The 71,469-nt window shown below is 47.7% G+C and overlaps 1 protein-coding gene across 2 annotated transcripts; it reads right to left on the bottom strand.

Annotated features, from left to right (window-relative positions):
- Positions 1–12,613: 12,613 nt before the first annotated feature.
- EPHA8 (EPH receptor A8) lies at positions 12,614–53,271 on the bottom strand. 2 transcript variants are annotated; one of them, XM_088671289.1, is made up of 16 exons: positions 53,215–53,271; positions 49,886–50,549; positions 40,758–40,913; positions 35,613–35,948; positions 32,077–32,201; positions 30,788–30,950; positions 29,386–29,482; positions 28,908–28,975; positions 27,220–27,345; positions 26,786–26,971; positions 23,054–23,115; positions 21,816–22,025; positions 20,082–20,231; positions 16,811–17,001; positions 15,929–16,084; positions 12,614–12,728 (listed from the first exon to the last, which is right to left on the bottom strand). In XM_088671289.1, exons 2-16 carry the CDS (start codon positions 50,529–50,531, stop codon positions 12,614–12,616), a joined length of 2,787 nt encoding a protein of 928 aa, XP_088527415.1. In that variant the 5' UTR covers positions 50,532–50,549; positions 53,215–53,271. The 2 variants fall into 2 exon arrangements, with proteins under 2 accessions (XP_088527415.1, XP_088527414.1); XM_088671288.1 differs by lacking the exon at positions 53,215–53,271 and adding an exon at positions 16,544–16,548 and having other exon boundaries at positions 16,807–17,001; positions 29,386–29,479; positions 49,886–50,531.
- Between the last annotated feature and the right edge of the window lie 18,198 nt (positions 53,272–71,469).

The raw sequence follows: 71,469 nt of genomic DNA, 5'->3' as shown, positions 1-71,469 counted from the left end.
CACAGGCAAAGGAGGGCCCAGAGTGTCAAAAAAAAAAGTAGGAGGAGGGGCAGGGAGGAAAGGACTAGACTCTCCATCCACTGTCAGGGGCAGCAAGTACCTCTGAATGCCAGCTGCTGGAAACAGCAGGAGGGGAGAGTTGCTGCACTGCTCAGGTCCTCCTTCGGGGCTTCCCATGGAGGCATCTGGTTGGCTCTGTGGGAACAAGATGCTAAATGGGCCCCCTTTGGCTTGATCCAGCAGGGCCCTTTCTATGTTCTTAGCTCTAGTCTGAACTGGGAAGTGGGGGTCACCCATCTCGAGAGACAATGGAGTACACTTCTGGGAATGAAGTCAAATCACTGTGTTAGCAGCACTGATGTGACTTTTAGGAGTGCATATAGAGGTCCTGGGCTGCCCACATGACAAGACACTCTCCCCCTCTCCACCTCGCTGATGTGGCCCAAAGGAAGGCAGAGCACAATGCTTGGCGCCAGCTTGGCTGCAGGAGTTGCAGGAAGCAGGCATGCAAGGCACCATCCAACCTTCTTAAGGACTCTTGTGTAGGGTCTACTCCGTGCTTTTCTTCTTCCAAAGATAGCCCACAAGGCAGCAGAGGTTTAGAATCAGAGTTTGGGATCAGCCACCTTCCCAGGTTGACGAGCCCCATCTGCCTCTCACTTCCCTCTACAGCAGTGTTTCTCAACCTTTTTTGGGCCACGGCACACTTGTTCTATGAAAAAAAATCCCGCGGCACACCAACTCTGTGCCGCCCTATATTTAGTTTAGTTTGGAGGGGAGACGTAATCATTACACACACGGGTGCAAAAAGTGCATGGTGTAAAAGTTGGAGTTTAATGGCAAAAGACTGTTGAGGGGTTCCTTTGCGGGTCTGTTCTGCATTATGTCCTTGGCGGAGCCACTCGCCGCCTTCTCCCCGTGCGCGCAGCCCCGGCGGCGGAGTTTCTGCAGCAAAAAGGGAACAAACGACGGACCGACCTCCGATCGGTCCCTGTCTGTGTGGGCTGGGGCTTCTTGGTGAGGCTCCCTTTTGAGGCTGCCACATGCGGCTCCGGAGCCGCGGGTTGCCGACCCCTGGGCTAGCAAGAAGAGCACCTCACCTTCTGCAGGACTCCTTGCCGAAGAGGCCGCTCACTCCCGCGCCGACCAAAAAACTCCCGGGCGCCGCCAGCAAGAGGAGCGAGAGCGAGACAAACAGCCGCGGTGGTGGCTGTTGAGAGCTGCGCTCGACCTGCCCCCGTCGTGACCCGGCCGGCTTCCTTTCCGGCGGGTCAGTGCCCCTAATGGCGGCCGCCAGTCACGTGACAGGGCAGCAAATCGCCCTTCTCGTTGCCAGCGTCTCCCGGCACACCAACCAGCGTCCCGCGGCACAGTACTGTGCCGCGGAACAGCGGTTGAGAAACGCTGCTCTACAGCACATGCAGAAACTGCCTTCTTGACCTTGGACCCGCTCTTGGTCTTGTCTGCTCAATCTGCCAGTGGACTTTGACTGGAGGTGGAAAAACTGGGGCTTGAAGTAGCAAGTGGTAACTGGATTGGGGCCTCAGGACTAAGGGTCAGACTTAGGGCGGTGCAGGCAGTTCCCATGCATAGGGCGCCGAGCCGAGAGGGTGCAAAATTGGGAATATCCATAACTGAGAAGATCCATTTGGGGGTGCCAAATTTTGCCCATGAACAGGGCGCCATATTGCAAAAGATTACCAAAGTCCACTCCTGCCCAAAACTTCCCAGGAGTGCACTGACTTTCTGCAAAAGTAATCTTCCTTTGCCTGGCGCAAGATGCTTTGGTTGGCATGTATGCACCAGCTGAACCAGGTGAAAGGGGTCCACTGCTGTTACCCTGCTAAGGACCCCCCCCCCAAAAAAACCCCATGAGCTCATACTGGGGATTTGCAGTGAAGAGTTTCCACACTTTGTGTACAGCAACCTCTTCCCGCAGAGGCCACCAGAAGGAGCTGAGGTCTGTCCACTTTGCACGCAGGAACACAGGGCAGTCTCAAGCAGGTCGGGCACCCTGACACTGAGGGGCGGAGATCGCTCCGGCGCCCCCGCCCTCGCAGAGCGCAGCATGGTTTCAGTGCGGCTTCGTCGCACAGTGCCCCACCTACCAGCCCGGCGCCCTGGCACACCGCGCCACCGGGACTCTACCTAGAGCCGGCCCTGCAGGATCATGTTCATTCTCGGCATGCGGCACTGTCTCTGAACCAGGGGTGCATGAATCTATCAATTTCACTTCCATTCAATTTATCGTCTCTCTCTCCCCCCCCCTCCTTAAGATGAGTTTTCCGCATCAGCTTGTGAAAATGTGCCAGCATTTCATGGAACATTTCTCCTAAAAATACACACACTTTTCATATGTAGTTTTGCCCGAGTTACACATTTTCACAAGCAATTTACCCTGATGCAGTGCATTATTGTGTGTTGTTCTTATTCCCAATTTCCTCTAACAAGATTGGTAGTAGTAGTAGTAATAGTATTATTAGTATTTTGGTACACATTGGTTGAAAAATCATTGCAAAATTCGGAGGAGTGTGGATTTGTAAACTTTTGATTCACCTGTTGTTTCTGGGAAGCGCGAATTAATGCAAATGGAACCATATTTCTTCTCTTCTCTTCTCTTCTCTTCTCTTCTCTTCTCTTCTCTTCTCTTCTCTTCTCTTCTCTTCTCTTCGATCTTAGAGTTGGTCCCTTCCAGCTCTAAGATTCTATGATCTCTTTACAAGTCTTGGGTGCACTGGATTGCATCTTCAATTTTGTAATGGCAGGCTTTACTTCCATGAAGTACAACATATGCAGGACCCACATTTACAGGCCCCAGAAGGCCTACTCCTCCCTCCTCCCAAAAAAAAGACCTCACATTCTTCTTTTTTTAGACTACTGTTTAAAGAAGGGACATGGGTGGCGCTGTGGGTTAAACCGCAGAGCCTAGGGCTTGCCGATCAGAAGGTCAGTGGTTCGAATCCCCGCAACGGGGTGAGCTCCCATTGCTCGGTCCCAGATCCTGCCCACCTATCAGTTCAAAAGCACGTCAAGTGCAAGTAGATAAATAGGTACCGCTCCAGCAGGAAGGTAAATGGCATTTCCGTGTGCTGCTCTGGTTCACCAAAAGTGGCTTGGTCACATGAACCAGAAGCTGTCTGCGGACAAACGCCAGCTCCCAGGGCCGTCTTAAGCATATCTGGCACTGTGGCGCCATGGTGTGACGATCACTCTGCCCCCCCCCCGTTTCCCAGTGCGGCTTTCTGGTGGGCACAGCAGCGCGGCGCCCCCTGGTGGCCCGGCTGTCTGGCGCATTGCACCACCCAGCCTTGCCTTAAGGCCGGCCCTGCCGGCTCCCTTGGCCAGTAAAGCGAGAGGAGCGCTGCAACCCCAGAGTCGTCCGTGACTGGACCTAAAGGTCAGGACCTTTACCTTTTACTGTTTGAAGACGCACCAGATGAGGTGGTTGTAGCTGATGCTACCTTAACAGGACCTGGAGGCAACATGGAGAAATTTAAGCAGGTGGTGGCAGTTGTGATTGTCTTTCATGGAGCTTATCTTTGGAGTGCCAGACTATTTGCCACCACCCATCTCTGCAACTCCTCTGTGCAGCGTCTCTGCCACCCATGTGGAGGGTTCTACTTCTCCGACTCTTGAGATGCAATTCTCAGCCAACCAAGGTTATTTTAAAATTGCACATATGATGGGGAGAAATGCATCTAAATGCATATATTCATAAGAACAACATATAAACATACATTATATTAGGAGGAATCATTTGCAAAAACATAAAAAATAAAAAATGCACGTTATCTAAAGCTGCACACAAATATCCATTAGGAGAAATTTGCATTAAAATGCAGGGGAATTTTCACAAACATTTGGGAACAAATTGCAAATTGCTGCAGAGATGCAGAGAACGGAATTTAAATCTGGACCACCAAGAGGACCAAAATGGGGCCCTCCTTCCTAGCCTTGTCCATTGACTCCAGTGGGTCTACTCTGAGCAAGACTAGCCGTGAGTCCAAGCAGCCGGAGAGCGTGCAGGCCCTGCCGCCTGGGCTCCTGAGGAGCAGCCTGCTTTGCCGGTGACCCCTCCTTGGGCTGAGCTGTGCGCCAGGGCGGAGGGAAGAGAAATGTTCTGCCCGCACGGAAGCGGGCGCGAGGAAGCCCTGCACAGCGGGAGGCATTGATCTGTTTGCATGTTTCCGTGCCAAGGTTTTCGTGCCTGGCTGGTGTGTGGATGGATTCCATTCCCTCCTTGTCACCTCCGCTGAAGCTCACGCAGCAGCGATAGCGTGCTGGGATGGCCGTGACTCAGCCGCAGCTGATGCCAGAGCAGTGGGTGGCGAGGCAGAAAGCAGGCTGGCCTGGCATGAAACACTCCGGGTGGGGGGGGCGGGGAGGGAAGATCCCAGAGGGCCTCACAGCACCATCGACTAATAGTCAAGTGGCTAGACAGAGGAGGGAGAAAGGCGGGTGTGGGGTGATAGAAAGAAAGAAAGAAAGACTTTTGAGCATTGCAACATGTATGGGATTTGAAAAAGACATTTCGGCTGAGCACTACAGATGGCTTTTCCATGTCCAGTGCTCCCAGTTCCACTTCCCACAGTGGCAAAATGCCATCTGGATATTTCTTCTTTGTGATGTTTCTATCTCCCAAAGTATCACTGGCTTTCTGTTGTTGTTGTTGTTGTTGTTGTTGTTGTTGTTGTTGTTGTCGTCGTCACTGTTGTTTTTCTAGAAAAAGAGGTGCCGGAACTCACCATGAACGCCTCCCTTGTTCTCTTATGTTGGCAAAGGTGCCCACCTGAGAGGTGCTGGAACTGAGTTCCTGTGAGTTCCAGCCATCCATTCTTCTTCTTCTTCTTCTTCTTCTTCTTCTTCTTCTTCTTCTTCTTCTTCTTCTTCTTCTTCTTCTTCTTCTTCTTCTTCTTCTTCTTCTTCTCCTTCTCCTTCTCCTTCTCCTTCTCCTTCTCCTTCTCCTTCTCCTTCTCCTTCTCCTTCTCCTTCTCCTTCTTCTTCTCCTTCCGCCTTATTCTCGAGAACACAGAAAAAAGACAAAAAGCGAAACAAAACAGATCAAAACCATATAAAATATAATCATAAAAATAATGGGACACTAATTATATATATATATATATATATATATATATATATATATATATATATATATGCAGTATTAAAAACCCCTTTCCTTAAAAAGCAGCCAGTTCCAAAAGGTCTGCCAGAATAAAACAGTCTTCACCTTCCGGCAAAAGGACAAGAAGGAGGGGGCCAGTTTGGCTTGTCTAGGGAGTTCTAAAGCCATCAAGCCACCAAGAAGACCCTCTCCAAGCATGTCTGAGAGGGTGGTGGGACTCAGAGAAGGGCCTCCTTTCGCAGAGCCCAGGCAGGTTTGTATGAGGGACTACAGTCTTTCAGACAGCCTGAAGTGGTAGTTGTACAACCAGAGGTGTAAATTCAGACTTGGTTCTGCGGCTTCCATCTTCTGCCATTAAGATTAGAGCTCATATTCATTGACTTGCTGAAAATGTGGTTGGATGTTGCCTTGCAGACCAGGGAAGCTTATCTTTGCTTGAGCTACAGGCAGGGATTATATCTTTACATGTTGTGGCACTGGAGCGGTGGTGGAGGAGTTTGTGTCCATGTGTGTGCATGCTTATTTCAACACACACTCATACACTCCTCTCTGTCCTCCATTCCAGCAGGCAAGAGGCATGGTCAGAGTTCAGCCAGGAAACCAAGGACTGGGGAGAGAGACCCAAGGGGCAGATAGAGACAGGTCTATGGCGGCGGCTGCGGGGGGGGGGGGCTGCATTTGGCTCCAGGCCTAGGGTTCACCACTTTTGGCTTAGAGGACTGCATTCCCTTAGAGGCTACTCTCCAGAGGTTCAGTCCAGAGGCAAATGTGTTTGAGGCCAGAGGCAAACATGAGCTGAGGACAGGATGCAACTTTTACTTTTGTTTCATATGATACAGTCCAGACGTGCAGTCATGTAGGGCTGTCATACATCTGGGATTTCCTAGACATATCTGGGATTCGTCCGGGCGGAATTTCTGAAAACTGGGGAAAATAATGTCCGGGATATGGTAGCCAATATTGGAAGTATTGTGTGTTTTTCTGGTGAATTTCCTTTAAAAATAGCTCAAAAACTTCATTAGGTCTTGGGCAGGGGGGGGGGGGAGCTCAATAATTTTGCCCTCTGTTTGGATTTTCACTTTTTGAAATATGGCAGCCCTACAGACAGTCATGTGCACACTTGCACAACCCTGGCAGGTGAGAGGTATCGTCTAGTACTGTGCCAAAACCTCTCCTCCAGTTTCTTTTTAAAAAATAATAAAATAATGATCTTCTTCTTTAAAGAGGTTTCTGTTTTTCCAGCTCATTCCTAGGGCACTTGAGAATTAATCTAGAATTTCCCTCACTGAGGGTTTTGAGCTTGACCTTGCGGTTATGAGTTTGTGCGTGCCTCGACTCCCCTAAATGGGTCTAATGGGTGCTGCGTCTAGTGGTTGTCAGAGTTTAATCAATGTTTGGAGTATTAAGATGGGCACCTAGGTGCTGAATTTAGCAGTGTCAAAATACAGGCAGAACCAGTTTTGTGTTGTTTTTTCCCCATGCCCAGGAAATTGCCTGGGAGAAGATGGAGCATTAAAAGTGGACGAAAGGGGAGGTGAAGAACCATAAGGAAAGCCATAAAGGTTGTGCCAGGCAGGAATGGGGTGGAGTCCCTCCTTCCACTGAGAGATGGAATGGAGTTTTGGGATTGCAAAGCCACAAAGCAAGCTGGAGGAAAAATAGTTGCAGTCTGTAAAAATGCAGGTGGCTGCAGAGGATCAGAGAGCCGGCTCCCGTGGCGTATAGAGCGAGATGAGTGCGCAACCCCAGAGTCATTCGCAACTGTACCTAACGGTCAGGGGTACCTTTACCTTTAAGCCATATATCATAAAGACATCACAGTCTCTGCTGTGCCTCATTTCCAAAGGAAACACGAACCCAGGGTAAGTGTCTGGAAACCCTGAAACCCCTCACACTGGCATGGAAATTGTGGTGGTGTGTAACATTATTATGAGATGTTCAGGGGTCAGATATGTTGCTTCTTTGCAGTAAATATGTCTCCCGCACCCTGCAACCTTCCTAGTGGTTCCAGGGAGCCATAGCATCTGCTTTGAATGCAGAAGGTCCCAAGTTCAGCCCTTGGCAGCAAGCTGTCTGAAACCCTTGATCTGAGGTTATGGGGGATGTATGGGAGAAGTTGTCTCTTCTCCTGGGCTTTAATTGAAGTTAGATGCTTTGCAGAATGAAAGGCCAACACCCCCTGGCCACCTCATTAGTAAAGGAAGCCATTAAACTATGGAACTCACTTTTGTGGTGACCACCAATGGCTTTAGAAGAAGACTAGATTGATTTGTGGAGCACAGAGCTCTCAGTGGCTACTAGCCACAATGTCTATGTTCCACCTCCACTGCCAGAGGCAGCATACCCATGAATGCCAGCTGCTGTGAGTCGCCAGTGCACAGAGTGCTTGGGTGTGTTGGTGGGCTTCTCATAAGAGACATCTAGTTGGCCACTGTGATGCTAGAGCTGATGGGCCATTGGCCTGATCCATCATGCTCTTCTGATGTTCATATAAAAGAACCTGCTCCGGACTCTTCATCATTGCACATTTTGACATCGGGGTGCTAGGTACATACAGTTGGGTTCCTCTAGCTGAGTGGGCACTTTGGCTGACCTGTGGCTTGTGGGACATGGCCAACAGTTATGTTGACATGAAAGGGTTGGAAAGGTAAGGATATTTATACGGGTAAGGTTATTGATGGCTACAAGGCACAATAGCTGTGTCATACCTTCGCTGTTGGAGACAGTGCACCTCTGGATTCCCAAGTGGTGTCTCCTTCGTGGGCTTCCCATATAGACATCTGGTTGGCCCTAGTGAGAATAAGATGCTGAAGCAGGTGGTCCTTTGACTTGATCCAGCAGCCAAACCCTTCTGGTGGTTTCCTCACTGCAAGAAGTGAAGCTATAGGGAACCAGAAAGGGGCCTTCTCGGTAGTGGCGCCCACCCTGTGGAACACCCTCCCATCAGATGTCAAGACGATGAGTAACTATATAACCTTTAGAAGAACATCTGAAGGTAGTCCTGTATAAGGAAGTTTTTCAATGTGTAATGTTTTATCATGTTTTTATATATGTTGGAAGCTACCAAGAGTGGCTGGGGCAACCCAGTCAGATAGGTGGGGTACAAATAATAAAATTCTAATTCTAATTATTTTCTCCATAGGGTTAATATTTGAATGGATCAGGTCATCCACTGTGGAGAGCAGCCACAAGTAGAACTCCATTAGCAGAATTGCCACTCTTATGATGAGGTTCGTGGAAAAGGGTGGAGCTGAGGCTCGGTCAAAACGCCCCCCTACACGAGTTTCCTGGATTATTATCTGCCTTCCTAAAGTGGAGGCTGTTTTTCTACTGCTTTCTAGTGGGGTGAGGGACTTCTCTGAACATTTCAGGAAGTGGTACCACTCACCTTCCTGGTTCCCACCAGGAAGTATGTCTCTCCAGGGAGCCATAGTATCTGCTTTGAATGCAGGAGGTCCCAAGTTCAGCCCTTGGCAGCGCCCTGTCGGACACCCTGGAGAGCTGCTGCCAGTCAGTGTAGACAGTACTGAGCAGGATGCACCAATGGTCTGACTCAGTATAAGGCAGCTTCTTATGCTCTTTCTGCCCCACAAGTGTTTGGGATGGTTTTTTCCAGCTCTGCCTCTCTGCTCCTCAGCTGCCAGGCAGGCCAGGGAATTGCGGTGTTGGGGGGGGGGGTCACATCAAAGGGTGATTGTTTGCTTCTGCCTGTTTGAAGTTGGCTGCTCGCAGTTGGCATGCGGAGTGCAGCCCCCGCTCCTCAGCTCCCACAACAAACCCTCATTGCCTTGCTCTTAAATTATCAGAGACACCTGCACCCACCAATTTCCATCTTTTATTCATGCTCTCCTGCCCAAGCAGAGGCAGACGGACACCTTCCAAAATACAAAACGAGAGAAATCTAGAATGGGAGCAAGTGGGAATCTTTTTGTGGTCAATTGCCGCATTCCCATCTAGGCAAGCTTATGGAGGCCATGTGTCACTCGTAGGCAGGACAGGGCCGGAGACAAAGGTGGGTGGAGCAATTAATGCTAATTTTACCTTTGTACAATAGGCTAGTTTCTACTGTCCCCGCTTTTCCTTAGGATGTCCCTATTTTCATCGGAGAAATGTTGGAGGGTATGGAGTCATTTGACCCCTGAGCCAAGGAGAAACAACCTTTGGAAGGCAACTGAAGGCAGCCATGTATAGGGAAGTTCTTAAATGTTTTATGTTTTATCATGTTTTTATATATGTTGGAAGCTACCCAGAGTGACTGGGGCAACCCAGTCAGATGGGTGGAGTATAAATAGTAAAATTGTTGTTGTTGTTTTTGTTGAATAGGACATCCCTATTTTCATCAGAGAAATGTTGGAGGGTATGTAAGGTTTGTGGCCTGTGGAGAATCACACCAGCTCTCCAGTCAGGTGGGGCAGAAGCAAGAATAATTAACAAAGAACGCGCTGCCCCCAATCTTGGGAATTATAGTTTGTTAAGGTGCTTGGCACTGTAGCTCGGTGAGGGCTGAACTATAGTTCTCAGGATTCTTTGGGGGGGGGGATAAATGTGTGTTAATTGTGTTTTAGATGTATGGAGAGGATGTGACCTGAATAAGCCTAACGTCAATTAAAATGCAAACTGATCTAAATGTCTCCTCCTTCCGCATCTTGAACTTTGGGGAAACTTTGAGAGAGAATTAGCTTGTGCCAGAAAGGATAAAAGCACCTCCCTGCTAAGTGAATGACATAAATTGAGTAGCCACAGATGACACCCCATCAAAAAAAGGAACAAAGAGGCAAGCTGTGAATGGAAGAGTTTTATTCTCTGAGGACAGCCTGGACAGGAGAGGCGTAGGGATCAGAAAGAGCAGGAAGGATGAATCAACTGCCTGGCAGAATCCTCAACCACATCCCTCTTCCTGGCCCTTCCTGGACCTGATTCTGGGGAGCAAGGTCTGTCCTGCAGCTTTCCCCCCCCCCAATGCACCCTCTTCTTCTCACCTTTTAGCAGTCCCTTTTAACCTCTTATGTGCTGGCTGAAAAACAAAACAAAACATTGGGCTCTGCAAGCCCTTGCAGTTCATACAGGAGGTTAGTGCTTCCTCTTCCTTGGCTGATGGATTTGTACACTGTAAAAACAAGGTATTGCATCTTTCTCTGCTTAAAAATGAAGAAAAGGAAGAAAACGAAAGAAAGAAAGAGCTTCCATAGGAAGAAAGAGTTGCTGCTATACAACTGAGGTGGCATTTGCCCTGCAGACATGGCTAAGGTTAGCCAGGTTTATTGCATTATGGAATAACTCAAATATTCCTCCCATGTCCTACTCCTAGGATCCTGCATGTGTCACATGAAAACATATGTATGGAAACTGATCACTGGTCCACTTAATTGAGTAAGATCTGCTCTTGGGGTCTTCAACAATGACACCCTTGAGGTTTTTCCCTTACACCCCTGAGCACCACCCCCCAGACTTACTGCCCACTTGATCATGAGCTCATGTTGAGAGTGGGAGTGGTTATTGTCTTATCCTTTGAAAGGTACATAGAGATGAAGGAGGAAGTTGGAAGAGTGACAATCCTTTCCCATGTCCTCTTTCAGCTTTGTGTGCTTTTAAGGCTCAGGCTAATGCTACTTGGCTGACTTTTACCCAAATATTTTGGAAGAGCAAAGTTTGCCACGCTATGTTTTTTTTGTGGGGGGGGGATTGATGTGGTGGATAGAAGCGACCAAAGAGTGTGGCACCCATGTCAACTCTCTCAAAAGTTCAAATCTGCCCACCGGCTTAAAAAGTTGGTGGCCCTGGTCTACTCCAGCAGCAGATCCCCAAGGTCTCTGGTAGAATCCCCACCCAGCTCTGCTATCAGAGTTCAGGAGATGCCAAAGATTGAACCTAAGACTTTTTGGCATGCAAAGCAGGCAACTCTACCACTGAGTTACAGCCTTGGGGATGCACAAAGAAAGGTGGCAGCTGTGGGTGGTAGCCAACAAAATTCTATTCGTAGTAGAACCACTGAAATGAGTGAACCCAAGGGTTGCATCAAATGCTAGTCCTATTTGGAGTTGATCCACTGAAATAAATAGACATGACTAACTTCGGTCCCTTAATTTCAAAGGTTCTGCTCTGAGTAAACATTATTTGGAGACAACCCTGAGTGAGCCTCAATGATTCTGCTCTTAGGACTAGCATTGGGTATAAATGCTCAATTGTTATGCTGGGAGTCAACATTCCAAAAAAAGATGGACCAGTTGAGCTTCCTTTGTGTTGGAGACTGTGCGGAGGGCGGGGAGAGATGCTGTGCTTTTGTACCATTTTTGCTTATTCAAATGGGGGTGGGGAGGAGAGAGAACCACCTGGACTATGGCAGACAATCCTATTTACAGGGAGGGTTGTGAGGAGTCTCTCTCATGCATTGCTTGTTCTGTGTCTTTGTTTCTTCAGAGGGCTGTTTCTCCCCTCCTTCCAAAAAAAAAAGAGAGAGAGAGAAGAAAATGGAACAGCCCAACACCAGAGTGCCTGGATCCTCTTGCCAGCAGAGAGGCCTACTAAGAGATCAATGGGCTTTCAATGTACTTGGCTGGAAACAGTCACAAATGCCTTTCAAGGAACCAAAATACATCAACCCCACCCCTCCCTGTATCCCACAATGAAAGACCAGAAGAAGTACAGTGGTGCTTCCTAGCAGCTGAAGAGAGGCTATGTCTGGTCCCGTCCTGCCCCAGTGAGGGCAAGACCTTGGTGGACATTAGAGAGATCAAACAGATGATGGTCTTTCATTTAGCAGCAATGGAAGAACAGAGATAGTCTCTTCCCAGACCCGGAAGAGGAACTGGGCCACATCAGGTTAGTCTCTGGCTGGGTGAGCTGGAATGTGGGAAACCTGAGTTTGTGGCCCCAAGTATTGGGCCCCCAGCCCAAACTTCAGGCTTGTGGGTGTGAACTGCTGGTAGATTCAAAGTGTGGCTTTTTCCTCCCCGGCAGGAAACATCCTCCACTTCCAAAAGGATCATCTCAGATTCCAAGGCGCAGGTGAGGACCCAGAATTCATCTTCTCTGCCTGTCCTGGCTTTGATGAGGTGTTCCTTGAAAGCCCATTCTCTTCCATCCCAATAAAGGGCAGCTTGGGTGCCTGCCAGAGCTTATTGCAATGGGATGGCAGGATAAGGCTTAAAGTCCCTTGATAGTCCTCCATCTCTGCTCATGAAGAATGGTCAGGACCATCATGCACAGCAGAAGTGCTAGTCCTTGGCCCTCTGCAAGCAAAGTCCAAGATATGGGAACTGCAGTGCATATGAAGTCCACCCTAGTGATGAATTGTGCAATGCAAGCCCCAGCCCTCCATCTCCAGGGGGAACAGGCCTTCCGCTGAGAGTGGCAGATCACTCTGTGTGCAGCCCAGAATCCTATGTCTAACCAACCATCCTACCACAAACCCTTTAGAGGAATTTCTCCTTGGCAGGCGCTTAGCCACCAACACAGGTGAAGAAGCTTCTGGGTCTATAGAGGAAGGGTCCATCACAGGTGTCTTCTGGAGCCCATGGTGTTGAGCAGCTGAGATCTCATGATCTGGATGCTGGTCAGGATCTTCCTCTGGTGACCCACGAGGCTGATGCCCAAACTCTGCACATCACTGTGGAAACAAAGGCGGCATCAGGCAGACCAAAAGGAGAACACTCGAAGAGGGTGCAAAGTAGGGGCAGTGAAGGGTGTGGCCTGGGGAGGGTCCCAAAAACCAGAGAGAAAGAGATCTAGAGAGCAACATTTAGCCCGTTCAAGGACATGCTGCAATCAGGAAGAAACACTCCTAGGGGGTATAAAGCAAGGCTGGTGAAAGGCATGGCCTGGGAAGGAGGTCCTGGGGTCATATAGAGAGAGCCACATTTGACATACACACCCTGCTGGGGCCAGATGCTTCCCACTCTTAGTCTAGCTAATAATGCTCATGGGTATTCTGAGCCAGGCGACATTATGCCGATGGATCTTGCAATACAAAATGAGATTCTACCCACGTCCTTCCAAAACACCATTTAGGTTGCTTGATAATTGAAAGTGCAAAAGTGTGTTCAATGAGGGAGAATCTTTCACTGAAGCAAATCACGGGGGAGGGGCGGAATGAGTATTTCTCCCTGTTTTTCATTTTAAGTGAGATTCTTTGCAGGGCTCTATCTAAACTGTGATCACTGTCCAGGACCTGGATCCAAAGGAGTGGTGGGGGGGGCAATTGAAACTGTTTTCAGGGGCAATTGAAACTGATACGGCAATAGGATAAGGGACAGATCCACCACCACCACCACAGTGGTGGCCAGTGCCCACTGGGAATGGTAGGGTGAGGCCAATAGTGAGTGGTGACAGAGCCAATGAAAGGAAAAAAACAACTAATTTTAATCTTGTCCTCATCTCCTCCCTGCTGAGCTATACAACAGCAACACAGACTACAGAGGAGGAAGCTGACAGCCAGGGACACCCTCTCTGGACTGGTTGTCAGGAAGATGGCAGGCAGCTGGGAGCAGGCTGAGGGCACACAGAGGTTATTGGGGCAGTGCACAATTTGCCCTAATGGGACAACCTCCACTGCCCCTGAGAGTAGGGATGGGCAAGTCTCTCAATTTCAAGTTCTCTCCATTTCTCATTTTTCCAACTTTGAGCCCAGGTCTCCACATTTCCAAAGCAGTTGGCTCCCCTCCCTGCCCTTTTAAAGAGTCCTTGTGAAAATTCGCCAGTCATTTAGCGTGAATTCCTCCCGAAAAACACACATCCGTATGCAATTTGGCCCAATACCCACATTCTTTTGCAAAACGCTTTAATAGAATGCCTTATTGTGTCGTATTTTCACGAGCGTATACAGTTTTAAGGACACTTAGTATACGCGTTTCTGTGCACATGACGTGGCTGGAGAAACGGCATTGCAGAGAAGTGTGAATGTTGAACGACAGGCTGTGCTTCGGTTGGCACATTTGAAATTGCGAATCAGGTTGGTTCGCCTTTGAATGCAAGCCCAGTCATAATCCCCGCCCCCATCCCTACTTGAAGGAGCCCTGGGCCAGGATCCCTTAGAATGCCTTGCTGGTCACCCATGGAGCAATGAAGTAGCTTCTGCTGATGTTTTGTGGCTGCTCTCTGAGAGCATGAGGAGGAATCTGTGCTGGCTGGGGTGGTGGTGGTGGTGAGGTAGCTGCCTATTTCCTGCACAAGCATAACTAAGTCTCTTAACATCTGCACTTCCCAATTTTCTCCAACAGAACCGCACCTTCTGTTCAAGCCAGAACAGGTGGGGGATACAGCCCAGTCTGGAACAGAAAGCTCCTCAGCTGTGGTTGAGGATCGCCTGGCGCTCCTCATACAATGCTAATGGTTCTCCTGGCCTCTTTCAATTGATAGGTTGTACACCAGTTTAGGCTCCCAAAATGCAGGGGCAGGAAGATCCAAGAGGCTTGTAGATGCATCCCAGGGATCCTGTTTGGAGGTCAGCAGCAGAGCAGGCAGATGTCCACTGGGATTGGTAGGGTGGGAAGCAGGGAGGCCAACAGTAGGTGGAGCCAGAGCCAACGAGAGGCAGACCCAGAGTCAATGATAGATGGAGCCAACTAATTCTGGTTTGGTCCCCAACCTTGTCTCTGCTGAGGGCAACACTGAGGTTAAGAAGACAACAGCCAGCTGCACCCCCTAGACTGGGGGATCATCCAGACTTCCACTTGTCCCACTGCTTTCCTCAAGGAAAACCCAATATTTACCACTGAATTGGAGGAAACGTCATCCGGGTTTCCTGCAGATTGACAACTGCTCCAATTTAGCACTAAAAATGGGTTTTCCTAGGAGAAACAGCATATAGAAAACCGTTTGGATGGGGGCTGGTTGAGGGCCGACTGAACTTGGAGGGGCAGTGCCCCACGTATCCCAATGCACCAGCTTCCATTCAGTGGAATAGCATGGGCCCCATACCAAAGAGGAGCATGGCCAAAGCTGGGGCTGGTAAGTGGTGCAGTATCAGGGGCGTACCCAGGATCAAAACTAGGGGGGGGGAGCCATGGTCGTTCAGGGATGGGGCCAAGGCATGGGAGGGGAGGGGCCACAAAGTGGGAACGTGGGTGGGGCTACGGAGCCCAGGTGAAACTGACTTCGGGAAGAAGTTTCATCCTGGGCGCCGCCCTGGGGGAGAGCGCGTGTGTGCGGCCAGGGGCATCATAATAGAGGGGCGGGGGGCCCTGGCCTCCACTTTGTGGGGGGCAGCGCGGCGCCCCCTCGCCCCTCCACCGACGGCTGCCCTGCCTGAGTAGGAGGGGGAGAGATGGAGGGCTGGCCGAGCAGCCAAGAAGCTGCGCGTTTGAGTTGCCTCTGCTTCCCACAGACTCGGCGGGGGCGCAAGCTGAGGTCTGCAGCAGTATAACAGGGAAAGGGGTGTCACAGTCATAGTACAGGGGGTGGGGGAGTCCTTTTCAGCCCAAGACCCACATTCCCTCTGATTAACATGCCAAAGGCCAAAGGTGGGCAGGGCCAGAGGGAAAGGTGGGTGGAGAACGAGATGTAAAGCAGGCTAGTTCACACACACACACACCCCTCTAGCCTCCAGCCATGCAAATGAAGTGCATGGTCAGAGTTCAAGGACAAATTCCAGCAAGGCAAAAAGACTCAAGGAGGGTGCAAAGCAGGGGGAATGAAGGGTGCAGCCTGTTGAAGGTCCCAAGAGCCTGAGAGAGAGATCTAGAGATCTAGAGAGCCACATTCAGTCCTTCCCCCTGCCATGGTGCCTAGCACAGTGACTGAAGAGGAGATGTTGGGACTGGAGCCCCATTTTGGCCCCCTCACCCCCTGCCCCCCCCATTTTGTGCTTACTCGATGTTCATCCGCATCACCATGCCAAGGGAAGAGTAGCCGGCCAGAGCAAAGTTCTCTTGGTATCGGCCCAGTCGGATGGAGTCCAGCCAGTCTTCCACAGTTGCACAGCTGGTGAAATCGATGCAGCCTCGTTCCGAGATGGTTTGGGTGAATCTGCAACCCAAGAGATGGAGCACAGGAGGGAGAGGTGAGTGGAAGGCGGAGCAATGATTCCGGCAGCCCTTCATTTGTAGAAAGCGTGTGGTAATAACACAGCACTTAAAGAAGCAAAGGCCAGTTTTGTTTTTTTTCCCCTTTCCCAGAATGCGCTGCTTCTTGACAAGAGGGAGAACAAGGCAGAGCACAGCCAGCTGAGCTCTGGCTCGCTCTGTTCAGAGCCAGTAAGCCAGACAAGGGAAACATCCATCATTCCTGCTGGCTGGGGCTGATAGCCATTGTAGCCCAACATCTACACCGAAACTTGGGTCTTCAGCTACAATTCCCATCATCCCTGATCACTGGTTCTGCTAGCTAGGGGTGATGGGAGTTGTAGTTAAAAACACACAGAGACCTAAATTTGGGAAACACTGATCTAGAGTTCTCCATTTAGTGTGTGTCAATAGACGTCAGAACAATGACTCATACAGATAAATGGGTCTGTCTCATTCACAGAGTGCTTGAAAATTTCATTCTAATTTCGATGGCGCATGATAGACACCCCCCCCATCACCTCACCTTGTCCTGGGTGGTCCTAACTACCCTTGGCTGCCTTCCTCCACTCCTGCCCTCATTGCCAGGGGAACAATGGACAGCGATGGCCTTACTTTGGTTTCCAGGCACACAACTAGCTTAGTTCTCTTCCCATGGGAGCAGAGCATCTCTCTGCTGGCGAACACGCACCTGTTGACTGTGGCTGTGCACTTGAGGTTCTGTGGGCTGCGGATGAGCTTGTCCAGGATGCTGACAATCTGGGGGAAACGTGGCCTCTCATTCCGATCTTTCTGCCAGCAATCCAACATGAGTTGATGCAGGGCTGTGGGGCAGCCCATGGGGGCGGGCAGCCGGTAACCCTCCTCCACCGACTGAATGACCTGTGATGAAGGTTTGACAATGTGCATTTATTTCCTCCAAGGTTGTGCACTCAAAGTTCTGCCCTTCTCCATTCTATCTTCACAACAACCCTGCACGGGAGGTTAGGCAGATAGGGAGTGACTAGCTCAAGGACACTCAGTGAGCTTCATGCCCGAGTGGAGATTTGAACCCTGGTCTCCTAAGTCCTAGTCTGATACTCTAACCACTACACAGTACTGCTTCTCCCAAGGTTTGCCTTTCTAAGAATCACCATGCTAGGTGAGGTCAAGAAGTTTGTCTTGATGCCCCCAGAGAAGCTTAGAAGCAGGGAAAGACAGTCGCAGCTAAGGAAGGGTGAACCTGTCCATTTCAATGCCTCTCATTTTTCCAGTCTTAAAATTAGTTTTGCCCATTTCCATACCAGTTTGCATTTTTAAAGAAAAGAACAAAATCCTCTTGGAAATCCGTCAGCATTTCTCCTTATATACACATTTTCATATGACGTGCAACATAACAGACACATTTTAACACAGCAATTTCCCCCAATAGAATGCAGTTTCATGTTATTTTCACTAATATATGCCCACACCATCCTAATGTGTGTTCTCTCTAAAAGCTACTTGGTTGGACTGCCTTGCAAAATTCAGATAACTGCAAATGCGGAAGGACTGCTGTGTTTCAGTTTGTGAAACAGTTTGTCCAATCTTTCTCTCTCTCTCTCATCCCATCTTGTTAACCTCCAGCCTTGGGCCTTAAGGGCTGCCTGAAGAATCCTTGGAAAAGGATACTGTGCTGCTAAAAAAAAGAGAGAGATGGCAGAAAAGGAAAGGAAAAGTAGAGTGTGCTTCTAGACCTCATGTCAAATTTGTGGAAGACCCTTTTTGAATAGGTAGAGACCAGCTCCCGCCAGAGATCAACTGCCACATCCAATTCCCACTGCTTATTTTCGCCTGAATTTCCTTCTACTTGCATTCTTGTCCCTGGAGGCTACAGGGACAGAGCGGAGGTGCAATTTGCCTGATTTCCCCAGTTCGTTCACTTTGAGCCTAAGCCCGCCCCGCTTTGCAGCTGTGTCTGTTTCGTAAATGACCAGCTCTTTTGCTCCGGTATGCTGTGTCTTTGTATGATTTTACAATTGCTTACTTAGTGTTTTGTGGACACACACAGAATGCTTGCATGATCTACACTTCTTCCCCACTGCAACATACAGTGTGTGTGTGTGTGTGTGTGTGTGTGTGAGAGAGAGAGAGAGAGAGAGAGAGAGAGAGAGAGAGAGAGAGAGAGAGAGGTGCGAGAGAGAGAAATTGGAGCAGTACTAGCCACGCTGGGACTTGGAGGGTGGGAGACTAGCTCATTTGGGAGGGTACGCAGGGATGGATAAGAAGAGACCGAGCCAGGGATCAAGGCTCTGTGCTCTAGTCAAGGTAATTATTGCCCGATTCATCCAGGGAATTGACTCAATTGCAATTCATGTTTTGGTTTTTTGGTTTTTTAAAACAAGGCTATCCATTGATTCTTAACAGGGTAATCAAGTGACACAATTAATTGAAGCATTTTAAATTTTCGACAAAAAAGATTGTGAACACACGTGGAATCCCATTCAGTGTGGAGTGTGCAACTACACCATGCCATGCCATGTTTGGGTAGCGAAAATTCTGAAAATTACAACTTTCTTTGCAATCCCACCCAACAACTATGATGTGCAGAGGTTGTGGGGGGTGGGGGGTGGGGAGACATCTATGGCAGATTGACCCTCTGGCTGAACGACTTCCCTCTGCTCTTTCATTGCCCTTCCTTGATGCCTTCTTGGGCACACTTCCTTCTAAGCTGGCAGCCTGTCTGGACTGAGTAACAAATTCCTCAAGGAGAGGCCAGCTAGTCTGTCACAGTGCAAAGATCCCCATGGAGCCCATTTAAGACCAACACACTTGATAGCATGGAATGTGGTCTCAACAAATCCTGGGGCATGGGAGAACATGGGAGGAGCCAAAATTGGTGGAGCGATGCTGGTGGTGGAGTGGGGTGGGGTGGGGGCCCTCTGAAATTTATCAGTTCAGAGAGCTCTGCCAAGGTGTAGGGGGAATGAGAGAAGGAGCCACCGTGGACAGAGTGATGGGAAGAAGGGGAGAAATTTTTTTTTTTAGGTCATCGATTCAGACCTCTGGTAAGTATGGTCCTTCTTCCAGGAAACTGCCAGGGGCAGGAGTGAGAGGGAGAGAAAATAGAGTGGCAGAAAGTATGTGGGAGGGGGGAGGAAGGAGGTACGTCCCCACACATTTTCTATTCTCACTCCATTTTCTGCCCACACATGGCCCTGTGCCCAACTCCTGCCTGAAACCTTTCAGAGTCACTGACAGTAAGTGTGCTTACGTAGCTAGATATGGCAAGTGTCTGACTTGGGATAAGGCAAGTTCCTTTGTTCTCACATCTTAACAGAAGGGCCATAGCTCATTGCTTTCCATGCAAGAGGTTCCAGGTACAATTCCCAACATTTAGACAGGTAAATCCCTGTCTAAAACTATTGCGGAGCACCCACTGGTGGAGCTTCATGCTCTGGCACCGGGGGGCGGAGAGCAGGCGGGGGCATGGCTGGTGCATGTCCTGGGGCTGTGATACGCCACCCACAGGGGTGTGGTGCACCGCCTGCTGGGGCATGGTGCCCAGCACGGGGGGGGGGGGGCGGCAGCTACGATGGCACCCCACTGGGATCATGCTGCCAGGGGTGGTGCGCTCCCCCCACCCATCTTCCTCCACCAGTGGGAGCACCTGCAAGTCAGTGTAGACGGTACTGAGCTAGATGGACCAATGGTGTGATTTAGCAGAAGGAAGCTCCTGTTGAAGTGCAGGAGCAGAGAGTTGAGAAGGGTGCCTGTCTCTGGTTCCAGAGTCTGTTCCAGAGGCTGCAACCAGTTCTACTCACTCTGGTCCCACCAGCAGGGACCATTCTTGTCTTCCTGGCAACTTGGGAAAAGGAATGACCCAAGGATGTGCACAGTGCCCTTCCCACAATACTTTAATCTACAGGGATCGTTTTCACGCAAGTTCTGTTTTAGGTGGTGGAATAGATTAAGTCACGGGCAGCAGCAGCTGCTTCCCTTACATCCCGGTTGGTCATGTTCCAGTAAGGCCGCTCCCCATAGGCCAGCACTTCCCACATGACAATGCCATAGCTCCACACGTCACTGGCCGACGAGAACTTCCGGTATGTGATGGCTTCTGGCGCTGTCCACCGAACAGGGATTTTCCCACCCTGCAATAAGGAAAGTCCAAGGCAGAGACATGCAAGTCAACCAACCTGAGCGAAGCAACCACTACTAGCCACCAAGAACCACTGGATTCATCAAAAGGGGCACCCAGGGAGTGTGAAACCCTGACCCATTGACTGGCTGCTAAGTTAGCTAAGAGCTTTCCGTAGCCAGCTATGTTCGTGTGCATGGGCTTCTGCAGTTAAAGGTAAGCAGTGAGAGAGTGCATAGCAGCGGCAAGGAACATTTTTCAGCCTGAGGGCCACATTCCCATCTGGGAAGCCGTCGCACCACGGTGCCAGGGCGCCAAATATACTTAAGACGGCCCTGCTTGGGGGCTGCATTCAGCCCCCCAGGCCTCAGATTCTCCATCACTTACATACAAATTAGTGGTGAGTGAATGATCCTTTAGCTCAATTTGGGATCAGCTCAATATTTATCAAACCATATGAGGCTGGCGCATTATAGGGATGTCTGCCTTTTCCTAAAAGTTATTTCCAGGTACCATTGGGTATATCTTGATGGTTTCATCTGCCCCTCAAAAGGCCATCTATGCTGTAAATGTGCGTGCCATTTTCTGGGGGAAATGAAGCTCGATTCAGGATACCTCTGAGCATTGCAAGCTGCCCGGATTCATAACTTTGAAGCCGCATCAGCAGCAACATCTCAAATGCAGAACCAGATGCTGGAGGAAGGCAGTGAAAGAAAGCTGTGGGGGCAATGGGAACCTGACGGGCTCCAGAGAGCAGGATCAGACATCCTTAAGGAAAGTAGCTCAGCAGGAGAGCACATGCTTGGCCTGCATAATGTTCGATGGTCAATTCCCAGCATATCCAGGTGCTGAGAGCTTGGAGAGCTACTGCCAGTCGAAGTGGACAATATTGGGCATAGTAGACCATGGTCCTTCCTGGTATATATATAAGCCAGGCCCCTATATTTTGCTGAGGAAGGAATATTGGGGGTGGGGGGTGGGGAGGCTGTCTGAGAAACAAGGAGGGGACAAGCAGAGTTAAGCTGAATGTGGTTCTCTCTGTGTGCATGTGTGCGTGAAGAGCCCCCCAGTTAGGATGTGCAGGAAGAGGCACCAATTCAACAAAGCTACAAAACTGCTTGGAGGAAGGTTCCCCAGAATCTGTCAAGGTCCAGGGAATTCTCCAGATGCCTTAAATGACTACAGAGGAGTGGGGTTCATTTGGGCTAATGGGGCATTGCCCTGCTAAGCTCAGCCTGCCCTCTTCCACCCACCCACCCCACCTGCCTCTCTGCTTTCAGAGTCCAGAGGTGGCAATACCTGCCAGCATCAGTGTTGCCCCTGTAGAATGCATTAGAGAGGAGGGTGGGTACAAAACTAGCAATAACTGGCTCTGCCTGTCATTGCCTCTGGCTCCACCTACTGCTGGGCTCCCCACCTTCTGCCCTACCAGGTGCCACTGGTCCCAAGAGACCACCAGTCACCTTTCAGAGGCTTAGAAACCACCATGGCAATCCTGCAGTATGTAAAATCATCATCACCCTCAGGACTCCATAAAAAGGAAAGCTAATCATAATCACAACTTAATCATGACAAGGAGCCGCAAGCCAGAGTGTACCGTGGTGGTATAAGCAGCCTCAGGGTTGTTCTCCAGGATTCGCGACAGGCCAAAGTCAGAGACTTTGCAGACCAAGTTGCCATTGACCAAGATGTTGCGCGCCGCCAAGTCACGGTGCACGTAGCCCAGGTCCGCGAGGTAGCGCATGCCAGCGCCGATGCCCCTCAACATGACGACCAGCTGAAGCACCGTAAATTGCCCGTCATGTTTCTGAAGAAAGATGAGCCCGTGTTAGTTTTCAGCCAATGTCATGTCACCGGTAGAGGCTGGTCTGGAGGGCGAACAGGGCACTGCCACACCAAACTCATGCTGCCTCTAAGCAGCCCCAGATTGCCAGCCATCTCACTTATAGCCAGTCCAGTGGGTGGCACTGCCTGCCAGCTTCCTCCTCCTTGCTATTGCCTTTATAGATCTCACCAGGGAGAGGACGGGAACGAAACTAGAATGAGTTGGCTCTGTCTCTCATGGGCAACCCCTGGAGGCACCAGCCGACACTGCATCCCACTAATGCATATCCCAGGACCAACCTAAAATACAGGGGTTACATTTCAGGGCTCACACTGAAGAAGATAAGAAGAGCCTGGCTGCTAGATCAGGCCAAAGGGTGCTCTAGTGCATTATGCTGTTCTTGCAGTGGCAAACCAGATGCCTGGGAAGACCAGGATATGACAGTGCTTTCCCCAGCTGTGATATCCAGCAACTGGAAGCAGAACATAGCCACCATGGGTTTGTTTAATCCACTTTTATAGCCATCCAGGTTGGTGTTCATCACTACCCCTTGTGGAGGCAAATTCTAGAGTTTAACAATGCACCATGTGAAGCAATGCTTTCTTCCATCCTTTCCTGAAAGTTGGGAGATGTTGGAAGAACATTCAGCTTCATTGGGATGCCCCATGTTCTAGTATTCATAGAATTGAGGAGTTGGAAGGGGCCCTAAGGATCATCTAGTCCAGACCACTGCAATGCAGGAATATGCAGCTGTCCCATATGGAGATCAAACCTGCAACCTTGGCATTATGAACACCATGCCTGAGCCAGCTCACCTATCATCAGTTCCACCCCCCTTGATCATTCTGGCTGCCCTTCTCTCAACCATTTTGGGCTCTATACTATCCTTCCTCCTGTGATCCTCCAGTCAGACACCACTGTCATGAGGCTGCAGCACCCGCCTCTCCTTGCTCCTGTCAGTCACTCTGCTAGGAACCATGCAGCATGAATAAGAAGGCGTGCTGTTTTACCCGGAGAAAGGAATCCAGCGAGCCGTTTTCCATGTACTCGGTCACAATCATGACTAATTTGCCTGTAGGAGACAAGAGAGGTCAAGTTAATAGAGATGTGCCTTTGAAGCTGATGTGTTTCTGTCTGTTCAGGTCTGGTATGAGACACTGTGTGGACGAGGGGCACCAATGGGTCCCCCCTTCTACTTGACCACAACTGTGCAGTATTTTCTTCTTCAGTCGCTGCACCACTCACTGCCCTCCCAGATGCCCCTCCCCCTCCAAGATATCATTTTGGAAGTAGTTACAGGTAGGTAGCCGTGTTGGTCTGAGTCGAAGCAAAATAAAAAAATTCCTTCAGTAGCACCTTAAAGACCAACTAAGTTTATATTTTGGTATGAGCTTTCGTGTGCATGCACACTTCTTCAGATACACTAGAAACAGAAGTGTCAGACCCTATATATATACAGAGGGTGGTGGGGGTGGGTGGGAATGGGAGATGGGCTGATGGGAGTGGTAAACCTGTGGATGGCTGTTAATGGCTGCTGATGGCTGCAATTAGTCCTGGGCTGAGGTGCTAAAGAAAGCTTGATCATGCATAATGAGATAAGAATCCGATGTCTCTATTCATCCCAGGTGCTTCCATGGTTTTAAGCTTGGTAATGATTTCCAATTCAGCAACTTCCCTTTCCAGTCTGTTCCTGAAATTTCTCTGTAATAAAACAGCTGCTTTGAGATCTTGTATAGAATGTCCTGGGAGACTGAAGTGTTCTCCTACTGGTTTTTCAGTCTTATGGTTTCTGATGTCAGATTTATGTCCATTTATCCTTTGGCGTAGGGTTTGGCCTGTTTGTTCAGGCCAAATTGCTCATCTTCTAACATTGTGTATGCCATCAAATGCCAACGGTGCCCTTCAGCTCTCTATATTGGACAAACAGGAATTGGAAATCATTACCAAGCTTAAAACCATGGAAGCACCTGGGATGAATAGAGACATCGGATTCTTATCTCATTATGCATGATCAAGCTTTCTTTAGCACCTCAGCCCAGGACTAATTGCAGCCATCAGCAGCCATTAACAGCCATCCACAGGTTTACCACTCCCATCAGCCCATCTCCCATTCCCACCCACCCCCACCACCCTCTGTATATATATATATAGGGTCTGACACTTCTGTTTCTAGTGTATCTGAAGAAGTGTGCATGCACACGAAAGCTCATACCAAAATATAAACTTAGTTGGTCTTTAAGGTGCTACTGAAGGAATTTTTATTTATTTATTTTGGAAGTAGATGAGGAGTGGTGCCACTTTTGAATGGGGGCCAAGATTGATTCCCACCCATGGTGGTCACCGACCATCTTTATTTTCCCAAATAGAAATCTAGGTATGTCAAACCTGGAAGAGCCTGTAGAGCCTATAGAGCTATAACAACTGCAGAGTCTCTAGGTCAGGACATTGCATTTGGGGTAACCCCCAGATTAGAGTTCAGGCTTCGCTCTCATTCCAAAGAAGAACATATGCCTGGTTATTTCCAGTAGGGCTGATTTGGAGCCCAGTGGGGAAGGCAAGGAGGCAGCTGGGTCAGGCAGTGCAGTGTCCCTGGGGCGTGTGACCAGTGTCTGACTTGACTAACTGCTGGTGCCAGGTCTTGGGGTGCTTATTGGTGGGGAAGGGACATTTAGAAAGCCCTCTCTGCTCCACCATAGTTCCTGAGACTTCCTTACAGGATCAAAGACGGACAATCTACAGGCACCGTTCATGTTATTAAGTCATTCTGATATTTGCATCCTATTACCATAATGCTTTGCATCAGAAGTGTGACCCGAAAGCTCCCCATCCTCCCCAGCTTTATAATTCAATTCAATTCAGCTCATCCCAAAAAGAGAGAGTGAAAAGGGCATTTTACTTCTGTGCAGCAAAAGAGAGTCAGAAGCGCAAGCCAAACGTTCCCTCCCCCTCTCCCTCTTTCTCATCTCCATCAAATGAACTGCTGCAGGAAGAACAAACCCAAATCAACGGCTCATTTTGCTAATGATATTCGTAAGGAAGCAAGGACAGCAGCCGGGGACAGGCTGCCTTCCTCTCCCTCTGAAATGAGAGGCAACAACTAAAGGAGAGAGGAGGACTAAACTCCCGCCTGAGGCTTCAGAACAATTGACAGCTGGCCAGCCACCCAGAGAGTTAGGCCAATCCAAGCTGAAGGTTACCAAGTCTCGGGCTGGACCCTTGTAGGTGTCTGTTTTCAGAGGGGTCTAACCTGTAGGTAGGGATGGGTGGATCAAAGGAATAGAAGAAGAGCATGAAGGAATCGGTCATTGACCCATGTGGCTCAGCATCCTGCTCTGACACTGGCCAACCAGATGTTCATGGGAAGCCCAAAAACCAGATATGAGCACAACAGCACTCTGCCCACATGCGACTCCCAGCAAGTGGTCTTGAGAGGCATAATGTTTCTGACAGTGGAAGAGAACACAGTCATGGACGCTGGAGACCAAAACTCAGTGACATATGTTGATTTAAACCAAAGAAGGAGGATCTGTGGTCCTCCAGATGTTGGACCACAAACTCCCATCATCCTTGAATATGCTGGCCGGGGCTGATGGATGTTGAAGATCAACAGCATCTATTTTTGTTTCATTTATTACATTTCTATACTGCCCTTCATCTGAAGATCACATGGGCAGTTTACACTATAAAAACATAACAAATATAGAGCATAGTAACAACTAAAATCAATAATCCCCAGCCACGGACACAAAGCTTAAAAGGCCATAGATGGTGTAATTAGCCAAAGGCTAATCTAGAAGGCTGCTGGGTCCTCATCCCTGACAATCACTTTCTCAACATACATGTTGAACCTAATTTGCATTGGGACTGGTCAGGGTAAAAAAAATAATTGGAGGCTGGTGGAATGCATGTGGCCACTAGTAAGGCCGAGTTTGAAAAAAGATGAGACTTGCCCAATGCCTTTCCAATGTCCCTCAATGACGCAGGTATCCCTGAAACAAGATTGATTTCTTAAAACCATTCACGACTCCCATCTTCATAATAAATTCCCTTTCTGGGTTGGTCTGCAATGCTGATGAGTCCAGACTGATATCAAAAAGGTCTTTGATTAGTTTTTCTCTCTACTTGGGGCATCAAATATCCCACAGTTCTTCTGAAGACTGGCCCCTTCCACCCTCATTGCACACAAATTGATTCTTGATGTCCTTATTCATAGGAAATGATGGAAGGAAGATAGGTGTGTGGGTCAGGGGAGGCAGAAGAAGAGAGTAATGGGGATGAAGGCTAGCTAGCAAAGTTGTGGCATCACATCATAAATAACCGTGAAATCTAACTACTGGCTAAGAGTCTGATCTGTGAAGCAGGAAGGATCTGGTTCAAATCTCACCTGTGCCCTGGGTAGCCTTAGGCAAGTCACACACTCTCAAACCTGCCACCTTCTGCACTATGGAGGAAAATAACATAGGCCTCTCTTACAGTATTAGGACAGCCTTATTCAATCTACTGCCATCCAAACGTTCTGGACTAGAACTCCCATTATCTCTGACCATTGGCAATGAGTCCAAAACATCTGGACAGTAGCATGGAGGAGAAGGCTGTTGGGAGAACTGCAACCAAATCAAAGGCATGCAAAGTGTTTTGAACAACATCATTCTCTCTAGCAGCCCCTTGGAGTCATGAGACATGTCCCTCTTGTTCCATACGCTAAACTCACCTAGTTGAGTCAGACCTGGCCTCACACTTACTTTTGGTGACCACTCCCTCCAGGTGGATGACATTGGGGTGGTCAAACTGGGCCATGATGCTTGCTTCACTTAGAAAGTCCCGTCGCTGCTTCTCTGTGTACCCAGCTTTCAGGGCCTTGACCGCCACGGGTACCTCCCTCTTCCCAGGTAGCTTCAGACGGCCATAGCACACCTCTCCTGACTCTCCTGCAGACCAAGATGGACCAGCACATCACATTCAGTTTTCATCTTACTGCCAAGCCCCTTCCAAGCTTCCCTTGGCCCCCAATTCCACCCTCAGATAGGCTTCTGAGAACTTTCCAGAAGGCCAGTGATTCTCATTTGAGAAAACGAGATCTGGTGCCCCATTTGCCTTAAAAGAGCAGCTTCCCCTGCCCCTGGGTGTTCTCTGGGTCAAGGGAGAGGGACATCTATGGGGGAAAGGGAGTACACACCAGACCCAATGACTCTCTCAATTTTAATCCTGGAGGCTTCGATTTCTCGCGTGAACTCATGCACAGCCTGGCAGGGGTCCTCATAAGTGTGGGGCTCCACGTAGAACTTTGACTCGGGGAATTTCACTGTAGGGCATTCCGGGAAGGACAGAAGAGACATGAAGCTTGAGGCAGTTATGCAAAGCAGGGATAGGGGAGAAAGTCGATATTGTTTGCATTTGAATGAGAAACTGGCTCCTTCGCACTTCCCAAAGCAATACACAAACTGATCCCCACCCACCCTCTGAAATTTGCACTTCCCTGAATGTTGCAGTGCAGTTCTCTAACCAAGCAATGTGTACATACATGAAACATTATTTTTTAAAAAATAAATTTAAAAAATCCCGCATGCATTTACAAAAAAATCCCCACTATTATACAATGGAACACTGCTTACGGAAATGTGCATGTCAGTCAAAACTGCTTACAAAAAATAAATGTGTCTCTTAGGAGTAATCAACACTAAGATGCTGGCAATTTTTCATGAAGATTTAAAAAGAAGAGAGTTGTAAATTGTGGAGGACATATGGATAACCACATTTAAGATTGGGGGAAAGACCCAAGGAACTGAGAGAAACTGAAACAGATTTATCTGTCCTGGATGCAGCAGCAGGTGTCTGATGCTCAGGTGAGGCCAGTTGGTGTGTCCTGGGGTGAAGGTGCTGGAGATACATCCCATTAGGAGAAGGGAAAGGACTTACATTTTAGGATCATCATCCCTCACTATTTGCCCTGCTGGTCAGGCTGATGGTAGTTGGGGTCCAGCAGCAATTCTCTCCCTGCTCTAGGCCAGTGATCTTTGACCAGTTGAGACCCAAGACCCACCTGAGACCCCCAAGCTACAACATGGGACCCAATTCCACATTTTCACTTTTGTTATATAGTTTTAAGTGCTAATAATGCACACTACCAATCATTACATGGCAATTCACAGAGCAATATGCACCAGTCCTCCAATGCGTCAGGAGAAAGGCATAGGCATGCGGTTGGTCAGAAATATATATCGTAGTGAAAAACAGTGTGTGCCTATCACTTGCCACATTGCACCACTCATGAAAATTGATAAAATGAGCATCTCATCAGAAGAACACATTCCAGTCCTGACAAGCACGTAGTGCCCCTTTGGTCTGGTCAGCCTAAGCTGGAATCCAACATGGAAGCAAGAGCTTTGCTGCAACCCACCTGGTGTGGCCTTGCGACCCACCTGTGGGTTGAAGACCTATGCTTTAGGCTTGTCTACAGTGGCCAATGGTTGAGGAAGTCAAGTGAAAGTCCTCTGCCAAAGGGAAATCATCTGTGGCCTCCATAGCCCTGAAAGGATATCAGGGAAAGCAATAGCAATCTAGCAAAACATACCTCAGGGAACCAGAGATAGGCTCATATGAAGCTTCTTCCTCTAGAGAACCCAACTTCCTATCATCAAGGTTGCATCCTCCTCCCAGGTGGTTCAAACCTTGGGCCATCCAGATACAGTGATGCCTTCACTTTGCCTCCTGGGACAGTGTCAGAGTTCCATGTGCACCATGATGAAAGCTCTGACCCTGCACATTTACTAGCCAAGGCTTACTCTTGGAATGGACATGTGAGCTCTGGTGCTGCAGAGTGGGCATACATGAAGGTCACTGGACAAGCTTTAGCTCAACTCTTACCCTGTCCGTTCTGATAATGCATCTTCTCCTCGTCCGAGTCCTGGAAAGCCTTGCTGTAGCCACAGTGTCTGCACGCCCGGTGATGCGGCAGGGTGGAGGGTGGGGAGAGAGATGAGACACAAAATATGCTAAGAACACAAGAAGAGCCCTTCTGGATTTGACCAAATGCTCATCTAGTCCAGCAGACTGTTTTTACAGTGGCCAACCAGGTGCCTATGGGAAATCCGCAAGCAACAGCGACTTCTCCACTTGTGCTCTCCATCCACCTTCTCCTTCATAAATGGTCTAAAACTCTTTTAAAGCCATCTAAGTTGGTGGCTATCACTTGCTTGCCTTCCTTCCAAACTAAGAAGAAGGAGGCCAAACCCCAAATGTTGCAACTTTTCCTCTTAGGGGAGCTGTGCATGCTAACACGCAGAAGCGTACCACTTGGGAGGAGACCCCCGGTGAGAGATCTGCCCTTAAAAGATAAGCCTACCTCTTCTTGCAGATCAGAAAGAGCAGCAATGCAACGAGGCCACTGATGAGTGTGAGGCAGGTCCATACGACCGCTGTGGTGTCGTAATGGGGAGCTACTGGGAAAGAAAGATTGCAGGATTCTAGCTCTGCAGCCTGAGACAGGAAAACACCCACACATGTGCACTGTTCTTTTCCCTTTATCCCTGGGCTCAGTGAATCCTGACTCCACATGGAAGAGGGGCAGCTGTCTTTCACTAAGTCAGACATCAGGTCCAGCTAGCTCAAGACTGTCCACACTGACTGGTTCTCCAGGATTTCAGATAGTGACAATTCCCAGCCTTACTTGCAGATGCTGGGGATTGAACCAGGGACCTTCTGCATGCATGCAATGCAGATAACTCTACAACTCCACTACAGCCCTTCCCCAAGGAAGCAAAGAGGCAAGGCTGATCCAGCAACAAGGAAATATGATCTTCCTAAGAATGGAGACTGTTCCCTGAGCATGACTTACTAGTGGGAGATCATTGGGAGACCACTAGGATAGCAGTTTGAGGGGTGGCTTTCTTTTTGCAGCATTCCATAGCTGATACGCTTTTGTTGCTTGAGAACACCAGTGGAGAAGGAATTATGGAGGAAAGTAATGGTAAAGCAGGAGAGGAATTCTAACAGTGAAGGGCTGCAGCTCATTCATAGAGCATCTGCTTTGCATGCAGAAGGTCTATGGTTCAATGCCTGGCATCTCCAGGAAGAACTGGAAGGGACTCTTTGTGGAAACCCTAGAGAGCCACTACCAGTCATTGTAGACAAAACTGAAATAGGTGGGCCATTGGCCTGTCTCCCTCTAAGGCAGCTGCCTCTGTTCCTACGTTGAGCTGTGGCTGATGGAAGCTGGAGTCCAACAACATCTGGAAGACTCAATGTTTGCCTGATTCTCCTTCAGTCCCATGTCCAAAATTTATAAAGAACCTCAGACCAAGGATAACAGGGATCATGACTGTGTCAGCACACTGCCCTAGAGCCTTAATTCTCCCCCTTCTGGGCTTAGCCCTCCCTTCCATAAGAACATAAGAAAGAGCCCATCTAGTCCAGCTTCCTGTTCTCACAGTAGCCAAAGAGATGCCCCAAAGGGAAGCCCACAAGCAGCACCTGGGTACAACATTGCTCTCCCCAGTTGTGATTCCCAGCAACCGGCAATTCATGGGCATAGAGCCTCCAGCAGTGGAGGGAGAACTCCTTCTCTGACATGGGTAATGTCCTGTAGGGGTTGGAGGCCACTGCAGGCAAAGAGAGCTTGCATTTTGGGGTGGGGTGCCTTCCTAACATACAGCCCCACCCATACAAAATGCCTCTGGACATCCAGTCCTGCCCCATCCCACACCTTCACTCTTGTGCACCCCTCTCCTCCCCCTGCTTTGCCTCACTTGCTTTGGCGGTCTCCACTTCCACCACCTGGCTGAATTTTCCACAGCCGGCAGAGGTGCGGGCTCGGACCTGGAAGACATAGCAGGTTGCTGGCTTCAAGCCTGAGACGGTGGTGCTGTTGCCTTTGGACTTCAGGGTGGAGTAGCTCTGCATTTCTTTGTCCTGGAGAAGCAGAACATGACATCAGTCCAGGGCAGGGGTGGGGAACCTCAGGCCTGGAGGGCAAACGTGGCCTTCTGGGCCTCTCTATCTAGCCATCAGGACTCTCCCCAGGCCACCCCATCATCAGCCCTATTTTGCCTTCCCACTGCTTTTTCCTGGCTGGAATGTGTCCTTCAACTGGCAATGTCTTTTGGATGGTAGTTGAGGACGGCTGGGTGCAGGAACTAGCATTTTATACAAAGGTAACGTCTACAATTTTTGCTCCAATCACTTTTGCATCTGGCCACTCCCACCACCAGCCCTTTGAAGGCTCCCTGGAAAAGAATATTCCTCACCCCTGGACCAAAGCCTTGTGCTAGAGAAGGTATGACTGGCAATAGGAACAGGAATTAGCGATGGGTTTATTTCAGCCTTTCCATACTTGCTTGGCTTTCAGGTTAACTTGGGGACTTTCTAAAATCAGTGTTGGAATTTGGCAAATGCAGGGCTTCATGGTTTTACTTGGTTTCCTCATGGCTTCCAGAAGCACACCAACCACCAGAGCTTATGAGGATGGATGAAATGTGGTCAAGAAGGTACCATGATGCAATTCCATCAGGATTCCTTTTTATGCTGCAATTTAGTCACTGCACATATGAGCACATGTGCATGGAATCCTGATGCAACTGCATTTAATCAATGCACATGCATGCAATTGCATTAATATTCCATGTTGTGCTGTGATTTAATCAGTGCACGGCGGAGCATGAGCAGTTGTGCGTGCAATCTTGATGTAATCATGCAGTCATGTCAGAACTCCATTTTACACTTTGATTAAATCAATGTCATCATTACAACTGTAATTTGTAAGTTTTTTTAAAAAGGCAAGCTGAAACCCGTGAGAAACTGCACATGCACAGTTGTCTGAACAAAGTCTGGAAATAAAAGGAAGCAGAAATAAATAGCGGCTTGCTAATGGAGAGGTGCCCTGTGGAAGCAAGACTCTGGAAGGAGGAGGAAGAGGAGGGAGATTTCTATTAGCATTATTTGTACCTTGGAACCTGGGAAGCAAATTGGATGGAGAGGTTTAGCACAAGCAATGGCACACAGATAGAGCAGACAGGCCAACCAGCACAATTGCTTTTACCTTTTCATAGTACTTGATCTCATATTCCAGAATGATGCCGTTGGGCTGATCCGGTTCCTGCCACAGGAGCGTGACACTGTTTTGGCCCACGTTCTCCTGGTGAACGGCCAGCACTTGGGAGGGAGCTATGGAAACAGACAATAGGAGACCATATGAGGGGGATGCTGATAATGTCAAGGCTGCAGGTTTGATCCCTGTATGGTACTGCCGCATAGGTTGGGCTAGATAATCCTCAGGATCCCTTCCAACTCTACAGTTCTAGAGGAGAGAGAGAGAGAGAGAGAGAGAGAGAGAGAGAGAGAGAGAGAGAGAGAGAGAGAGAGAGAGAGGCCATGGTGGTAGTAGAGAAAGCAAGGAGGCCAGCTGTAGATGGAGCCAGAGCCATTGCAAGGTGGGCCCACCTCCTGTTTGATTGCAAGTAAGACAGTAGAAAGATAGGAGCTGGCCAAGGGGAGACTGAGGTTGGTGGGGTTCTGTTCCATCTGCCTTAGTGGAACACCATTGTTGAATGGGTCAAGAGGTTCTAGGTGACTTATCTGACCAAGCTCAGCCGTACAGCAATTGCTATAAGAGGGAGATTACATTTAATCTCACAACAAGCACCAGTTAGTGGCATTGTCAGGCAACTGCCAGGACATCAATACTCCAGGACATCAATACAAAATTAATTTTAATCTGAAAAACCCCCAGAAACAATCAGTTTCAAGCTTGATACAGACACCGTCTGGAATAAAGATCTGCCATTGAAAGTGTTGTTGACAAAGGAAAGTTGTGTGGCGATGTCCCCTCCCTCCCCGTGAAAATAAAGACACACAACACATCAGATAAATTTAAATGGGCAAAAAGGCCACAACTTTATTTGGTTATGGATGTTGAGCAGTATTGGCTTAGGCACTGGACCCTAACCATCTATATCCAACGCCAACCCGTGTGTTGGACGTCCGGGAAGAGTTAACCACCAGGAAGAAGCCCAGTGATGTACATCAACCGGAACTCCTCCTGTGATCACCGTTAGGGGCATGCCTTACGGCCTTAACCTCCCTAGGCTTCGGACCAGACCACGCCCCCGGAATCCTTTAACGGAATACTCCTCCATTTGCAGGGCAGGTGATGGCGCTACCTGCCCTCCTCAGCTCTAATGCAATTTCCAATGCCTAACCACCCAAACCCATAGTTGTGACGAATTGCTATGAGGTAGGTGAAAAAAAAACCTTGGCTAGCCCAAGTGGAAAAAATCCTACCAGGCCCCTAAAGGGTGGGTGGGCGGGTGAACCGATGCAGCTGGTGAGCGGGGTGAAAAAGGGCGGTTTCCCACCCTTCACCTGCTTAAAGGAAGCAGGACACACACCCCAGCCGACAGGATTGGTCAGCCCTCGAATGATGCGGGCGGGAACCCCCAATCGCTCAGGGGCTGAGCTCTCAGCCCCTGTGCGCATGGTCGAGTTGTGACGCCCACGATTCCACCTCCGACGCAGGCGCAGAAGTGGTTTTTCCAGAGAATTTGAAAGAATTCTTCATCAAAGTATACTCCAACTCAGAATTGGAAGAGTACTTCATTCCTCAATAAATTGGTGTGTTGATCTTTTCCTGCTTTCTAGAATTAGTAACAATTGGGGATTGGACTAGATGATCCTTTGGGCCTCTTCCAACTCTGCAATTCTATGACTCTATGAATTAAGGCTGCAATCCTACGCCCACTTACCTTGCGCTATGCTCCACTGAACTCATTTCTGAGCAGACATGTATAGGATTGCTCTGTTAATCTGCAATGTTTTTAATGGGTCAAAACATCCAGAGTAGGGTAGGTATGTGAGATGGAGTTCTGGTTGGTTCTATCATGGAGGGGAAAGAAAAAGAAAAGAAAAGCAGAAAATAATGGAACTGGGAAAGGTCACAAAAGGCAACCCAAATGAACAGAGGATGAAGAATCTTCCTCACAAAGAAAGGCTTTTTATTTATTTTATTTTTTAAAAGACTATTGGAGGGACATGAAAGAGGTTTATATAATGTTTCATTGGTGTGGAGGAAGTAAATAGAGAGGATTTCTTCTCCCTCTCTTATAATACTAGAATGCAAAAGATCACCCTGTGAAATTGGTTGGCAATAGATTCAGGGTGCATGGAAGGAAAGGACTTCTTCATGCAATTTCTAGAAATCAGTCAAATTTGTGGGATTCAGTGCCACAGGGGTGGCAATAGCCACTAGTCTACGCTGCTTTTCAAGAGGATCAAGCAAGCAACAGAGGAGAGAAGGTGGGCACCTAGGCACTGCCAAAATGAAAAAAGGAGGTCCACAGAGGGCAGCAGCTTGCATAAAATCTGCACATGCCAATTTGGGGGTTGCCAGAGTGGCACCTGTGGGTGCCCATGGAATTAGGCTTGAAAGAAATGTTCCATTGTTGCTAATAAAATGGGTTGCAGTGTGTGCTTGGTTGCGGTGTGCATAGTACCCACCAACAGTTTCTCCAGTCCGCAAATGTGTGTATGGGCCCAAAACGGTTGGTGAACCCAGGGCTCATACATATGCAGAAATGCACGTTTTGAAATGATTGCTGCAATTTAAATAGAAGTGCAATACCTAGCACAGGAGTGGAGACGACTGTGACCAGGTGATCTGGGTGCCTGCTCAGCCAATTATAAAGATGCCATTGATGGGGAAATCAAGGCCCCTTCCTTCTTCATGTTCATTATCTTTCAACATTATCAGCAAAGCAGACCCTCCAAACGTCCTTATTTTTCAGGGACAGCCCTGAATTTACAGAGGCCATCCCAGTTTCCAATTTGATCCTGGAATGTCCCCTAAGGATGTCCCTATTTTCATCGGAGGAACGTTGGAGGGTATGGAGTTATGTGACCTCCCCGAGCCAAGGAGATAAGTAACCATACAACCTTTAGATGTATGGGGAAGTTTTTTTAAAAAAATGTTTTATTATGTTTTTATATATGATAGAAGCTGCCCATAGTAGCTGGGGCAACCCATTCAGATGGACAGGGTCTTCTTGTTGTTGAATAGGATATCCCTACTTTCACTGGAGAAATCTTGGAGGGTATGGCAATGTTCATGATCTGCACAGCCCTTCAAGGAGAGGACTGCCGTCTGTAAAGTAGGCCACATAACCACCTGAAATAACATGGAGCTGGTGATGAAGGACATCTGACCTAGGGAACCAGCCATGTCACTTCAATTTGGGAGCACCTCAATGGATTCCAGCCAGGGCTTTTTTCTCTTCTTTTCTTTAGAAAAAAGATGCTGGTACTCACCATGAAGTTGTTACATTAAGTGCCACACTTCTAGCATTTGGGGGGGGGGAGGTGCCAGTACTGAACAACACTGAGTAGGCAACACTTGACTTAAATGGACCAGGCATCTGACTCAGTATAAGGCAGCTTCTTACATGCCTGATCCTGCCATAAAAAACCTCCTTCCTCATTCAGTGAGATCCGCAATCTTCAGCGCTGGACCAGCCCCTGAGATGCAGGCTAAGCAGAAGCTGAAAGCCAGTCTGGCAGGGCAAGCAGGGGGAGGGCATCTCCTACCTGCCTGGTTTGTGGTGATGTTGACGGCAGCGAATTTCGGTGGCTCGAGGGTCAGGTCGGAGACCCCGTTGACGGCCTCCACCCAGAAGGAGTAGTTGGTGTGGGCCAGGAGGTTGGTGACAGCCAGAGATCCCTGGGCCAGGTTCACTGGCTGGGGCAGGAAGCGGATGCCAGTGCCGCAGGTCTCGCACTGGCCAGAATCCCACAGGCAGTGGCGGCAGAAGACATTGTAGAGGATGTCGCTGCGGCCTCCTTTGTCCAGAGGCGGGGACCACTCGAGGGTGACGGAGGTGCCATTAACACTGGAGAGCAGGTTCACGGGGGCAGAGGGAGGACCTGGAAATGATCAGAAGAAGCGCAGGTTTAGCCTGATGGTGGGAAGTGGTGGAAGGAACCTCCATGACAGTCCTAATATTTGTTCATTTATTTAGGGCATTTGCACCCCGTTCTTAGTCAAAAAAACGAACCCAGCCTGCAATCCCATCAAAACAGGCTTATCATCTCAAAACGCACACTCGCAACACAACACACAAGAGAAAGGGGACAGGGCAGAAAGTGGAAAACCGAAGCCAAACCTCAGGCACCAATTTGTGAACAGCTGTTCCTGTGCCAGCTGGCACAGTTCAAAAGCAAGAGGTGCCTGATGGAGCCAGGCCTCCAGCAAAGGTGATGCAATAAGCCTTCTGATTCCTCTCTCTTCCAGCGAGGCAGCCTGATGGAATGGCTGCCCCCAGATGATGGGAGAAGAGGTCTGCAGGCAGACCCCCCCTGCATTCTCTCCTCTCCTCCTGTAGACATATAACCCTGTATAACCCAGAGTGGGGAACGTGCAGCTCTCCAGATGAGGCACAGCCAAGGTGGTTCCCTCCAGATATTACTGGACTACAAGTCCCATCAGCCCCGAGGCATCCGGAGGGCACAACCTTGGCTACTCCTGCTTGAGACGATGTTGGACTCCCATCCACACCAACCAGCATGGTCAATGCTAAAGCATGAAGGGAGCGGGGGGCAGGGGGATGCTGAACAAGGATATAAGGATACTGCCCCCTCTTTTTGAGCCAGGGAAATGGGCTGCAAAACACTGCATTGGCTTGCCCAGGTGCATAATCTCAGTGTAAGGTGTTTAAATCTTCTGTTTGCATACAGTATATGTGTGTGTGTTTGTGTGCATGTAATTGATCATATATGATTGTCAACCAGGCAGGTGTCTGTAGGAGATAAATGGTGTGCCGTGCCTGGTGACAGGTGAGTTTTCCACCAGCTCTAACTATTTAGAGACAGCCAGGTGTGATCCTGTGCTTGGGCTCACTCAAGAGCTCATCCAAATGGGAAGTTGGAGACAAAAATCATCCAGCAACTTGCATACAAATCTTCAAAATGTTTTCGTTGTGTTTATTTATTGCATTTTATATTCCACTTCTTTCTCCAAAGAAGTGGTATATATATAAATCCCCACCACCACCATTCAATCTCACAACAACCCTCATTTAATTGGCAGCACCACCTTGAACTGGGGCCCTTCTGCATGCAGTGCATGTGCTCTAGCATCAAGCTAAGGTCACTCTTTCTGACCACAGGATTAAAAACAGAGAAGCAAAGAAACGAAAGCTGCCCTTAACATCCAAGTAGGACTCTGGGTCCTTGCCAAAAAACAACAACAACCAAGCCATTTGTTTACCACCTCTGCTCCCCTGTCAACAGGCATCTTCCTGACTGCAAAAAGAATTTGTTCAAGCAAATGATGGGATTTGCATGTCCATCTACAGAAAAATTGCAATGAGATGCAAATGCATTTGCATGGGTCTCCTGCTCCTAAAACAAGACAGACTCTCTTCCTTTGCCTCTTATAAATTCTGCCCCCTTTTATCTTTGGCCTGCAAATCTGAGAATTTTGCGTTGTTGTTTTTTTTAAAAAAATTACTCATTTTTCTACTCTTAAGCTGTCCACATCAGCTTTAAAAAAGCAAGTTCTTGTGAAAGTGTACCAGCATTTTACGGCGAAATGGTCCTAATGTTTTTGTATTCTATTTTCCCTAATACATACATTTTTTTGCAAAGCAATTTTCACTCCTTTGATGCAGGCTACTTTGAGGACTGGTACAAGTTGTCCAATGGTGGAAAGTCTTGGAAAGCGATGGGTTCTCCTTTGTTAGAGGTTTTTTTAAGCAAAGGCTGGGTAATTACCTACCAAGAATACTGGAGCAGCGAAATGGCATCCTCTCTGGTTCTTACAATTATAATATACAAACATGGGTGTATAACCTTGAAATCCAAAATGCTGAAATATACTTGATAAAAAATTATAATCTATATAATTGATAGAACATTACTACTAATACTACTATTTAGGGCAGGAAAATAATATTACCATTATTTAGAGCAGGGATTTTTTTATGGAACACATCAGATCCTCTTTCAAATTTTCACATTGGGGTTTCATTTTATCTCCCTTTGGAAATGCCACACCTTTTCGACCTGGATTCCAGAATAAGTGTGCAAACAACATTTAGCATGCTGCTGGCTCCCAGGGGAAGACTTTTTTTATTATTATCATCTAAAGGAAAACCAGTTGACAGGCAGAAAGGCTGAAGCCCTTAAGACTAGCAGAGGCTTGGCAGGTCCCCCAGGTGGCTCAGACCTTTCGTGAAATGCACATGCTTGGCATGTACAAGTTTGCAGGTTCAATCCTCACCGTTGCCAGTAAAATCATCATAATTTTAAAGGCAGCAGGGATTGCAAAAGCACATCTACCTTAGAGAAGGTTGGGTGAAAACAGCCTACTGAAATGATCTGCCCTGTGTATGTGTGTTTAGAAAATGGTTGTAGCCAACTAAATTCTACTCAGAGAAGACCCACTGAAATCAATGGCCTTCAGTTAGGGTTCATCCATATTTAACTTTGCTCTTAAAGACCAACTAAGTTTTTATTTTGGTATGAACTTTCGTGTGCATGCACACTTCGTCAGATTCTGTTTCAGTGTATCTGAAGAAGTGTGCATGCACACAAAAGCTCATACCAAAATAAAAACTTAGTTGGTCTTTAAGGTGCTACTGAAGGAATTTTTTTATTTTGCTTCGACTCGGACCAACACGGCTACCTACCTGTAACTATAACTTTGCTCTGTGATTTCTAGACATAGGTCTGGGCTTTCTAGGGGTCCATGTCTGGGTGGGACTTTTATTGTTCCTGCAGTTTCCCTGGGAAAAGCTGTGTTTTACCGCTGAATCGGAGCAAACAGCAATCAGGTTTTTCCCAGGTTGCTGTTTGCTCCAATTCAGCAATAAAATGCAGGTTTTCCTGAGGAACATGCCAGGACGAGACCAAAATGAAAAGAAAAGGAAAACACTCAGACACAGATCTGGAAAGCCCAGGCCTGTACCTAGAAAAGCACAGAGCAAAGGTAAGTATGGATGAGCCTTTTGTCCTATTCTTTTATTTCAATGTAGAATTCAATGTAGAGTTATGGAATGTAACCAAAAGAAAGAAAAAAGAAACATCAGCTCACCATTAAGAACTATCTAGCAATCCTGCTTTAGGCATATTCTTGAATATAAGCAAGTCCACATGCCCAAATAGATACGCAAATGAGACTGGCAATTACAGTATAAGATACATGTTCGAATGTAGAAATGACAGTTAAGATTTTCAGCCCAGTGAGTTATGGATGGTGGGTGTTTATCTTCCTGTAAGCCACTTTGCAACTGTAAAAGCATAAAGGGTCCACTTTTATTATCTCATTTCATTCTGGCAGGAAAGCAGTTTAAAAGCACTTCACCGTATTCGTAAGCAGATAAATTGGGGTGTGTTGGATTGGAAGTGTTGATTTTTTTGGTGGTTTCCCTTAAAAAATACGGCAACCCTATATGAGATAGAGACCATATTTTTAATGTTTCAGCTTAGTTTGCAGCTGGAACTAGACAATTTTGATGTTTTGACATTGTTGCTGAAGACATTTTGGTTGAAGAAGGAAGTGAAATTTTATGGCAATTGTACAAGTGTAGAAATGGTTTTGTTGCTTTAGTTTATGGGGTTTATCATCTTTTCTATTTTATCTTATTTATTTAGGAAATGCACAGACTGCTGGATCAAAACAATCTTCCAAGTAGTGCACAAATAAGATTGGAGTGGGTGGAGCCAGAGGCAAAGGTGGGCGGGGCAACACACACTCACATGATCCTCTCTATCCTCCATTCAGACAAGCAAAAGCCAATACAATCAGAGTTCAAGGACACATTCTCCACAGTAAGTCGAGCAGGGCTCTTACTGTGGTGGCCCCTATTTTGTGAAATAGCATTCCTGTCAAGATACAATGGGCACCCACTATCTTCACTTTGCCACAAGTGTCTATTTGCATGGCTTCAGTTTTAAATGAATTTGCCCTTTCTTGCATTTTTAATTGTCTTTAATTATCTTTATTGTAAATGATATTGAGATGGTTGTTTGGAAGGTGATTGATTTACTACTACTACCACTACCACTACTACTACCCAGGTAAAAATACTTCAGATATAAAGCAGCGAGAGGTGTGGCCTGAGTGGAAATCCAAGGGCCAAACAGAGAAAGCTTGAGGGCCACATTTGGCCCCTGAGCCACCCACCCCCACCCTTTATGAAGTTATGCTGTTTCACTTCCTTATTGAGTTCTGGTATCAGGCTAATGTTCTTGATCCCAAGAAATCTGAATCACAGGGTGGAAAGAGAAGCCAAGCCATTTATGAATAGTGCAAAGGGTGCCGTATTATTTATTTTATTCATTATTCATTGCATTTTCATCCCACCATTTCCACCCCCCTGAGGAGCTCAAGGTGGTGTAAATGTTCTGCCCCTCCTCGTTTGATCCCCACAATAGCCCTGTGAGATTGGTTAGGCTGAGAGGCAATGACTGGCCCAAGGTCATCCAGTGAGCTGCAGGGCCGAGTAGGGATTCGAACCCGGGTCTCCGAGGTCCTAGTCTGACACTTTAACCACTACAGTATACCACATTTGTTATTTGTTGGCTCTGGCTCCTCCCTCGCTTTGTGGCTACAGAGTGCTCGTCAGTATCTTGGGAATTATCATCTTTTATCTGACCGAGACTCGCAGTAAGGGTCTGGGTTGTCTAGGCACACATGCAATTCGAGGGAGGGCTGGCGGATGGAGTACGTACGTGTGCAGGCTGCCGAAGGAGGGTCCTGTGCTGCTCTGTAAAAGTTGCTCTCACAGCGACACACCTGTGCAGCCTGGGTCTCGGAATAGCTGTGGGCAGGGCAGGTGGCACACAGCTGATCCCCAGGGGAAGACTTGTAGAAACCCAGTTGACAGGCTAGAGGGCAAAAAAAAAAAAGGAGAAAGGAGAGAGATGAGAAGGCAGAAGACCCGCAGGTCAGTGCATAAGCTCCCGCTTTGGCAGATCCCTGGGCAGCCCTAACTTTTGCTGCCAATGCAACACTGTGGAAAGTCAGCCAGTTCCCATTCAGATGACTCCTGCCTCCTTCATTGATTTTGTCCTATGGGGAAACTAGGCAAAAGTTGGCCGTAAATTTTACTTTGGGTACCGTAGGCGAGTTTCTTCACATGCACCCCTGTCTATCCTCCATGAATGCATGCAAGAGGCATCATCAGATCTCCAGGGCATATTCCAGCCAGGCAAAAACACCCAAGGAAGCAGCAAAGAAGGGCCGGTGAGGGGTGTGGCCTGGGAGAGTCCCAAGGGCCAGGTATAGAAGGTCGCATGTCACCCATGTGACTCAGGTTCCCCACCTCTGCTATGACCACTACACTACATTCTCTCTCTAGCTTTTAATTGGTTGGTTTAGTTTCTGGAAATCAGAGCTTTGAAGGCATGGTCTTCCTAATCTGCCACTCCCATTCACCAATAAAGAGCCACTCCCCAAAATACCAGTTGCTAGGCATCATGACTGGGGAGTGTGATGTCGCACTCAATTCCTGCTTGCAGACTTTCTGGGGACATCTCACATGGTTTTCACAAGAAAGGGAAGCTGGTCCTAATGGGCCACTGGCTTGATTAATCAGGAATCTCTTTGTTCTGATCCATCGTATTCTCCTTTTAAAAAAATGGTCGTTCAAATTCTGAGAGGATAAGGAGTAGCAATCGCTGGACTTGTAAAAGGGTAAAAGAATATTGGGAAATGATCCACAATGAATTGGAAAAAATGTTTTAAAGTACTTTTCAGAAAAAGGGGGGGGGTAATTCAGACTGAAATTCCCCGGTGTTCAAAAAAGGTTATTTATGTATCCTACTACAGCAGCCCGTGTTTTGTTAGCCCCAAAATGGAAAACGAGCGAGGTCCCAACCAAAGAAGGGCAACTTAAGTTGCCAGAACATGCACAACTCGTAGACTTAACATATAGAACAAGAGAACAAGAAGAACATACGTAACGTTTAAAGATTGCAAAACATTTATTGAATATATGGGAAATAATGTGTGCAGCTGAAAACGCTGGCAGCATTAAGATAAATTCAACAATGTAAACAAGTTTTGATGGATACAATAATGGAATACTGAATGGTATAGTTTTTTTGTAAAATATGCAGGGATTTGTGATATGTAAAAATGAACCATGGAAAGAGAAGGGAAGTCATTGATGTCTTAAGGATGTAAAATCAGTATTTTAAATTGTAAAACAGAAAATTTATATTATTATTATTATTATTGTGTGTGTGTGTGTGTGTGTGTGTGTGTGTGTGTGTGTAGTAGCAATGGCTGCTAGTCAATGTGGCTCTGTTGCACCTCTACTATCAGAGACATGAATACCAGTTTCTGGGAGTCGCAGGCGGGAAGAGTTTCTCTTGAACTCAGGTCCTGCTTGCAGACTTCCCATAATGGGTGTCTGGTTGACCACTATGAGACAGGATCCTGAAGCAGATGGTCCTTTGACTTGGCCCAGCAGAGCTCTTCCTATGGTCTCAGAAGATACCCTTAAGGCTGCTCTGCAGATCCCATGACATTTGGAGTACACATTGATTTTCTAGGTTCGCTCATTTCCCCACCACCTTCCCCATAGGCAGAGTCCCCCTCTGTCTCCTGTTCCTTCCTGCCTGCCCTTTTCCCTCACTGCTTTCCTTCTTCCCACCCATCTCTCTATGTAACCAGCTGCCACCTGCCGCGTCCTCCTGCCTCGGGAGCTGACAGGCTCATCTCCCAAAGTGCGGGGGGACGGGTGTGGGTGGGAGGGCCCAGCTAAGCCATCTGCAGCATGGTCCATTTGTCCTCCTGCTCGCTCTTCTGAGAGACAGGAGAACATCTGCTAATAAGCCGGTGGGATGGCTGAAATGATAGGCAGGCCTGTCTGTCAAAGAGATGATAGCAAAGCGAGAACCACTCTGCTGGGTACCAGCTCAGAGTTCAGGGGGGCGGGGGCTGCACCATGCATATGAAAGGACTTTGGGGATACAAAGGCTGCATTCAGAGCAGCTCAGCACAGGAGTAAAGAAAAACAAGACAGGCTCATTCCACCCACCCACCCCCTACCCCACAATTGCCAGGTTCACAGCCTGCAACCATCACACACCCTTCTTGCAAATTCCACTGTTCAACCATATTTACTAATTGGCTTCCCTTTGGTTTTATCTAAGGCAGGGATGGGCTCCTGGGACTCTCTGTCTGGGTCTTGGGACTCTCGCCAGACCACACCCCTCTCTGGCCCTCCTTTTCACCCTGCCTGTGTGTTTTTGCCTGGCAGGAATGGGTCCTTGAGCCGGATCTACAAATTTCGCCATAGGAGGCAAATGTCTGCACTGCCACCCTCACACTCAGTGATTGTGAACTCCAAGCGTCAATGCTCTATCGTTGATTTACTTGAATATTAATAATCTGCACTTCCCTAAAATATATTGCTACAAAAGTTGGGTGCCACCCCGCACTTTCTGCCAACAAAATCCCAGGGGGTTCCAGGCACACATTCAGGGTCTGTGGACTTTTGGAGAATTAAGACACAATGGAGACTGTCGGAGCTTGAAGAAACATGGTTTATTCTATGAGCTTAAAGCTGAAATAAAGTGATTTGGATTTGGATTTGGTTTATTCACCTACCATTTACACCTTCAGTCTGCATGGAAAGAGTCTGGCTTTTACAGCATGGTCATTTCAAGAAGGGCAGTGCAGCCCTGGAGTCCAAGGGATCGCTCCCTGTTAGCTCTGCAGCTACCTTTCTGAGATGGATCCCTCTCCTTCTTCTTCCCAGCAACCTTTGCTAAAGACTCCCTTTTCCTGTCAACCTTCCAACCCCCCCCAACCCCCCCACTCGTCTCTGTTCACACCTCAGGCCAAGTGGGGAGGACATTTCTATTGCATTGCCAATAGCTCTCAATGCCTCTCTATTGTTTCTTGGCCAGGTCGTTTTGCATAGGTTAGTTTGGGAATTCCTCTGCGGCTTGTATTTTCATCCATATCCCAATTAATCAAAATCCTACCATTTATTAATTTATAGGGTTTAGGGGGTCCTTCTCCCCCCCAATCTATGACAATATCAAGATGGCTTACAAAATAGCAGGGTCTTTGTTCGCCTTCTGCCACCCACCAGTCTGCTCTCCTTCCAAGCAGCAACAGCAAAAGCTGCAACCATAGTAATCCCCCATCATCAAGCCCAGCCTTTTGTTAGCCATGGCTAAAGGAACAGGGTCTTTAGCAATGTGGACTCCTTCCTAGGGAACAGCAAGGACAGGGCACTGCTGGAAGCCGACCAGCTTCTACAGCTGATGCATGGTTGCCAATTTGCGTAAAATATGGGGGGGTGTATGTAAGCTCCACCCTGCATATTCCATCACAACACACACACACAATCACAATTTGAATGACAATGCCCATTAACTTGGGGGGCAGCTCCCTCAAATATTTCATGGGGGGGAGATGAAGGGACCTCAGCCCCTAGGAGTTGGCTCCTATGAGCTGATGTCTGGGGCTTGCAGAGCACCAAACCCCATGCTAGGCATCACCACTGCATGGAGAGGTGTAGATCAGGGGGGCTTGGCTTGGCCACACTGTGTGCCAAATCAGGCCTCTGGACCAGAGGTTTCCCCATCCCTGCTTTAACCTAGGCCCTTTCCCTTCCAGGACTGCTTGTCTGCTGCAGAAGCTGGCGCTTGATGGATGGACTCCAGCCTCTCTTTGATTGTCAGTTCATTATACAGAGAGAAAACCCTGGGAGAGTTGAGGGGGTGGGAGGCGCCGAGGAAGGTAGCCCGGTTGTTCTAAGCTGACAGCACCCAGGCCTCTGTGACAGGCCCTTGCCTCTGGGGACGTGCCTTGCGGTGACCTGCAAGGGACAAGAGAGACTCTGAAGCAGGAGCTGAGGTCTCCCCTCTGTGCTCTTTCCAAAGGCGATGGCTCCTGGGGGACGGCAAGGGCGGCCCCAAGGTTCAGTCTCTTTACCTCTGATTGGCATGGGGGTCACAGCCTGCTTAGCATAAGTGACACAGCCATGGCTGGGAGCCTTTGGAAGGTCTCAAGCAACGATCCCTGTGAAATGCTAAACTCTCCAGCGAACCAGGCTTGCGAGACTTATGGTATTGGAGCAGTTGCAGGGCTACGAGGAAATTCTTTTGTATCTAGATACAAAAAGACAGCATCTTTTCCCCAATATCAGAGTACAGGGCAGAGCACATGGCATTTGCAGTTCTGTCCTCTCCCTGCACCTTAGCTTTTGCCACCTGAGGCAGCTGCCTCACTCTGTCTCTTCCTAGGGCTGGCTCAACCAACTAAGCACACCCTCTTCCCCAAACCACACCAGCCTTGCTTTAGGGATCATTTTTTTAGGGATCATTAGGAAAAGGCATTGAAAGCAAAAGTGTCATTCTCAAAATATCAGTCTATGGTGTGTTTGGAACACTGTGTATGAGTAACTCACGTCTTAATTAAGGGTTAGGTTCCGGGGGTCTATGTATATATGCAAAAATGCGTAAAGCCAAGAACCCCAGGAAGTGGGCTCTGGGATAAGCCAGGTAAGCCCGCAATTGCAGCTTTGTGCGGGGGCAGGGGAATAAATGAATGGAAAGTGGGTTTCCTTCACTTTCCATTGATTTATTTATTTTCATCTAGCCACAATCTTACAATCACACGAGTAAAATAATTGCAAGTGACCTGTACAAAATCTTGTCATGTCACCTCAGAAAGGAGCTGGGAAAGGTTCAAAATAAGTCAACCAAAATTATCAAGGGGTTGGAGTGACCTCCCCCTCCAAGGAAAGGTTTTGGGGATATTTTAATTTAGAGAAAAGACTAGGAAGAGGTGACAACATGACAGAAATTTCTAAAGTTGCCTTGTGACCGACTGGCAGTCTCGGTGGCACAGGGAGCCAGTCTGGTCCGTGGGGTTCTTGGTTCTGCCACCTGCCTGACTCTAAAAAATGCATAGTCACAGCAAGACTGCTTTCAGAAATTCCCAGCAAACACAGGAGGAATGACCAACTTCCTTTACAGTCTCAGTCCAGCAACAGGCACTATCCTATTTCTCCTCTTTTGCTGCCTTGGAAACTCCTTTCTTAGGTAAACAGAAAAGCTATAAAGAAGTCCTTAGCTGTGCAAACATCTTTAAGAAATAAGATGCCTAGCTGTGAGAAGGAATGGAGAATTAATTTGGAGTCACATTAGGATGCTACCATGAAGGTAAAGGTTTAATTTCTTTCTCTGCCCCCCAAAATTGAATTTCTCTGATATTTATAGAAAGATGATTAGGACTACAAAGTGGGGTTTACATCATCCTGTCCCAATGGCAGGGAATGAAATATTACCCAGGGTGACAGCAGTGTGGGATCTCGTCCTGACAATTAAAACGGCGGAACGAGGAATTTCCAATTCCAGTTGATTTGGGTTATCAATCTTGCAGCGCCGATTCTTTTCTCTACTGAAAGAGCAATCTAAACATCAGGAACAACTCTCTGACCATCAGAGCTGCTCAACAGAGGAACGGTCTCCCTCGGAAGGTGGTAGACTCTCCTTCCATGGATGCTGTAGCTGACATTCCCGCATTGCAGGGGGTTGGACTAGATCATAGCTGCCAAGTACCCCGTTTTGCCCGTATTTTCTTACCATTTCCCGCTGGTCTCCCGAATGGATTTATCTCCCATAAATCCCCCAGAATGCTGCTCTGCCCATTTCCAAAATGGCCACAGTGCCAGAAGTCGCTTCTACGCATGTCCAGAAGTCGCGTAGAAGCGACTTCCGGTGCTGCGCCACTGCTGGTCCTGGATTTTTCAATCCGGAACTTGGCAGCTATGGACTAGATGACCCATGAGGTCCCTTCCAACTCTACAACTCTGTGATTCCAAGTCCAGGCTAAGAGTGCTTTAACTGTGACTGGGAAATATGAGGACATCGTGCCAATGATTCACCAGGGATGTTCACATGCCACATTCAACGAGTGTGCTAATGCGTGTGCCTGTGTACACAAGTGACAAACCTGTGCACTCGCACTGTTGTTCAAATGTAGCATTCAACAAACCTGGAATCTCTGGTCTTCACAAATTTGCTGCCAGACAAAGGAAAGGGTTTAAAGTGACACCGATTTAGGTTGCATTAATACAAAACTGTGTTCTGTTTCTCTGATGCTTCCCTAAATGCTAATTTCCGCATTATATTTGAGTTTCCACACAATGTAAAAGCCACTTCCAGAAATGTAGCAGAATATAGCACATGTTTAGCACTTGTTCATGTGTTACTTGCTTCCGGGTGGGGTGGGGGTGGGGAATGCTTTGCAAATAACACAGAAACAAGCGCTAAATTTGCGCAGTATTTCCAGACGTGGCTTTGACGTTGGGTGAAAGCTCAGGTGTAATTTGGAGGTTGGGGAAACCTTGGGGAAACAGGTTCAACTGCTGTGTGAATGCAGCGATAATATGCCATTGGAGCAATCCCCTTTTACTGGCAACGAGGCAAGGCATGCTAGGTCTATTGTGCTTCCTAAAAAAGCAAGCCCGCTACCAAGGTTTACATTTGATAGAAAGAATTGTGCAGTGTTGCTCTTTTCATTTCTTTCTGCACAGGGTCTTAACTTTAGAACAAAAACACTAACTTCTCAAACTATCAGAATTACAGCAATTAAAAAAAACCTGTAAATAAATAATTCTTACTGTCTAAGGGGTGTTCACATGTTCAATTCAATGCATGCACCATCTGTGCACCCGTGAAATAGCTAAGCTGTACCAAGTATATTACTTCACACAGTACATGCAGAGAGAGAACTTGTACCTGTGTTTAGTGTAATCCCAGGTCTTTGGGGGGTCCAAGGTGCTGGTTTTGATCTTTAAGTCCCTTCAATGCTCAGGGAAAGGGACTTGGAAGACTCCCTGACTCTCTCTCTCCCCCCCCCCACTTATATCTCCCCAGACCATCATATTTTCTCTGAAGGGTCTTAACTGAAAAGGAAGAACTGGAGTTCTATTTTAGGGGAAATTGCTAGCAAAGAATATATATATATATATATATACAACAATAGAATTGCAGAGTTGAAAGGTGTGCCCAGTGGTCATCTAGCCCCACCCCTGCCTGCCTGACCTGACATTCACTTTCCTGCCTGATGCCTACCCCCTGGATCACCCCTCCACTCAACAGCTGTTGAAGGGGCAATCCTGAGAGGGAGGCACCTCCAGTCTTGGTCTGGAGGAGGAGGAGTCCTTCCCCAGTCCTCTCCTTTCTATATCATAATTATGATTTTAAAACCTAATTAAACATCAGCAGGGCCAATGAGGGCTGTGGCTTGCAGAGAGGAAGTGTGGCCTAGGGAGAGTCTTGAGGGCCGGACAGAGAACCCTGGAGGGCCACATTCAGCCTCTAGCCAGGAAGTTCCCTCTTTGCTTCACCTGGTTCACAGCCTGCGTGACTTCCGAACTTGCAATGGATCCAGGGCACGTGAAGATGGGCATCTGTCTAGCTTAGCCGTGTCCTTCCCTGCGTGACTTTGCCAGAGGTAACCTTGCGCAAGGTATTGTCAATCCTGCTGTTCACATCCCCCCCCCCGCCGCCGCCTCTAAACAAAGCCGCCTTTTCATATTTGCCAAGTCAAAGCTCTGCTCCTCTAAATAGCACTCCCCCCCCTGAAAGAAACTGAAAGCAAACAAAGCTTCCTATGAGGGCCCCAGTCAAGTCGCCTGTTGTACACATGTAGCCTCAGGGCAGTGTGTACTGCTGCCTTCTGCACAGCTGCTGGCTCCTTATCGTCGTTTATACAGTTGCGAGCTGCAGCCGTCTTCCCAGAGCCCACGGACACTCGGGGAAAACGCCTCCGTCTTCCTCCCAGTGCTCGCCGGCGATGGATTAAGGAGATAGCTCTGTTTCTGTTGACTTTGCTTTTGTTTTCTTTGCTGAGGAAATTTCCTGCCAAAGGAAAGGCAGGGCTACAGAAAAAAACGGCCGGCTGATGGAGCCCAGAAGTGGCCAGAGCCCCCCAGGGATGGCCCTGGAGCAGAGCCAAATGCACACAGCTGGAAGGGAGGCCGCTCGGCACGGCGCCAAATAATCAAGGCATGTGAGGCTGGCGCTCAGGGCAATCTCTACTCGGAGCAAATCGGGTATCTCCATTGTTATTGACTCCTGCACTGTACGTGGGCCCAGAAGGACCTCCAGCTTCTAATTACATCTCAAGAAGTCCCGAGAAAGGTAGACAGCAGTGGAACCGGAAACAATGTAATAATCCCTGACTCCAGGATGCGTGCTGTAAAGCTGTTAGAGGTCTAAGCGGGCCATTTCCCTCTTCTGTTTGGTTTCCTATTTTTCTCCCCTTAACCAACATCTCGGCACCCCCCAGGTTATGGAATCAGCACCAGATTTTTGGGTGGTGTAGGCTAAGGGGGCATAAAATTGAGGAAACCCATAATCTATTTGTGGGTGCCAAATTTTGGCCTTGCACAGGGCACTGTATTACTAGGGTTGCCATTTCCTGGACATATCCATAATATTGCAGTCGGCAGCAGTGTCCGGGCAGAAATAGGTCAAATCTAGACCTATGGCAGCCCATGTCGGCAGTGCTGAAGAACAGCAATTATTTTTGCCATTTTTCCAAAAAAGCTTAACTTTTCTGTCCAGATTTTCACTTATTGAAATATGGCAACCCTAGCATTATGAAAGATTACTGAATTCTGCCCCGATGGAAGCTCACAGGTCATTGTCAGGCAATATTGTGATTTCATTTTTTTAGCTGCAATTCGAGGTGGGGTGGGGGGGTGGGACCCTGTACCTGTTCTTTGAAGTGGACCTGATCAAAAAGAGCAGCAATAAAACATTTTCTCCCAGTGCCTCTTCCCTCCGTCCCTCCCAACAGCAGAACCCACATCCAGACTTACCCAGACAAGAATCCCTCTGCTCCTCATAGCCGGCACTGCAGACGCATTTCCCGATGGGCACCAGCCACTCCCCGTCCGCACTGCAGTACATTTTCGGGGTGTCCCTTTCCTCAGAGTGCCCCACGCACTCGCCCCGCACCTCCACAAGGGACGAGGAGTCTGCTCCTGTCACTGCCTCAGAGAAGGACGCCAAGTTCCTCACCATAGCCGGGCACTTCTTGTAGTAAACTCGGACCGAGACGATGGCAATGCAGGCTCCAATGTCCTGGAAGGCCAGGTAGAAGCCTCTTTTGCTCAGGGGCCCCACGCCACGCACTTCCGTGTTGAGCTTGAGTCGCCGGACGCCGAGGTCCACATTGGTGAAGCTCTCGTCAGCTGCAATGGTGTCAATCTTCACAAACTGGCTCTCGCGGGGGGTGCTGCCCAGATCGCGGTCCGACTGGAGGTAGTAGAGGTTGAAGGTCTCCTTGCATGTGCCCAGGACTCCTGGCATGCTGTTGCAGTCCCGCAGGGTGAAGCGGATCTCTGCGTACACCCGGTGAGCCCCATGGCGCTGCACCCAGCTAGTCCGCAGCCAGTTGTTCTGGTTGGGAGACATGACGTTGCAGACTTGGTAGGTGTGGATGGGGTTGAAGAATTCATCCATTTCGTTGATGGAGTCCCACTTGGAAGGAAAGAGCAGGAGAGAAGGAGTTAGAGGCACCAGGTCCAGCAAATTTTGTACTTCAAACCTACGTCCCAAGGTAAGGGATGTCACAGCAGATAGAAGCCAGGTGGAACTGACACCTTGACCTTTGTCAACAGACAAGTGTAGGAGTGAGCTGTAGGGCTGCAGTCATAAAGACACTGACTTCTGTCTCACTGAACTCGGTCAGGCTAGGAGAAGAAAGTGGTTCAATTCACATTTTAATGCCAGCTTACCAAGTTTGTGCTTCCAAAGGCGAATATGCAAACTGAAACACATTTCTCTGAATTTTGCAATGCAGTTCTCCGGCCAAGCAATAAAAGTTAAAATGCACATATTCGTGAAATGCGCACACAAAATAAAGTATAGAAATGCATTCCATTTGGGGAAAGTTGCTCGTGAAACTGCATATACCAGAAATAAGTATGTATAAAAATGTACATATTAGCAGAAATGAGCACACACACAAAAACAAGTACGGATTTTCATATTGCCATTTTGGGGGTAGGGAAATGTATGTGGGAATGGGGCAATCTAAATTAAAATTGGGAAAATGAGAAACTGGAAGAAACCAAAATATGCAGATTCATCCATCCCTAAACAGGACTTATTTTGAGCAAACATTCGCAGGATTGTTAGTTGGATGAGTTCAGAGGTTACAGAACTAGATCTGGACAAGGGACCAGACCGGGAAGTGGCCAACCCGACACAGGCCACTGTGGCAGGCAGGCAGGCTATGTACCTGTCACTCATCTGATGCTATATGGTGTTAGGTCATTGATAGTTCAAGCCCAGGTGTGCACTCTAAGTGTGCTCTTGATCCTTCCTTTGCAAACAAAATTTGGCATGTTTTAAAGTTGGAGACTTTTTCTTTTACTGTGCAAGGCAGCAGAAAAAAAAGGCATCCCATTCAAAAAGTTCAGGGTTTTGCCTGCTGAATGCTCCCATATGACTTGAATTTTCTCATATGACATCAGGCCCAGGAAAGATGGCCGAGGTTTGCCCCAAACAGCCTTGCAAGCCGACCTTCAAGACCATATTAGGCCCATGAGGTGGAAGTTTCCCAACAGCTGATTATTTAAAGCAGGCATCCCCAAACTGTGGCCCTCCAGATGTTTTGGCCTACAACTCCCATGATCCCTAGCTAACAGGACCAGTGGCCAGGGATGATGGGAATTGTGGTCTAAAACATCTGGAGGGCCAAAGTTTGGGGATGCCTGATTTAAAGCACTTTCCATATTTGAAAGAGGTTCCTCTGATTAACTGGGATGCAAACTGTGCAAGAAAAGGGACAGGCTGTGGGAGCTCCTATTACAACCTAACATGCACTGCCTTGTTCCTATCTCTGTTTCTTTTTTCATAAAGCGAAATGACTCTCTGCTCTTCCCATGTCATTGAGATAAGGTCTCCTAGCAAGATGAAAATGAGGACATCATAATTAATGCGGCAGGCAAGCGGGTTTGATTACATCTGTATTCAGGAACTTGTTAACAGTTTAAATTAAAATCAACACAAGATTTTAAACACACACACATACATACACACCAGATTATAAAGGGATAAAGATGCAAATAATAGATATGAGTGTGGCTTAAGCTTGCCCACATGGGCAAAGGAAGAAGAAAGCACAGATGTTTGCAGGGAGAAATTGTTTGGCACAGGGGGAATTTTTTTCCCCTCCTCCTACGCTACTAGAATTTGAGGTTATTCAATGAAGCTGAACACTGGAAGATTCGGGACAGACAAAAAGAAGTAACTCTTCTTCACACAGTGCATATTTAAACTGTGGAACTCTCTCCCACAAGAGACAGTGGTGGCCACCAACTTGGAAGGCATTAAAAGAGGAATAAATAAATTCATGGTGGAGAGGACTATCAATAGCTAACAGCCACAATGGTTATATTCTACCTCCACTGTCGGAAGCAGGATGCTTCTAAACACCAGAGTCTGGGAGTTGCTAGTGTGGAGTGTGCGTTTGCACCCTGGTGCTGCTTCTAGGCTTCCCATTGGGGCATCTTGTTGGCCCAACTCACTTCCAGATATGGGATTCAACAGCCTCCTGTGCACAGCTCTAATGATAACAGTATATATTGTTTGCCAGTATGAAGGATGGAGAGAGATGAGTGGGGCATGTGCCTCTGTATAGAAACCCCTTACTTTTGTGCAGTTGGAATGTAGCCTACTGTGCAAAGGTAGGAGTCACCTGTAGCTCCACCCTCTTTCCCCTCTGGCTCCACTCACCACTAGCATGTGGCCCCCAGAAGGTTGCCTATGAGGGAATATGGCCCACAGGCTGGAAAAGAAGAAGAATAGAGGCTGCGGAGCACTCAGTTCCCCACTGAGCCTTCTAAAGCTGTAGCCTAAGTCAGTCCATCAAAAAAGATGTTGTCTACTTCCTTCCCAGGTGGTGGTATTCTCAGAAATGTTGGGAAATAAGAAACTTCGCAGTGTGGAAATTTGGCTCAACCCAACAGGAATCAAAGAAGTGTAGAATTGGAAGAGACCACAAAGATAATCTAGTTCACCCTCCCGCAATGTGGGAATTTTTCACCCAACATGGGGTTCGGACCCATGATTAAGAGTCCCATGCTCTACCAACTGACCTATCGCTCATCCCCCTCCTTAGGTTTTCCAGGTGACTTACCCCATGGGAAGGGTAGGTGAGCCAGCCCCAGTCGCCAATAATGGTGGAAGTGTCCAACAAGTTCACTGAAAGATATAAGAAGAAAACTTTCATTAGACAGACAGAGAATGTGAGGCACGCACAGTTGTCCAACAAATGCTTGGGCCTTCTTGAGAACCCATTCATCAAAAGTCAGAGTCTGAAGAACCTGGGAGCCCTCATATGAATGGATGCTCTAATGTAGGGGTGGGGAACCTTTGGCCCAGGAGCCAAATTCAGCCCTTTAGGCCTTTCCATCTGGCCTTTGGGGTTCTTCCCAGGCCACACCCTGTTTTCAGACACACACCCTCTCCCCAGGCCACACCCCTCACTGGCCCAACTCTGTACCCTCCTTGAGTGTTTTCGCCTGGCTAGAATCTGTCCTTTATAAGACCTTCTGTTTGCCTGGATGGAGGATAGTGTGAGAAACTAACCAACTATACCATGGTAAAATTGTGCAATGTGCATCAAAATGTATGAATTGTTGTTGTTTAGTTGTTTAGTCGTGTCCGACTCTTCGTGACCCCATGGACCATAGCACGCCAGGCACTCCTGTCTTGCACTGCCTCCCGCAGTTTGGTCAAACTCATGTTCATAGCTTCGAGAACACTGTCCAACCATCTCGTCCTCTGTCGTCCCCTTCTCCTAGTGCCCTCAATGTTTCCCAACATCATGGGAAATGTATGGATTAGTAAAAAATAATTATACAAACATGTGTTCCATTAGGGGAAACTGCTTTGCAAAAGTGTGCAAAAATACCTTCAAACTCTCAGGAGAAATTCTCATTAAAACGCTCAGTTTTCATGAGGACGTTTAAAAGAAAATTCACAAACTGATGAGGAGATGTAGAAAAGCGAACTTAAGAGTGGAAAGATGAGGAATGGAGAGAAACAGAAACTGACAGATTGGACCATCACTAAGCTTGAGTGAAGGCAAGGTTGGGAGCCTCTGCCCTGGGAAGTGTGATGGCGGAAGCAGTAACATTTGTTCAACAGCTAGTTTTCGAGTCTGACATTGCACACATACAAACACACCTCTAAAACCCAGTGGTGTTACCCAGAGCTTTTTCCAGCCAGAGCTCACGGGAACTGCGTCCCAGCACCTCTCAGGTTGGCACCATTGCCATTATAAGAGAACAAGGGAGGTATTCATGGTGAGTTCCAGCACCCCTTTTTCTAGAAAGGGGTGTTTGCCACAACTACAAAATAGAGCTTGCTTTTTCAATAATGGACCAGCCTCCATCATACACCTGAGTTTTGATTTTGATTAACTGCTCTGAGAGTATTTTGGTTGAAGAGCGGGGTACAGATCCACCAAATAAAATAATAAATCCATCTGGACACCTGGAAGAAATACCAGGTCCAGCATTTCTCCCCATGAATCTGTGCACTGTTCTTTCTTTCTTTCTTTCTTTCTTTCTTTCTTTCTTTCTTTCTTTCTTTCTTTCTTTCTTTCTTTCTTTCTTTCTTTCTTTCAAGGGCAGAGCCACTCCATCCAAAACAATGTGCTCCCACTTCCCCCTTGCAATCTTTACTTTCCAGAGAGGCTCAGCCAAGTCCTTCTCTGTTTGTTTCACACTTCCTGCGGGAATTAATCCAGGTTTGAAGTCTGCACGCTAAAGCCAAAGTAATTATGCCCCGTGGTGCACAGCTACGACACGCACACACGCAAACCCATACCAATACCTCTCTGCTCACACCAAAAGAAGCGAGCGAGCAGGATCTCCCAAGCAGAGATTTCATGGAGTAGGGGGAGACAGCAGGGGTGGAATCAAAGTCACCTGCTCCAAAGTTGTCCGCCTCCAGGGAGCCCAGCTTAAGTTAATGAGGAAGTCAAGGCAAATTGCTCTGCTCGTGATCTGGAAACCAAACACCTTTCAACACTCTCGTGAAGGTTCTCTTTAATCTAGCCGTGTGGGTGTGTGTGGGTGTGTGTGTGTGGGTGTGTGTGTGGGTGTGGGTGGGCAGCCAAAAGCCCAGCCCCTCCATGTTGGACATTCGTTGTGTCAAGCAAGAGCCTCGTGGGGCCATTTTCTTGGCAACCCTGTGATGGTTGGGAATGAGAAAAGACCAGCAGCTGCCAGCCAAGGTTCGTCATACCCTCCAACATTTATCCGATGAAAACAGGGATGTCCTGTTCCATCATCATAACAAAATTTTTACTATTTATACCCTGCCCATCTGGACAGGGTTGCCTCAACCACTCTGGGCGGCTTCCAACATATATAAAAACATAGCAAAACATTAAACATTATTAAACTTTCCTACGCAGAGCTGTCTTCAGATGGCTCGGGGGTTAGGTAGCTCTATACCCTCCAACATTTCTCCGATGAACATAGGGACGTCCTAAGGAAAAGGGGACATTCCAAGAACAAAGGGGACATTCCAAGAACAAATCAGAAACCAGGACGGCTTCTATAAATCCGGGACTGTCCCTGGAAAATAGGGACACTTGGAGCGTCTGTCAGCGTATGGAAATTTTTGCAGGATACAGCTCATGTGGCAAGCAACAGATTTTGGATCAGGGACATAGGCCTTAAACTGTGTCAGAATCTTAGGTTTATCTATCTCAGCACTGTCTACACAGGAGGAGAACCATGTAGCTTTCCTAGAACTCCTTGGCAGAAGGATGTGACTGAAATATACCTCTGAGTGTGCCCGTTTTGTTCCTGCAATGTATTCATCCTGCTTTGTCTGAATAATTTTCTGGAGCTTTCCCTACCCTTCAGTTTCTAGCACCTGATATGCCAACCATGCATTGGAGAACAAAGCCTCACTGCGTACCTGCCCATTAAGTAGCAAATCCCCCCATTTTTCTTCCCCTAGGGCGCCGGCACAGAAATATTTTCTGCTCTCCGTGCTGACATTTCCCATCCCCGCATTTCCTCTGCACCACTTCAGCCACAAATAGGCCACAGATTACGATCCAGTTCTTCAGGGGAACACAGATGTTCTGAGTCTGGCCTTTGTTGTGAATCCGAGAAGTGATTCTGAGGCTTAAAGTGTGCTTGTGGTGAGAAAACAACCCACCACCCAGCCAGCAATAAACTGCAATATTTATGCTTCTGGATAAATATTATTCTTACCATCAAATTGCATGACTGTGGCCACCATAAGTTGCTTAGTCAAATACAGTGGCATGAGATATTTTGGCACCTGAGGTGAAGGCACCCCCTCCCCTCCAGGGAAGAAGGGGTGAGTGAAGATCAGGAAGATCGGGATCAAGGTGGGAATAAAGATCTACACTGGCATCTGCTGCCCCTGTAGATCCTGCCACCTGAGGCATTGGCCTCCCCTTGTCTCATGGGTGGGCCAGCCCTGGTGGCATATGTCAAATCAGCCTCTGGCTAGTGCTGGTGAAGACACAACTAGGAATTTGGACCCTCAATGTCATGGCCCACATCATGTTGAACATTGCACTGTATTTAGAACTAAGTTCCATTGAGTTACTCCAAGGTAAGTGAGCACAGAAATCCAGCCTTCATTGCAAACCCTGTGCATGTCTACTCAGAAGCAAGCCCAGTTGAAATCGGTGGGATTTACTCTCAGATAAGTATGTATAGGATTGCGAGTTTAGGGAGCACTCCTGTACCCATTTGCTTAGATGTAAGGACGTGCACCTACGCCAATTTTGGTTTTTCTCAGTTCCTCATTTTTTCCATTCTTAAGTTTGGCCCTCCATATTTCCACATCAGTTTGCAATTCTTTTATAAAGTCCCCATGAAAATTCACCAGCATTTTAGGGCACATTTCTCCTAATCTACACTTTTGTATGCCATTATCCCTAATAGACACACATTTGTTTTTTTGCAAAGCAATTTCCCCAAATATAATTCATTTCTATATGTTGTTTTTTTATGGCATACATACATTTGCATGCACACCTTATCCTTGCATGCACATTTTTTTTGGTAGACATTACTCGGCTGGAGAACTGCATTGCAAAATTCAGAGAAATGCAAATTTCAGTTCTTGTTTTGTTCCTGAAAGTGCAAATTAGGTGGGTTTACCTTTAAATGTGGACGGAATTGAATCCCCCCCCCCCTGACTACTTGGAAGTAAGCCCCACTGGACTTAATTCTAAGTAGACATGCATAAGGATTCCACTGTTAATATTTTAAATTATTCTTTTTAAAAATTGGAAGGATGTCGAATCAGCAAGCAAACACACACACACCTACCTATTGTATCACCCAATTGCCAGGAGGCTCAATTAGTTCTTTGAACCAAAAGCCTGGCCCAACCCCCCCCCTTCCAGCATTGCTCTGACCATTTCATTCTGTCTCCCCACCCCCCACCCCGGTTCTCTTTTGGCCGACGAAACTCCCTTTCCACTTTTTCTACATTAGTTCATTTGCCCATAAATTAGGATTGACCTAGATGGGCCATTGTTTGCGCAATTAGCAATTGCACGGATGGGATTAAAAACAAAAACTGTAAACGAAGCTGGCATGATCTGTAGTGATGGTGTTGAGGAAAGGGACTTAATCCTTGTTTCTACTATGACTCTGCCCCCCCCCAACTGCAGCAAGCCGGAACTTTGACTATGGCTCCCCATAGTCCAGCTTTGACAGGTGGTTGACCCTGCCCACTTGTCAGTCACTTGACATCATTAGGATGACAGGTGACAACTTCAAAGAGGCTGATCAGCTGTTGGAGGCATGCTGTCAGCATCAAGAGGCAGATTCTGCTGAAGACAAGTCTCTGAAGGAGCTTGCTATAACCCCTGGCAAGCTGCCTAAGGAATGGAAATATCTATTTGCAGTTTGTATTCTGAGCTGTTCCGTCATTTACGAATCAGGTGTGGGGTAGGTAAGTACCGTTTGTGGAAAACCTTTTGGCTGTTCCCTCACTGGGAGAAGTGAAGCTATAGGAAGTGAGGCAGAGGGCCTTCTTGGTAGTGGCACCCACCCTGTGGAACGTTCTCCCATCAGATGTCAAGGAGATAAGGAACCTTGACATCAGATGTCAAGGAGATAAGATGCCTTTGGAAGACATCTGAAGGCAGCCCTGTATAGGGAAGTTTATAATGTTTGATGTTTCATTATATTTCTGTATAAGGTGGAAGCCACCCAGAGTGGCTGGGGTGACCAAATTGAAACAACCTTATGGGGCAAATGGAGACATGTGCTAGGACTGTTTAGTGAGCCAGAGGCTCTCTACCTCTGCACTGTTGCATTGGGAGGAAAGCTCTCATCAGTGGTGGGGGAAACCGGGTTCCTTCGAAGGCTTCTCTTGTACCACAGCACACATCTCACCTTACTGGGGAGTGCCAGAGAGAAAGAGAGAGTCTCAGTCTATTTTGGCTCTGCACTTTTGCTCCTGGAAGCGAAATTGGTTAAGCTCTATTTAGAGCATGCTGTGTGGCGAGGCAGTTCCCAAAGCTAGGTAGCAAAAATATTCCTCCTCCGCCTCCGCCTTCTCCTGGCATTTCTGACCTGGCAAACTGCACATAGTTAATTAAAGGACCTGTCAGGGCCGTGGGGAGGGAGGGGATGCAAGAAGTTTAAGAAGGTTGCAGGACGTTTAGCAGGATTGCATAATTAAGCCATTGAATGAGGCAGTCGGTACTGCTGGGTTCTGATTCTCTCTCGCACACAGCCTTCCTGCGCATTGGGGAGAAAATGTGTCTCTACAGAATTAACGCTGCAATCGACCTGTATCTCCTGCATTTATGACAATTGCATGGGGAAGATGATCCTGTAACAGGGGTAGTTGATCAGATTTTATTTTGTTTTGTTTTATTTATTACCCCCCAAGCATTGGCCATGCTGGCTGGGGCAAAAAATATGCTTTTAAAAGCATACTCGAGAGATTCAGAAGCACTTGTTTTGATTTTTTTTACAAAAAGTTTTAAAACATCCAATAAATGCAGATTTTTGGTGCAGATTATTATTATTATTAATCCACATAATAATGCAGGAATGGGATGAAAGTAACCAGACATAATGTGCCCTCTTTAAGCAGGGATGTACCATGCAAATACCTGATTATGTCATGCCTCACAATTGCCCGACAATACAGATGAGTCCAGTGAGAGTGATCAGTGCCTTATTCTGGGAGGGCACTATACAGCCCCCCTTAAAGAAGAGGTTTCAGAAAACTAGCATCCAGTTTGCAGTATTCCTTTCCAGGGCATGGTGGTTGAGAAAATGGTGGCTGGCCAGCTGCAGATGTTCCTGAGGGAATATATAAACTATTTAGATATATTCCAGTCTGGTTTCAGACCTGGTTGTGCCACCGAAACAGCCCTGATTGCCCTGATTTATTACCTCTGTTGGGAGAGAGCTGGAGGAGTGTTACCCTATTGGTTCTCCTTGACATCTCAGTGGCTTTTGACACCACTGGCCATGGTGTCTTAATAATAATAATAATAATAATTTATTATTTATACCCCGCCCATCTGGCTGGGTTTCCCCAGCCACTCTGGGCAGCTTCCAACAGACATTAAAATACAATAATCTATTAAACATTAAAAGCTTCCCTAAACAGGGCTCCTTCAGATGTCTCCTAAAAGTCTGGTAGTTGTTTATCTCTTTGACATCTGGTGGGAGGGCATTCCACAGGGCGGGTGCCACTACCGAGAAGGCCCTCTGCCTGGTTCCCCATAGCTTGGCTTCTTGTAGCGAGGGAACCACCAGAAGGCCCTCGGCGCTGGATCTCAGTGTCCGGGCTAAACGATGGGGGTGGAGACGCTCCTTCAGGTATACTGGACCGAGGCCGTTTAGGGCTTTAAAGGTCAGTCTTCTTCTGGAGCAGCTCAGGGAGGTGGGTATTGGAGGCCCTGTACTACAGGGTTTCGCCCCTACTTACGGGATCAAGAATGCTGAATGTTGACCAAGCTGGTTGCTTATTCAATATGCATTTGGACAGCTCTTGAGATATCACGGCCAAATTTTGCATGGCAGTTCCTGAGATCAAGGAGCAGGTTTTAGTCTCTGTTTGGATACAATTTTTATTCAAGATGGTGGACTGAAGCGTTCAAAACTAAACTGATTTTGACCATTGGTTTCAAAACTGCACAGTCCTTTTTGTTTTCTAGGAATTCCTTAGCAATGTCGGGTGCAAGGCTGCTAGTAAGTAAATAAATATGACATGTGTTTAGCATTGACCAACTGAAGAGGTCCCAAGTGGTCTGGAATTAATTCCTCTTTGTTTGACTCTTACTACTTTGCACTCACTTCTTAATTCCAATCCCTCTGCTATTTCCTCCTCTCAAATCAGATGTAGGCAGATCTTGGCCGGCCGGCCGGCCACAAAATCAGGCTACAATAATCACACTCAGTAGAAAACAAAGAGAAACATGCCAGACCAATGAGTTTGTACTAATGATGGCAAGTGGTCCCTTTCTTTCTCACGCTCATTCCGCACCATGCAGGACTGTCAGAACGATGAAACGCTTACAGACGGCCGAAGGCCTTGCTTTGAAAGCAATAACCAATTAAACTGAATTTTGCGTGATGTCAATAGAAGTCTCATTCTGAGGATATTGCACGACAAAAGCTGGCACCAGCCTGCTTAATAAGTCGGACAAATCACACACTGGAAAATCATTTCAAAATGGATCTCCTGCCGACATGGCTTATAAGACTATCATCAACAGCTTTCCGAAGGGTGTAGTTACAGTTAATGAAAAATTAGTGTCTCTCTCTCTCTCTCTCTCTCTCTCTCTGTGTGTGTGTGTGTGTGTGTGTTATGTGTACAGATAAATCTGTCCTTGCATTCCTCCCTTCCTAAAAGCACACACACATAAAACATATTTTTATACTAGATAGCCAGAAATAAGCATAAAGCAAGTATTGTCAATTTACTTATGTAAGCATGTGTGAGAGAGATGTGGGGTCTTACAGAAGCAATTCTGGGGTGACCTCCAGTTTGAAGAAATAAATTCCAAAATTAGTGTTTTTTGTGAGCATTTCAGGGAAGGAAAGATTTTTAAGGACACTGAAAAATTCAAACATAATCAGGAAACAGATGATTGACACAAAATAAAATGGAGTGAAATATATTCTCCTGAATCCATTTAAAGATACTGAGTTGTATCCAGTGCTTGTGCTACACAGAGTAGACCCATTCAACTTAATGAGTCTGAGTTTGAGTAGGACTAATATTGGCTACAACCCATAAAGTTTTTATAGATAATTACATCACTTTTTTTTTAAAAAAAACCTAATATCAAAATATGTTTAACATTACCAAGTTCAAAACAAATTGTTACTAATGAAACAAACCCCAAACAATTTTGAGGAGGGAAAGGGAGAGCTAAACTATAAATAAGATATTGTATATATACACACAGGGCTTTTTTTCAGTTGGAGCTCACAGGAGGTAAGTTTAACACCTCTCAGATGGGTACCATTGCTATTCTAAAAGGGTGTAGTTCATGATGAGCTCCGGGCACCTGTTTTTCTAGAAAAATAGCATTGTATACACACATTATATCCAGCATGAAAGTAGGTGTAAAAGGTAAACTAATAGTTTTTAGCAACACTTCTAACACACCAAGGATAATGCAGTAGCTCCTGCTACAGAAAACATTCAGTATGTAATTCGTCATGATAAAATGTGACCTCTAGTTTGATGACAGACTGGAAGCTTGCATACCCCTTTTAAGGACCCACAATTTAAGGACTAAGGAATGATATTTCTAGCTTTTCAATGACTGTTTGGGGCATGTGGATATTCCACACCCGTGACTCGGAGCTGGGGAATGCATAGCTGCCAAGTTTTCCCTTTTCTCGCGAGGAAGCCAATTCAGCATAATGGAAAATCCCTTTAAAAAAGGAATAACTTGGCAGCTATGGGAATGTATGGCCTAGTCTTTAATAACTTGAGACCAGATCACTCAAAGGATCGCCTTAACCAACATAGACCCACTCAGCCACCTCGATCTGACACTTTTAATGAGTCCCACCCAATCTTTGTTCTGTATGTGTAAGGAACTGAATAGCCACTGTGTATCATAAGAACATAACAAGAGGCTCCTGGATCAGGCTCATCTAGTCCAGTATCCTGTGCTCACAGTCACTGGTGGGGAAAGTGGGGTGCGATAGGTGTGGCCCGCCCCGGGGGGTCATCCCTGAGGGGGATGACAAAAAGGCACATCCGTGTGTGGCGGATGGCCCCAATGCCACTGCCACCATGTGTGGTGGATGCCCTCCCCTGCACAACTCTCAGCGGATTCCCCCCCCCCACGCAGCTCTCAGTGGATCGCTCACCTGTCCCCGCACAGCTCGCCCCGCCCCCCGAGTGCACATGGCCGCCGCTCCAGGCACCCATGCAACTAATTCCACCACTGCTCACAGTGCCCCCCCCCCCAGATGAACCAAAGAGAAGCCCCAAAAACAAGACCTGAACACAGCAGCATTCTCCCCACCTGTGGTTTCCATCAGCTGATATTCAGAAACAATCCACCTTTGACTGGGGAGGCAGAGCGCAGCCATTATGGCTGGGAGCCATCGATAGCCTTCCCCTCCATGCATTTGTCTAATCCTCTTTTAAAGCCATCCAAGTCGGTGGCCATCACTGCCGCCTGGGGGAACGAGTTCCAAAGTTTAGCTACACTCCGTGCGAATACTTCCTTTTGTCCTTCCAACATTCAGCTTTTTTTGGATGCCCACGAGTTCTAGTGTTGTGAGAGAGGGAGAAAGACCAGAGCCCCCATCGTCCAGCCCATAATTTTCAGTGCATTTTTTCATCACTTTGCTAGCCACAAAGCTAAATAAACAAGCAAACAAAGATTTCTCATCCTATCCACTTTAATCACAGCCCCTCCTGCAAGATAGTGAGGCACCAACCTGCTTCTGACTGATTTAGAAAACACAGACTGTTTACAATCTCAAGGAAGCTGATAATTAAGTTTCTACAATTCATTTCACTTGGGGTAAAAACTTCAGGAAGTCAATGAATCAGTGATCTATACCGTCCTTTGGCTTACATTCCCCCCACAATGGTTTATTATGGTATATTTTATTGGATTTTTAAATTTCCTTTTAATAGCTTGTTTTAATTAAGTAGTAGATTCTTCTGCCAGGGTGATGTTGCCATAGCCATAACCTACAGGCGTAGCTCTAAATAATGTTGTGGCACCTTGTGCATCTTGTGGACTGGAGCCTTACTCAGAAGCGCTGTGGATCACGATGCTAGGATGCTAGGATCACGACAGACCGCATCCGCAGCAGGTCAGTTTATTCTGCTTCCCCTATTAATTTCTGCATTATATTTGAGCTGTCACGTGACGTAAAAGCCCATTCCAGAAGGTTAGCAAAATATAGTGGAAATTTAGGACTCAATTCCATGTTAATTGCTTCCAGGCGGAAGGTGGCGGCCCTTGCAACCATGTTAACCCTGAAAATGGTGGGAGTAAAGTGATGAAATTTGGGGCAGTATACTGGCACACAGTTCTTTCTTGCCATTTTGATGGGTGAATCATGGAGGAACAGAAACATGCATGTATGGAAAGGGTGTGGGAGTAGCTATTATTATTATTATTATTATTATTATTATTATTATTATCCAATTATGTTCATTGTTGTGTCACACCACACCCACTGGTGAAACAATATGCAAACAAAAACACAGCCATTTTTTCGAAATTTTAACCTATCTGGATTTTGCAACGCATTTCTCCAGCCAAGTGACGCGTACAAAAATGCATACACCAGGAGACAATGTGCATTGTAATGCATGCATCAGTGAAAATAACACGTGAAAATGCATAATCTAAGGGGAAATTGGTTTTCAAAAATGTGTATACCAGACAAAATTGCATACAGATCTGTGTATGGAAGGGAAAATTCAAATTATTTATTTATTTATTTATTATTCAAATGCTGCTGAATTTTCATGAAGGAGTTCTTTTTAATTTAAAAAATTGCAAACTGATTTCAAAACGTGGAAAACTGAATGGGAAAATGAATAAAAAAAATGAAATGGGTCAAAGAGTACATTGTATTAAGGGTGGGCAACCTACAACCCACAGACTAATTTTATGTGGCTCTTGACTTAATTTCTTGCAGGTGGCACGGAAGGGGAAAGGGAGGTGGCAGGAAGCGAAGGATGATACCAGACAGACAAAAGTGAAAGGTGGCTCCACCCACCTTTGACTCAAGCCCCGCCTATTTTTTACTCCAGCCCCACCCACAGCTCCCCCTCCTGCTCACCCCTGCCCTACATTAAACTACAACAAACTTCAGACAGACCTCATTTGGGATTGGGATCACATTCAGGCAGAGGAAAGGCTTTTCAAGTGCACCACCCTCCTACCCAAACATGCTGTTGTCCCAACGAAAATCCCTTCTTCCTTAAAGCAGAGAGGGAGGGTGGAATTGGTGATGACTGGCAGTGGAGAAAGAGAGGGCCATGGGTCAACGGAAGTGCAGGTCAACCAGCTCTTTACCTGTCCGACTTTGGAATTATTTCCTCTCTTTCTGTCTTTCTCTCTGACACACAAAATACTGAATGCATAGGTAAGGTAATTGAGCACCCTCCAAGTCTCTCTCTCTCTCTCTCTCTCTCTCTCTCTCTCTCTCTCTCTCTCTCTCTCTCTCTCTCTCTCTCTCTTTTTCCTGGTACTCCTTCTCTTTCTCTCTCTCCACTCATTCTGCATTCACACAGCCGTTTATTCCACTTTCTTCAATGTTCCTCTAACTGTTAAATTCCATATTATATCCGAGCTTTCACATGACACCTCTGAAAAACTAAGAAAATGCAGCTCAAGTTTAACATTCATTTCTGTGTCATTTACTTCCAGAAAAGAATCTGGTTGCAAATAACACAGGAATAAGTGCTAAACTTGTGCTATATTCCATTGTATTTCTGAAGGTGGCTTTTATGTCATGTGAAAGTCTGGTGTCTGGTGGCGGCGGAAGGGCACCATTTCGTGGTTCTCCTCAGGTGCCAAAATGGCTGGGAACAGCCCTGGAATTGGAATGGACCATTTGCCCAATAGCACCTGAGCATTTGTCTTTTCAGACACATTGCTTCCTGCATGCGTTCAACGTCCATACTCCAATTCTGGAGTATGACGTGGTTTTAGAAGCACATGGCTGCCAGGCCCCAAACCATCCTGTTACTGGATGCAACCTTGACACCACACAATACTGTGACCCAACTGTGATCCTGGAACTAATAATAAATTATCTGGGCATGTCCCGTACTGGAACAGCCTCTGGTTGTGTGAGTAGAAGGTCAGAAATACACACTAGGTTTCGATGGATCTGGCAGCCTTGGTCCCTCTGACTTTTTCATTTTTGCAACCTACAGTTCAGTTCTCCATGTTTCCACATCATTCATGATCAGGGCTGGCTCTAGGGGTAGGCTGGGTGGCGCGGGGCGCCGTGGCGCCGGGCCGGCAGGGGGGCGCCCACCCACCAGGGCGAGGGCACCGGAGCGATCTCCGCACCACGGCGCCAGGGCGCCCAACATGCTTGAGACGGCCCTGTTCATGATAGGCACACAAACATACATACATTGATAGATATATATTTAAATGTCCTCATGAAAATTATTCAGAAATTTAGTACAGCTTTTGCCAAGAATGCCTGTTCATATATTATTTCATGAAAATATGCATTTTTATGGCTGTACTTCTTAAACTTTATTGGGGGCGGGGGGCGGGGTCAGAGCACTGTGTTGCAAAATTTGGAGACGTATGAGGGCTCATCCAGATTTTCCTTTGTCCCGTTGCTTTCCCCCAGGGAAGGCTACTCTTTAGTGATAAATTGGAGCAAATGTAAATTGAGTTTTCTCGGGATTGACATTTGCTCTGATTTATCGCTAAAGAGTGGGTTCTCCTGGGGAAAGTGGTGATGCAAGGGCCCAGCTGCTTGGACCCATGCTTTCTAAGCAAAGGACAGGTGGAAGTGTGGATGAGCTCGGAGTTTCCAACGATTGTGCTTTTGCTCATACAGTGGATGAATTAGTTGGTCTGCATTAAAATGTGAAGCCAACTGAGTTTATTCCCTGTGCCCACCACAAACAGTATGATCACAATTGGAAACCCAGACAAGTCGGTCCACCTACCCTGGAAACTCGTGCTCACAGCATAAAGCTGCCCCCCCCCCAAAAAAAATTTTTTGTGTGTGAATGCAATGGGCATAAAGGTGTCCAAAAATATTTTCTCGTGAACTCAGTTCCTGCCAGGCAGGTGGTCTTTGATATGGAGAGGAAAGGGTAGGATTTGAGGATCAAGTAATGAAATAAGGATCTGGTGATGGATCTTCAGAATGGAAAAACCACAGCCACTCCCCACCAGCCACTAACCTCCTTCTGTAAGGTGGCATTTGGAAAACATTAATGCCAGTACCAAGCCTCCACACTGCTTGGCACAGGCCTGGCAGCGTGATGCTGTAGCCAAGGACAAATTAGGCTCGGGTGGCCCATACTTCAAACCCACCCAGCATCAGGGGAGGAAAAAACTGCTCTGCAAATCACAGCATGCTGTTACGTAAACAGGAGCGGAGCCTCCCAGCCAGAGTCAGGATGGCATGATCAGTTTGGGCAGCTCACAGGCACTAGGCCCCTCAAGGAGACACAGCAAGTGCACTTCCCCAAGCCCCGAGGTCAAGGTGACGGGCCCCTTTATTTACCTGGACTCAACTCCCTTCAGAACCATCTTTCCAGAAGGGTGGACTCTGCGAGAAGCAATGTCGACCACTCAGCACAGGCCATGTCAAGGTATTAGGAGCCAAAGGAACGCAGGTCACCGTGATCTCATGCAAATTCCCTGAGACACCCTCCTCTCTCCCACTTATCTCTACCAGCTTGGAAACTGCAGGTGTGGTGCCTGCGGAAAAGCTGCAGGAAAGGGCAGCGGAAAAATGATCAAGGGGATGCAGCAACCCAAATGTTCCGGCGCTTTAGGCTTTTTCGCTTGGAGGGAAAAAAAGACACAATACAGTAGTGTGGGGGTGGGGGGACAACAGCACATAATCCAAACAGCCTGAAGAAATTAGAAAGGGAGGCATTGGTCCTCCCTCTCTCATAATACCAGAAACCAAAGGGGGTCACCCCGCAAAGCTGAATGGTGTGAGATTCAAGGCAGCAGGTAATGAAACTGCAGAATTCGCTGCCACAAGATGTGGGGGTCACCAGCTTAGACAGCCTCGAATGGGGGTTGAGTAAACTCATGAAGGAGAAGTCTATCAGTGTCTATGATAGTCCCAATGTCTATGGACAGCCTCCAAGATCACAGGAAGCATGTCTCTAGAGAACAGCGGGGGGGGGCTGTTGCTCTCATGTGCTGCTTGTGGGGGAACAGGATGTGACCCTAGATAGGCTCAATAGCCCTCTCCTCTTGTGGGTCCCCTACAGCTCTATAATAGGCCTGACCCAGCAGGGCTTGTTTGAGGCGCCCATCCTCCCTGTCACAATCCCTTTTCTGCCAGCTGTCTTTGACCTGACATGCTCTCTCCGTGTGGCTGTGGTTAATGTAGCTTCAGAGTTGGCGTGTGAGAGAGAGTAGCTAGGGAGCTGGGAGGGTTGGGGGAGCTGCTTTGCCCTGCCGTGACCTCCTTGTGATCTCTCGGCCACCAGGGGAAGCAGGTAAGAACCGTGGGTGATGATCCTCCTGTCTCTAGGTGGCAGGGAAACACAACTGCACTTGTGATTCTGGAGGACGAGCACCAGGAGAGGGGGATATCTTCTTTAACAAGCACATGGAGGCAGGTGAGGACCCAAGGAGAGCACTGCTGGATCAGACCAAAGGGCAATCGAATTCCACATCCTGTCTCCCACAGTGGTCAATCCGATGGCTCTGGGAAGCCCATAGGCAAAGCATGAAGATAACAACCCTCCTTCACTGCTATTCACAAGAACATACGAAGAGCTCTTTTGGCCAGGGGTCATCCAGATGCCCATGGGATGGCCCAACCATCCATTCCCCATTTTCCTCACCCCCCAGCAACTGATATTTAGAGGTATGCTTCTCCTGAACCTATAGGATGTTTTTAGCAAAAATAAATGCTAAAATAAATGGCATTAATAGAATTTTCCTACATGAATTTATTGATTCATAGAACTGTAGAGTTGAAAGGGACCACAAGGGTCATCTAGTCCAAATACAGTAAATATTTTGCCCAATGTGGGGCTTGAACCCACAACTCTGATATTAAGAGTCTCATGCTCTACTGACTGGGCTATCCCAGCTTCTTACTTTATTAAGAGAGACTTGTAGCAGTTAGAGTCATTGCAAGGACTGGGGAGACTCAGGATCACACCCCAATGAAGCCACAAGGTTCACTGGATGACTCTGGGCTAGCTTCTCTCTCTCGCTAACCTACCTCACAAGGGTGTTGTAAGGGTAAAGTAGGAGGAAGGAAATCCATGTACCTTGAAGGAAAGGTGGGATACAAATGAAAACAGATACAGTGGTACCTTGATTCTTGAACTTAATCCATTCCCGAAGTCCATTTGATTCCCAAAACGTTTCAAAAACCAAAGTGCAGCTTCCGATTGGCCGCAGGAGCTGCCTGCACTCAATCGGAAGCTGCATCGGACTTTCGACTTCCAAAAAACGTTCGCAAACCAGAACACTCACTTCTGGGTTTGCGGCGTTCAGGAGCCGATTTGTTCGGGAGCCAAACCATTTGGGAACCAAAGTACCACTGTAAATGAATGCACAAATCAGGTAGGGGATTTGGAAGTATGGTTATGGCATAAAATTGACGGGAATAATGGAGAGATGGGCAGCTCTACCAAGACACATGCTGTAGTTCAGCTTTTGCCAACCTGATGCCCTCCAGATGCTGGCTGTGGCTGATGAGAGTTGTAGCACCAAAAAAACATCTGGAGGGCACCAGGTTGGTGAAAGTTTCTGTAGGTGAAGAGGTGCAGAGACTTTGCTGTAGTTGCTGGAGAGGAGTAGTGGAAGAACTCAGGCCAACAGCACCAGACTTCACAGAACTGGTCAATACTCTGGCTAGTTATCCATCTACCTGATATTCGCTCTGAGGCCCCACAGAATGACCCTGGATGTCTTCCAGAGATGAGTCAAGGAAGAGCACAGAGGTCAACAGTGGAATGCGAACATGCCAGTGGATGGACACTTATTTAAAGTCCAGGGAAGTTGGCCATGCAGAGTTAGGAGCTCCACTGCAGGAGTTGATTCTGCCATAGTTTCACAAGTAGGCATGCGCCATGGTAGAAGATGCAGGTGGTCTTTACAATATCAGAGGGGTCAGCAGAAATGGGCAGTTGCTCTAGGACCAACGATGCCAGCCAAGACAGACTGACACTAGAGGTGGCCTCAGCCCCAAATCCCCCCTGCTGATCCCCAAAAGCCAAGGGCACTGAGATCAGCATCTGGGCAAAGGAACGAGCAACAGTGTTGTGGGACAGTCTCCTCCTAAAGCCTAGAGGTGATGAGCAGGTGTGCCCTGTCTGCCTCCCCTTCCTGGACTTTTCTACGCAACTAAACCCATCTTTTAAGACGCCCAGTGACCCACCCTCTTCCTATTCTCAACTCACGGACCACAAACGCCCTCTGCGCTCACGCAAAACTGGGGCATCCTGTCTGCACACCCCCTGGCGCCCTGGGCTGGGCTCTCTCTTCATTATTTACAGAGCGGGAGTTCCCAGCGTCCTTCTCCTCCGCTGTGTGGCGAAGGACCGTAGCTCCTTGAGCCCCTGCCTTGCAACAAAAGGTCCCTGGTTCAAATCCCGCCATCTCCTGCCCGAAACCCAGTCAGTGTGGGCAACGCTGAGCTGGAGGGACAAGCGGTCTCGGGCAGGTTCCCGGGCCGCTGTCCCCAAACCTCCAGGAGCATCAAACTCTGGGAGACCCTCCCCAGCAGTGCGGGAGGAAGTTTACTAGGCGACAAGCCCTCGCGAGTGCCCAGCCCACCCGCGCCAGCCGGCACCAGAGGCAAGGGCTGCCTCTCCGCGCTGCTCCCGGGCTCTTACCTTCGCTGGTGGTGGCCGCAAGGCAGGCGGCACAGGAGGCGAGGAAAGCGGCCAAGGAGGCTGCGCGCTCCGCCGGGGTCCTGGCCATAGTGCACCGGGGGCAGCCCGGCGGGCCAGAGCGAGCGCCCTGGCTGCGTGCTGTCAGCGGAGCCCCGGCGCCTCCGACTGCACTTTCCCCACATTTGCTCCCATCCACACTCCGGCAGCGCTGCGCGCGGGAGGAGGGGGCTAGGCGCCCGGCTGCCTGTCACGGCGCAGAAGCCAATTGGATTTGCAGCCTCTCCAAAGTTCCCCCTTCCCTCCTCCCCACCCTCCTCTCCTCCCCATCCGCCACCTCCCACCCACCCATCCCGATCACTGGGCCAGGAAAGCATCTCCTTCCGCGCAGCCAGAGAGCGGGGTGGGCACCTTTGGTCAAACACCGCCGGCGCCTCCTGCATCTTGCCTCCTCTGCGCGCAGCTCCAAAAACAAGCCCTTGCCTCTTCTCGGTCCTTTGCGCCTTCCGCATGGCAGGTTGTTTGCGGTTGCTAGGGAACCGAGCCTGGGCAGCCTGGTGCCGGTTTCCCCTTCCCGGACTCTCGGGCTGGGTAGATGCTCAAGTGAGGGGAAGGGGCTGCTGGACAGGTCCCGGACCCAGCCGCTTGGACGGGAAGGCTGCAAAGAGCTGGCTAGAATGGCACGGGTGGATTTGTCGATTGCAGTTCCTCATCCCCTCCGCCCGCAGTCCGAAGTTCGGTTCTGTACATTTAAGCATCGGTTTATGGTTTATTTGTTTGGTTGGTTGTTTTAGTGCACATTTCTCCTGATCTGCCTCCTTTTTTGCAAGCAGTTAGTATAATGCGTTTTGCATATTGTTTTCACGAAATTATTACAATTAAAACACAGCACTGATATTAAATCACGATATATACACAATATTGCACAATATTGGACAGGACCCTTTTGATCTTAACACTCAAGAGGGTCTTTATGGAAGGAGGCAGTCTTTCATAGATTTGGGACCTGGGTCATTTATATGCATTTTATACATACACCCACCGAGGGGGGATCCCCTATGAAACTAATGGAGATTAAGCTTTACCGCCCCTAATCCCGAAGCTGCCTCAGAAGCAACGTTAGTCCACATTGTGGTGTTGTTGTTGTTGTTGTTGTTGTTGTTGTTGTTGTTGTTAAAAAAATAGGTCTAGTAAAACCAATTTCAGTTGCACAACTCAAATGGATTATTTTTGTTGTTGTATCTATTTCAACAATCCCAAAGTCTGAGAGTCAGTTGCCTTTCCTCTTAACTAAGCCCCAGACTTTCCCCACCCCCACCCCCACCCCCACTACTTCAGG

This window comes from Zootoca vivipara, chromosome 6, assembly GCF_965207765.1.
Source record: "Zootoca vivipara chromosome 6, rZooViv2.hap1.1, whole genome shotgun sequence".
NCBI lineage: Eukaryota > Metazoa > Chordata > Lepidosauria > Squamata > Lacertidae > Zootoca > Zootoca vivipara.
This window is presented reverse-complemented; position numbering and strand designations above follow the sequence as displayed.

Bases quoted from the DNA above. Each gene is read 5' to 3' on its own strand.
- EPHA8 (XM_088671288.1), bottom strand. From the start codon at position 50,531: ATGGATGAATTCTTCAACCCCATCCACACCTACCAAGTCTGCAACGTC. The intron at 32,202-35,612 runs GTAGGAGATGCC...CTGTTTCCATAG, and splicing joins CATCACCACAAACCAGGCAG to CTCCCTCCCAAGTGCTGGCC. The intron at 29,480-30,787 runs GTGAGGCAAAGC...CTTTCCCAGTAG, and splicing joins AGTGGAGACCGCCAAAGCAA to CTCCCCATTACGACACCACA.